The 72,089-nt window shown below is 31.7% G+C and overlaps 1 protein-coding gene across 2 annotated transcripts; it reads right to left on the bottom strand.

Moving 5' to 3' along the window:
* Positions 1 to 18,334: 18,334 nt before the first annotated feature.
* On the bottom strand, positions 18,335 to 63,490 carry LOC114328662 (uncharacterized). 2 transcript variants are annotated; one of them, XM_028277579.2, is made up of 2 exons: positions 31,286 to 31,727; positions 18,335 to 18,938 (listed from the first exon to the last, which is right to left on the bottom strand). In XM_028277579.2, the coding sequence occupies exons 1-2, from the start codon at positions 31,697 to 31,699 to the stop codon at positions 18,384 to 18,386; spliced, it is 969 nt and encodes a 322-aa protein (XP_028133380.1). In that variant the 5' UTR covers positions 31,700 to 31,727; the 3' UTR covers positions 18,335 to 18,383. The 2 variants fall into 2 exon arrangements, with proteins under 2 accessions (XP_028133380.1, XP_050509862.1); XM_050653905.1 differs by lacking the exon at positions 31,286 to 31,727 and adding an exon at positions 62,332 to 63,490 and having other exon boundaries at positions 18,348 to 18,938.
* Between the last annotated feature and the right edge of the window lie 8,599 nt (positions 63,491 to 72,089).

Below are 72,089 nucleotides of genomic sequence, written 5' to 3'. Positions count from 1 at the left end.
CATAACTCTTTTAAAGTGTTTAAAAAAAATTTTTTTTGGTGTTTTTAAAACAGTTTCTAGCGTGAAAAGTAAGCAAGTTACGCTGAAAATAAAATCGTTCCCTTTTTTTTGGCAAAAGAAAGTCATGAAAATTAATTGTTACCGCTTCACACGTTACTTTAGATAAATGTATTGTTTATACAGGGTGTCTCCGAAAATAGTGCGTTCCTTTAAGGTGTGGATATAATACACAATTTAGAACAAAAAGGTGTTGTAACATTTTTTCCTAAAGTTAACCGTTTCAACAAAAATTACGTTGTTCTCCATAAGAGTAAATTTTTATTTTCATAAATTTATATGACCTGGCAACATGGCGTAGAAGAACCTGTGACTGTGAAATTTAATCTAATGGGACCCCTTGTTTATTTACTAATTGAGCATCAATTTGCATATCAAAATGTATTTTCGTTTTTTGGTCAAACGGCTGAATTTAGAATAAAATGTTATAAGACTTTTTTGCTCTACATTGTGCTTTCTATCTATACCTTTAAGGAACGCACTATTTTCGGGGAAACCCTGTATATGATCTGTAAGTTGCATTGGTTCAAAATGCTTATTTTTGAAAGGGGTTTTGTTGAAAGGCCTCGAACGAATCACTAGTCACGAGTATGTATATGCAAATTTTGAACAGCCATATCTTAACCAATTTTTGTCTTCCAGAAAATCAAAAAATTCCAAATATTTAAAAAAGCAACACCTACATTTTTTACTCTTTAAGATATTTGGTATCACTAATAATTTTTAAGTTATTTTGACAAAAGTCTTTTTTTCAAAATTAAAGATTTAAAAAAATTTACTTTAAAACCAAATTTTTCCACAAATAAGCACTTTGAACTGATGAAACTTACAAACACAAACAATACATAAAGTTACTTGTGAAGTGGTAACGATTAATTCCATTTGGGCTGTTAATTAGAGGGAGTTTTTAGAATATTTTTAACCAAAAAAAAAGGAACAACTGTATTTTGAGCGTAACCTGCTTACTCTTGCTGCTGGAAACTTAAAAAAAAAATAAAAATAAACGTTTTCTTAAACACTTTAAGAAAGTTGTAATAAGTTTTCCCAGAAAAGTGTTTCATTTTTTTATTTCACGTTAAAATATTCGATTTGGAATTTGAGATATAAGAGCTTATTTTTCACTATAGTCTGTTTTTAAACAAGAGGAGTCATTCAAATTTCCCGCGCCGTACACCTTGTTTGTAATTGGTACAACCTCAGGCAATTTTACTCATATCAAATTTTGACACTATTGGCATTTCATAGGTCAGTTTATTTATTTTATCAGCAATTTTTGTATTTTCTGCGTTCTTCCTTTTATTTTTAGATTTTTAGTCAAGATTACCGTCAAAGGCCGATATGATCAACCAAAAAAGAAGATTTATCTGATGATATTTCTAGTGACTTTCTTGGGTGTGAATCTGCCATTTAGTTTACCTACTCCTCTTGGTTTTAAAACAAAGCTTAGCAATAACTCTGCTTCTACTGGGTCTACAGACCTGACACATATACCATTTTTTCACTTTTTTATAAGCTATATTTACTATTTGCTATTTTTTTTTCAATAAAGTACCTACTTTTTGAGTTATTTGCGAAAAACCGCATAAAAACGTTTTTTTTTTTGTTGAAAAATGAACATATTCACTCGCAAATATCTCTAAAAGTATTGACTTAGTGAAAAACGCTATAAAATAGAAGTTGCTTAGAATTAGTCAGTTTATCCAATTCCGGACTTATTTGAACGTATTTGTTTTCATACCCTATAACCGACGAAACTCACCTCCAGATCAAAAGCACATATCGGCACAATATCACTTTTTTTCTTTAACATATTAGCTATAGGTACGTGTCCCAAATTTTATGTCAAACCAAGCGTTTCTTCAAAATTCTGACCAAAAACCCTAAGTAAATTAAACGAAAATATAAAATGAATTTTTCAAACAAATATTTTAAGTCGGTATGAGAAATTTTAATTTAACAGATGAAATCAAATAAACACAATTCAACTCGTAAAATATTTAGACCCTTGCTTGGTAATCCAGCTGAACAGGTAAAGAACCTACCTTTTATGTAGTTTATAATCTGAGAGGATGGAATATTTTACCAAAATATTCCATCCTCTAAGTTTACAATAGACCTTTTCTACCTGTCCTCAAAAGATCGGTATTTTTAACTCGTGGCAACGTCGAAAAGCGGCAAAATGATGGGAAATACACATTTTTATGTGGTGGAAGTCAAAATGGTTATGAAGTGTAAAAATTTTTGTATATAATTTAAATTTTTAAAATTAAAATTTTAGAAAACTGAGAACGATACAGGGCGTTAAAAAATGCGCTCAACAAACATACACGAATTAAAATTCGAAAATGATAGTATTTCTTGGTGATGCCAAATGACTGCAACATGAAAAGATGACATAATGATAGCGGGATGTATATATATATATATATATATATATATAAAGTATTTGATTTATTATCGACCGTATATTATTTAAACAAAATTTTGGTATTTTTCGGGTTCTGTCGGTCAGGAATTAAAACAATTCTATTTTTTTGTCACTTAATATTTCGTCAACTGATTGTTGACTTCATCAGAAGTGCACTACAAATTTACAAGAAACAAAGGTATAAGCAACATAAGAAAAATTACATAAAACACTACTTACAATGTGGAATTGTTGACAAATGAACAAAACAAACATTGGTCACACACTCTTACAATTAGACTAACATTTTTGAAATGAAACAAATTAAATATAGATAAAATGATAAAAAATGTACACTAATGACTAGTTTATGTGTATAGATAAAATAAGTATAATTGGTAAATGTTGTATCAATAATCTAATTAAATAGATTGCAGAATATTGCAGTATATATTGCTGAGTTGGTTGGTGTCAGCCTTATAATTAATTACATTTTTTGTTTTTGTGATGTAACACATTTCGAGAAATAGCCTGTTTTTATAGTGTTGTACTGTTTGTAGTATTTCAACATTGGTATAGTCAAACTGATGACCTGTGTTGATGCAGTGATCGACTACAGCGCATGTATTTTTATATTTCTGGCAGTCACTTTTGTGTTGAGTAATACGTTGTTTCAGCCATTGGCTTGTTTGTCCAATATAGCAACCGTCGCAGCCTAAACACGGTAGTTTATAGATCGTATTGGTTGTGTACATAGTTGGTGTATGATCTTTTACACGAGAGAATAAACTTTTGTTATTTATACAGCTGTACTTACCAATTCTGATATTAGAATGTGGTTTAAAGAGAGCCGTAATTTTGTTCGTGAGATTTTCAATAAAGGGTAATCTTCTGTATTTAAAATCTTGTGGAGCATCTCTATCCAATTGTCCATCATAATATTCGGAGTTGTAAATTAGTTGTTTTAATATAGACCTCGGGTAACCGTTGTTGATAAATATGTCAAATAGTTTGCGTTTATTGGTACTTAGGAACTGATCATCACATATATGTAGTATTCTATTTTTCATAGCAAGAACTGTACTATATTTTTGGTTTTTGGGGTGGTTGGATGAAAAATTTAAAAATCTTCCTGATGCAGTAGGTTTTTGATACCAATATAGGATGACGTGATTGTCTTCTGTACGAATTACTTTTGTGTCCAAGAAGGGTACGCTGTTATTAGTTTCTCTTTCAACAGTGAATTGTATCTTACTATTGAAAGAATTGAAAGTGCTTAAGATGGTGTCGACCTGATTAATTGGTACGGAACAGATGATGTCATCGACATATTTATATAGGAAAGGCAGTGTGAATGGAAGGTTGGCTATGGTGTTTTCTATTAGATAATCTAAAACAATAAGTGCCAGTATATTGCTTATCGGACTACCCATAGGAGTTCCAAAGGTTTGACGATAAAATATGTTGTTGAATGAAAAGTAAGTATTTTTAAAAATGAATTTTAACAACGTCAAAAAATTGTCTCTAGTTAGAATTGTGTATGATGTTATTAGTTCCCATTTTAGATCTATAATTGAATATACTAAGTCTTCTGGAATATTAGTGAATAGAGAAATTGCATCTAGGGAAATTAAGACATGATTATTAGGCAATTTTTTACCTCTGATCCTATTTACAAATGTGAACGTGTCTTTAACATTAAAATCTGTCATATCTTCAAAGGCATTCTGTAAGATGTTACATAAAAACTTTGATATATTATAAGTAACAGAATTTATTGAGCTAGTTATGGGACGTAGAGGGAAATTTTCTTTATGTACTTTTGGTAGACAGTACAGTTTTGGAAAGGACGAATTGTAGATAGTAAGTTCTTTTGCCTGTTGATCAGTAAGTTGTTTTTCGGATTTTAGTCTTTTTATTATATTGTTGAATGAAGTCTGTATTGATGATGTTGGATCTTTAGGTAGTTGTATATATGTTAAAGGGTCATTAAGAAGTAACTCAGTTTTTCTTATATAGTCATCCTTGTTAAGGGCAACAGTACAACCCCCTTTATCAGACTCCAAAATAAGCAATTCAGGATGAGATTGAAGAAACTTTTGTGTTTTTTTATACATAATATTTAGGTGAGACGGCTGATTGTTTTTTGAATGATGCAAAAAGTTCGTCACTATATTTGTGGCTTTGGCCCTAATTTTGTGGCTTTGTAAGAATGTGTGACCAATGTTTGTTTTGTTCATTTGTCAACAATTCCACATTGTAAGTAGTGTTTTATGTAATTTTTCTTATGTTGCTTATACCTTTGTTTCTTGTAAATTTGTAGTGCACTTCTGATGAAGTCAACAATCAGTTGACGAAATATTAAGTGACAAAAAAATAGAATTGTTTTAATTCCTGACCGACAGAACCCGAAAAATACCAAAATTTTGTGTATATATATATATATATATATAACTTTTCTGCAAATATCCATTATTCCATTTAACTAAGAACAAACACATTAGCAACCATGCTCGAAAATAATTCTTCCTTAATAAAGATAAATTGCCATAATTTTACTACAATAACTATAACAGACAACACTAAGCTACTTCACTTTCACGAATTATAACTAAAAATTAACTTTTCTTTGGGGATTATTTAGATAACTTCAAATAAATTTTTCATTCTACATAAAACATCCTTCGGCGGCCATTGCCGCCAAAGGTCCCCCGATATTTATATTCAGTAAGCTACATTTTCGTTCATTTTTAAGTTCTATTATTGCGCACTGTTATCCGGCATATGCGCACCATTCGCCGAATAGGTCGGGCAATTGTGCGCAATACACTAATTGGAAATTTCGCCTCTCACTCTTCTACTGTTCAACCATTCATTAAATGCGGTCTCTACCAGTATACCTAAGCCTTTGAAGTAGGACCTTCAAAAAATTTAGAAACTGAAATGTTTCAAGTTTTTGAAATATCCTGAATTTGCCTTAGGTGCGCACCAATAGCCGACTCTCCCCTAAAGTAGTACGATTGTTAAACTACCGGCAGTAGTTATCTACACTAGTCGTTTATTGCTTATTATTCCATCGTTCAACACACCCTCTCTATATTTTAACTGTTAAAGATGTTCAAAATGTATCTACTCGTTTCGATAACAACAGTATGTTATTTAAATCACTTTGTCAATTTTTCTCTTTTCTCGATTATTAGTATCTTTATTGCATAGTATATAAATTATTGTAATCATTGAATACATAGTTGGTGAAAAAATAATGCTATTAATTAATGAATGAATAAGTACAGCAGTTAACAACTAATACACTCTGGGCCAAAATTAACGGGCCACCTTAAAAATGGGTCGTTTTTGATGCCTTGTATCTCTTAAACCTGTTGTCCGATTTAAGTGTTTTTTTTTAAATATGTTATAGCCGTATTCCTTGACAATATCGCTATAATAATATTATTGCTAAACAGCTAAATTTTCATTGTATACCGGGTGTACGAATCAAACTGTGTTTTTTCTTAAAGTTTGCATCACCCTGTAGAATATTCTTGCATTTGTAGAATACTGAAATTAAAACCTAACTATAGCATCATGATTTCTCAACATTTTGTTGTTTGATTGATTCGCTTATGTTAGATAATAAAAAAGTTAGGTGCTTTAACAACTAGACATGTTTTTTATCAATTCAGGTTGTTTTAAAAAATGTTGGCAAAGTTTAAAGATTATTTCTGCATGAAAAAGTAATGAAAGTTTGCTTTATAAATTTATGTCCGCAAATGTTTTGTTTTCGAGATAGGGGATGTTGAAAATTTTCTGACAAACTGACGATTTATTTATTACTTTAAAATAGGTTGAGACATGAAATACATGATAATTTTTTTTGATAGTAGTAAAAATAAAAGATAAATTGCATTATCCAATTTATTTTTAATTTATGTTGAAATTATTTTTTTTAATCCCATTTGAAAGACTCTGGGAAATTTTTTATAAGTTGAAATGGTTGGGTTAAATTGTATATTATTGCAATATGTATAGTATATTAATCTTACGCTATATTATATTAATAATAATCAATAAATATATAACAATAATAAAATAATAAATAAATATATTAATTAATAGAATAAAATAGTTTTATTAAAAATTGTGTTTTATTTATATTGATGTTCTTTAGATAGTACTAATTCTGATCATATTGATATCGAGTATTGAGTCGAGTGAAGTATTGCAAACTAAAGTGCATTGTAAATGTAACATTGTAACCTATTGGATTAAAAAAAACGAAAACCGGAAAAACTTTTTTGGAAAAACCGGTTTTTTGGCTGGTTATAACCGCCAGGTTAAACCGTAAGCAAAAAAAACCGGTATAACCGAAAACCGGTGTTTTGTCAAAAACCGCCATCTCTACCGTACGCATTTAATATTTTATTAATATGCATAGTTGGGCAGATGGATTTAGTTCGCTTCGGGATACCCTATAGGCGGCTTTGAAGAATCAATGGTCAACCGATGGTGGCGGCCCTCGAATCAAATTAAATCTAAAGCGGTCTTTTCTCAAATGATCGTTATCCATCGTTATCCGACTAAAAAAAGCAACATCCAAATTTTCAGATAGATGTACAGAGTGTCCAGAAACTCTACCGACAAAAGAAGACAGGAGATTTCTCATATAATTTTAAGACAATTTAACCAAATTCACCCAGTCGGAAAATGTTTCCTAAGAGGGCTAAAGCTCTTTGAAGATGGCGTCTTGTAATTAGTTTTTCTTAAATAAGTCCAGAACGCTTTTAGTTAGAAAAACGAAAATTGGTAAGCTTATTTACCTTTTAGATATAAATTGATTCCATCCATTGCGAATTTCTAGTACCTGTCATAGGCGTCCGGTTTGAATAGGGCAACGGATATTTTATCGCATAACTTTTTTGTCTTTAAATTTTAAGCATTTTTTACTCTGGATTATTAACTTTTGAGGTGTTCTAGTAATAAAACGTACTCTTGTTTTAAGTCGATAGGACACACGGTTTTCTATAAAAATCGATTTGAACATTTTTCGATACTTGAATTTGAAAAAAAAATTGAAAAAAAAAATTAAAAAAGGGTGTATTTTACCAACTTAAAGCAAGAGTAACTTTTAGTACTAGAATACCTCATAATTTAATAATCTCGTGTCAAAAATGCCTTAAAATTAAAGACAAAAAAGTTATGCGATAGAATGTCAAAACGGACGCATATGACCGGTACTAGAAATTCGCAATTAATGAAATCAATTGATCTCTGGATTATAAATAAACGTACCAGTTTTCGTTTTTCTAAATATTTTTTTAAATTTTTTTTATATTCAAACAACGAAAAATGTTTAAATCGATTTTTTAGAAAGCGGTGTATCCTATCGATTTAAAGCAAGATTACCTTTTACTACTAGAATTCCTCACAATTTAATAATCCAGAGTCAAAAATGCTAAATAATTAAAGACAAAAAAGATATGCGATAAAATAACCGTTGCCCTACCCAAACGGAAGTCTATGACCGGCACTAGAAATTCGCAATGGATGGAATCGATTTATCACTAAAAGATAAATACGCGTACCAATTTTAGTTTTTAAAAGGTACAGTGGAACCTCGATAACTCGGATTAATCGGGACCGCGACCGATCCGGGTTATCAAAAATCCGAGATAGCCGGAGAATATGGTAAAAATTAATAAAATACGGTATACTTACAGATAAACTCCGTTAGAATTGAAATAACATGAAATATATTTATAAATATATGCACAGTATTCACAGTAATACCTACTCATTAAAATTACTAAAAAACACCAAACCCAAACATAAGCAAATGGAAGCGAACAATACAAGACACACAATACTAAAGACCATTGTTTATAAAAGAATTTTTTAAATAGTCTTTCCTAAACAATGCTGACAGTTTGAAATAAAAAGGAATAGATACTACAGACAGGTGGCTGTTGTTTCTTCGGCGTGTGCTATGAATCATTTTTAATATCGTATAGTTCAAATTACGCACATACACATTATCTCTCAAATATTATATTACATACATTTTTATTGTTGAAAGGTTTGTCTGATAATTAACTATTTTGATTGGAAATAAGCCACAATTAAATTGAAAAATACAAAATATTGAAAATCAAAATGTTTATCTGATGAAAATCGGTCCGGGTTAACCGGACTTCCGGGTTATCGGGGACGACTTATCGGGGTTCCACTGTATATGTATTTAAAATCCCTAAAAAGGGCTTTATCACAAAACGTTTTCGGAATCGATATTCCATCATCAGTGTTATCACCTAAAATAAGTATAACTCTATAAGTAAAACAAACGTGAGGTTAAATTTTGACAAAGGTGAAAAAAATTAATAGATAGTTATACTTACAGGTTTACATGCTTTAAGCCACCAAAATGTACGGGTAAAAACCCTTACATTGATTTTAAACAGTTGGGGTTACACTATATTAACTGATTTTGAAAGATGTTTAAAATATTTCCAGATCAACCCCTGACATCAACCATATTGGTTGGAAAAGTGAAGGTATAACCTTACATGGCGGAGTTTAGGTGACAACTGATCTGAATGACCCCCGGAAGGATGTGATTACCAGACTGACACCGCACCTTGACAGAATCTAATATGTGAAGTTAATTCAGCCAAAAGAACATACATTTTATGTTATATGTAAATAACAACAGTAGTGAAAAATATTTGTTGGGATTAAAAATAATAATAAATTTACCCTAAATAAGTATGATGGATGAAAGTTAAATTATAGAATCAAAAAGAAATGAATTAATACTTTCTTTAGGGTAGGCAATTATCATTACATTAGCATTAGATGGAAAATTATATTATTGGGTAAGCTGATGTTATGAGCTTGATATTTGGTGTAATTTATTAATAGAAGCATCCAACATAAAATATTTTAAACATCTTTCAAAATCAGTTAATATAGTTTAACCCCAACTGTTTAAAATCAACTTAAGGGTTTTTACCCTTAAAGCATTTAAACCTGTAACTATAACTATCTATTACATTTTTTTTAACTTTGTCATAATTTAACCTCACGTTTGTTTTACTTAGAGTTATACTTATTTTAGGTGATAACACTGATGATGGAATATTGATTCCGAAAACGTTTTGTGATAGTCAGGGATTTTTAGGGATTATAAATACATATACCTTTTACAAAATAAAGTTTTTATTTTTTGTAATTTATGGTATACAGCCAGTACAGGAATTTGTTTTCCTTGTGATGTATTTAAGAAAAACTATTTACCAGACGCCATCTTCAAGTAGGTCTAGCTCCCTTAGGAAGCATTTTCGAACTAGGTGAATTGGGTTAAATTGTTTTAAAATTATCTGAGGAATCTCTTGTCTTCGTTTGTCGGTAGAGTTTCTGGATTATAAAAAAACTACCGATTTATGAACAAAAATATATTTTAGTTTTACGAACACGGAGTTCATAAACAAACAATCAGTCTTACCATTAAATATATTTAATTTTTTTTTAACATACAGTGGCAATTTGCCCTATTTATCCATTATGACTCACCCTGTATGTAGACCAAATAATAAAATTTTTGTGTCATTTCTTCCTCGACTATATCTGGGTAAGGGGTTTTATTGCTGTATAAAAACGTGACCAAAATATCGGTGACAGGTGCTAAAAATATACAGAAATAACCGTTTTCTAAGCAATTCTCTTTTGACGTTATTCCGGTAAGGGTTACAAAAACACTTAGTGAAATGTTTAAGGAAAATTGGAGGAAAACTTCTTACCCAAAATGCCTCAAAGGAAACGAAATTGTATAATGTAATTGTTATGTGTCGTGTATAGTGGTTTCCACCTTATCACATCTGGAGGTAGATAGGATTATCATAATAAAGAAATTTTAATGTAGAAAGGAAAAATGACGGTATAACGATTAAAATTAATAAAAAGCTTAATTTTTACGGAATTAGAGGTATTTCTTTGAATTGGTTCAAATACTACTTGGATAATAGCAAACAACTGCTTAGAGCAAATAATACTGACTCTAATCTCAAAAATATTGTATCTGGGGTACCACAAGGTTCAGTATTGGGTTCTCTACTTTTCCATTCCTTTACTTTTCGATGGAAAAATTTGTCTTTTTACTGATGATACCAGTTTCACTTGGAGCAAATCAAATATTGCAACTCTTCATGCAACTATAACTTCTGATCTACATACAATAATTAAAACCTGGTCCGACTCTAATTTACTCTCTTTTAACGTAGATCAGACAGTAGCATTATCCTATGAAGAGCTCAGACTTGCTTCCAAATAACAACCAGATCAGTACCGTTGATTCTGTAAAATTTCTTGGTATTTTTTTAGACAGCATAGTCAGGGATCCCATGCCTATTTTCACCATTTACTACTAATTCAATCAACTTGTGTTTTGATTAGGAAAGTTTTGGGGTAGTTCCGATTTTTTGTATTATATATGTATTTTGGCCTGCTGAATCCGAATATGAGGTTTGCGCACAAAATTTCGTGACGGAAGACGGAACATTGAGTAAATCGAGAAAAAAGCGAAAAATTTCTGTTTTTCCTGATTTTTAGTTTAAATCTCGAAAACTGTTTATTTTTATGAACGTTCTGTCAACAGAAATGAAAAATTAAAGTACTTAAAATTCTCTACAAATATCACTATTTATTTTTTTTTTCAGAAGAACCTTTCGATCTAAAGTGCAAGTTGAAAGTTGCCAATTTTTAACGGTTTCTGCAAAACCTAATTTTTACATTCCGAAACTTTATTTTTTATTAGAATACTGTCATTTGATAAAGGGTACCCCCCGTTAAGATAGGCAAAATGCCCTCACTCTCAGAATTCAATTTTTTAAATTTTTTCACGTTCTGTGCAATTAAAAAATGAGATAACTCGGATTTTTAGCTCGCCACCCCCCTTACCCTTCCCCCCACAGCCAAAAACGTAGATTTTTAGATTTAATTTTTTTTAGTTGGGTTGTAATTGATTTAGAAATTTCAAAAAATCCACACGTGTAGCTGAGGCTTTTACAAAACATGTCCATTTTTTATGGACCCTTAGGCCGAGTGTACATAACCTCAAATTTTGTTTTAACTTTTTAAAACCCATAACTTTTTTTTGGATGGGGCTGCAGGTCCAATTTTTTTGCATTTTGTGTATTTTATTAAAAACTATCTCTCTGATTTTTTCAGATTTTTTCGTCAGGTGCGCCATCTTGAAAAATCCGGAAAATTGTTTTTTTAGGAGGGTTTTGGGGATTTTCTCCATTTTATAGACTGCAACATAGATCAACTCAAGGTTTTGTTAATAGATTATGTATAATTTGAAATAACTGAGTATATTAGGATATTCAAAAATTGGGCGAAACACTTTTAAACCCCCCAAAAACCATGTTTGTTTAAAGTTTTGTAAGGATTTTTGCGGGTCTCATTATATTTTTTGAGGTCGATACTGCCTGAATATTTTTTATATTTTTTTACGTTCTATATGATTTTAAAAAATTAGGACTCACCGCAATTTTATCCCACTTCCCCTATTCCCCCTCCCCCACAGCCAAAAATGTCAATTTTTCGATTTTATTTTTTTTTAATTGGTTTGCAATTAAATTATAAATGTTGTTATGAAGCTATTTCTTTGTGGCACTTTTCTAATTAATTATTCTAAATGGGAAATAAGCCACAATTTAACTAAAAAATGATTTTATTTTCCATCTGTATTGCGATAGAGAGAATTCGATAATCTGTGACGCACTGAAAAAATAGTTTGGGACGATCTATATAAATAAGTCAGATTAAATTAAATTATTAGAAGATTTTTTTACCAAGCAACATTTTTGTTTAATTTATAAATATTTTGTATTTTGACAACGACGTCCGCGGTGGACGTCGAAACGTTAATAAAATCATTTTTTTAGTGAAATTGTGGCTTATTTCGCATTTAGAATAGTTAGTAATAATTACATTATAAATTAAAAAAAAAATCACACGCACAGCTGAGGCTTTTACAGAACATTTATTTTTATGGACCCGAAGGTCGAGTATACATATTATAACCTCATTTTTTTTTTGTTTTTTAATAGGTACGTGTAATTTTTTTTGTGTTTTGTGTATTTTACAAACCATCTACGTTTGGCTCATAATGCAAATAGTCGACGCTGTATGCTTGTCCCGTTCTGTAAATTAATCCGATTAATTTTTTTGCACAAACTTACTCAAAAACAGGTCCTTATAACAATAGGTCTGGATCCCGCGCATGAAAAAAAAGTTGATTAATAGCAAGCTGAAAAATTGTTAATAGCTTAAGGGTGTCTAGTCGGACAAACTTTGATATATGGGAAGACTGGAACAGGGGAAGTTTTAATTGTGGAACAGGTTAAAAATTTGGAACGGTCAGACCACGCCAACGGCACATGTATTTTGTCCGACAGAACAGAGATTAAACTCTCATGCAAAAATCAGACTGCTATTTATCACCAAATGGGCGTTTTAATGAGTGGAACATGTAGAATATGTCAAATGACAGGAATTATGACAGGTGATAAATAGCAGTCTGATTTTTGTATGAGAGTTTAATCTCTGTTCGGAGAGTTTAAGTCTGTTCTGTCGGACAAAATAAATATGCCGTTTTCGTGGTGTGACCGTTCCAAATTTTTAACCTGTTCCACAATTAAAACTGCCCCTGTTCCAGTGTTCCCATATATCAAAGTTTATCAGACTAGACACCCTTAAACTATTAACACATTTTCAGCTTGCTATTAATCAACTTTTTTTTCATACGCGGGATCCAGACCTACAAATATTCAAGGTTCCAGGCATTACCGCGGTCGGAAAATTGTTTAAACATTTTTTTAAACGAATTCAAAAAATCCATTTTTTCACTTCGGACAAATTTGTTTTAGATTCTCTGGATCAAGCTGAGCAAAAAAGGTATGTTATGATTTTTCTATAAAATTGACTGTTGTCGAGTTACATGCAATTTCAAATTTGAAAAACGCGAAAATTGCCATTTTCAAAGCTTAATAACTCGATTAAAAATTATTATTATGAAAGTCATAAAGTGACCAACTCAAAGTTTAAAGCCCCCCTGCAATAGCCTAAAGAAATTTTTGTCATTATTTTATTACTAACGTATTATAACAACTTATGTATTGAAGCGGCCGTCCGCGAGAGAGAGAGAGATGTTCAATATTCATTGGACGTTTTAAAAAAATATCGATTTGAAGTCAAAAATACGTTTAAAAAAAATAAAAAAGGAATATTGAGGTTATATGTATTGTACACTCGAACTACACGGGTCTATAAAAAACAGATATAAGTTTTGTAGAAGCCTCATAAAAATTTTAAATTAATTGCAACTTTAAACAAAAAAAAAAAAATAGAAAACTTTACGTTTTTGTGGGGGCAGGGAGAGGGGGTGGCGTGCTAAAAATGCGATTAGTCTTATTTTTTAATCACATATAACGTAAAAAAATAAAAAAATATTCAGGCTGTATCGATCTCAAAAAGTATCATTAAGCCCGCAAAAACCCTTACATAACTTAAAAAAACATGGATTTTGGGGGGTTTAAAGGTGTTTTGCCCAATTTTTGATAATCCTAAAATACTCATTTATTTCAAATTATATATAATCTATTAACAAAACCTTGAGTTGATCTATGTTGCAGTTTATAAAATGGAGAAAATCCCTAAAAACCCCCTAAAAAAACAGTTTTTCGGATTTTTCAAGGTGGCACACCAGACGGAAAAATCTGAAAAAAATCAAAGAGATAGCTTTTGATAAAATATACAAAATCCAAAAAAAATTGGACCTGCAGCCCCCTCCAAAAAAAGTTATAGGTTTTAAAAATGTTAAAAAAAATTGAGGTTATGTACACTCGACCTAAGGGTTCATAAAAAATGGACATATTTTATAAAAGCCTCAGCTACACGGGTGAATTTTTTGAAATTTTTAAATCAATTGCAACCCAACTAAAAAAAATTAAATCTAAAAATCTACGTTTTTGGCTGTGGGGGGAGGGGTAAGGGGTGGCGAGCTAAAAATCCACGTTATCTCATTTTTTAATTGCCCAGAACGTAAAAAAATTAAAAAAAAATGGAATTCTGAGAGTGAGGGCATTTTGCCTATCTTAACGGGGGGTACCCTTTACATCCTCCAACCTTGGAGGTGCTGATAGCCTAATTATCACAACAGATCTTGCGATAGCACCGTCAAATGAACATGTGATAGTGGTGGGGGAAGATATCAACCTTCTGGTCATTTTGATTGGCCTGGGTAGTCCTAACACGAAAAATGTATTTTTTCTGAAACCAGGAAAAGGAAAGGTTTGCCAAAGCTTCTACAATCCTCATCTGGCTGCTGAAAAAATCCTAATGGGCCATATATTATTCCTACATGCGATGAGTGGTTGTGATACTACCTCTGCATTGTTTAATCAGGGAAAGCTCAAATTTCCTAAAGTCCTGCAGAAGAACACAGACTTGCAACCAACCATTGAGGATTTTAAAGACCCTAATGCACATCAGGATGAGGTTGCCACACTTAACATGTTTCTCATAGCTCTATATGGAAGAAAAGAAAGATCAGTCTGAACGATTTGAGATTCGTATCATTACCCCCTACCGAATCAACTGCACGAGAACATTCACTTAGAGTTTACTATCAGGTACAGCAACGGTTATCTTTATGTCGAGCCACACCTGACCAGCAACAAAAAGATCCAAATGAGTGGGGTTGGAAAAAACTACTACTGGTCTCGTGCCAGTGCCAACCACTTTGGACCCTGCACCAAACTCACTTTACGGTATATTTTGTCCTACCTTTTGTGATAATGAATTTGTACAGTTTGGACCTTTTTTCTCGTTTTAATTATTTGTGCAGAAAACTAGAAATTTATCAAATGACAGCACTCTAACAAAAAATAAAGTTTTGAAATATAAAAAGTGGGTTTAGCAGAGACTGTTAAAAATTGGCAATTTTCAACTTGCACTGTAGACCGAAAAGTTCGTCTGAAGAAAAAAGTAAATAGTAATATTTGTAGAGAATTTTAAGTACTTTAATTTCTGTAAACAGACCATTTACTAAAAGTTAATAGTTTCTTAGATTTAAGCAAAAAAGTGGGAAAAGGCAGAAATTTTTCGCTTTTTCGTGATTTACACAATGTTCCGTCCCAAAATGTTGTCCGCAAACCTCATATTCGGATTCAGCAGCCCAAAATACATATACGGGTGTTAGTAAATAAGTATGAACAATTTTAAGGGCTAATTCTACATGAAAAAATAATGCCGGTTTGCTCTATAAACATATGTCCGCAAATGCGTCGTTTGCGAGATACGGGGTGTTGAAATTTTTATTTCAAACTGCCAATTTATTTATTGCTCTAAAACCAGTTGAGGTATGGAAATAAAATTTGGCGTGTTTTAGGAGGTAGCTATTGCGCATTTTTTGACATACAATTAAGAATTTTGTATTTATCATTGGCGCGCATACGGGTAATAGTCTGAATTTTTTAAAGAAAAAAATAGTACGCCACTGGGATATTTCAAATTAAAAATTATTTTTAAATTCCACGTTTAATTTTTCATAAAAAATTTTTCTTGCCTTTTTTCCAGATAATGCACTGTTTCTATGCAGAAAAATAAAACATCTTGGCGCGTATTTTTCAGTTCTTAATACATCATCAAGAACTATCCAATATAATAATACTAAACTACAACAATAACAGAAAATATTACTAATAAGATTTCAACTAGGTGCAAAGCTGCAAAAAATGTTTAAAATGATCTCCTTTACAGGTAACAGAAGAATTTTATATCCATCATTGGCGCGCGTACGGGTAATGGTCTGAATTTTTTGAAGAAAAAAATAGTACGCCACTAAGATATGTCAAACTAAAAATCATTTTTGAATTCCTCGTTCAATTTACGACAAAAAATCTTTCTTACCTTTTTTTCAAACGAGGCGCCGTTTTTATACAAAAAAATAAAACATCTTAACACTTACAAAGTATTTGAGATAGTTTCCATATGCATAGAAACTTAGTTCAAATACTTTGTAAACGTTAAGATGTTTTTATTTTTTTACATAAAAACGGAGCCGAATATGAAAAAAAGACAAGAAAGATTTTTTGTTGTAAATTGCACCAGCAATTTAAAAATAATTTTTAGTTTGACATATCTCAGTGGCGTACTATTTTTATCTTAAAAAAATTCAGACCATTACCCGTATGCGTGCCAATGATGAATATAAAATTCTTCTATAACCTCTAAAGGAGGTCTTTTTAACATTTGTTGTAGCTCTGCACCTAGTTAAAATCTTATTAGTAATATTTCCTGTTATTGTTGTAGTTTAATAATATTAATGGATATTTCTTGATAATGTATTCAAAAAATGAAAAATACGCGTCAAGATGTTTTATTTTTCTGCATAAAAACGGTGCACCATATGCAAAAAAGGCAAGAAAGATTTTTAATCATAAATTAGACGTGGAATTTAAAAATAATTTTTAATTCGAAATATCTCAGTGGCGAACTATTTTTTTCTTTAAAAAAATTCAGACTATTACCCGTAGGCGCGCCAATGATGAATACAAAATACTTAATTGTATGTCAAAAAATTCGTAATAACTACCTCCTAAAACTCACCAAATTTCATTTTCATAGCTCAACTGGTCTTAGAGTAATAAATAAATTGGCAGTTTGAAATAAAAATTTCAACACCCCGTATCTCGGAAACTAAGCATTTGCGGACATATGTTTATAAAGCAAACCGGCATTAATTTTGCATGTAGAATTAGCCCTTAAAATTTTTCATAGTTATTTACTAACACCCTGTATAATTAAAGAAATCAGAACTACCCCAAAACTTTCCCACTAGGGGGCTCGTAGAGTACAAATTGACTGAATTATACTAGAAAGCTAATTTTTCGTGGGTAGTTTTGACGAGACGCCCAACTTTATTCCGTCCAACAATTTCCGTATGTAGTAGATAACAAAGACAGCAGCAGCAAATTTTATTTTTCTAGTCATTAGGGAGGGTCAACGGTAGTGTAAATTTAAAATCTTGACTGAATTCCGCCGTTGTGTTAGCCGCCATTTTGATTTTAAACGGGTACCATTTTTGCTCAATATCTTCGCCATTTTCAACTTCTCAACAAAAAGTATGAGAACTAAAATTGTTGAAAATTTGATTTTCTACAATTTTTCTCATTACAATTTTTTTCATGCGGTCGATATTTTCAGAGTTATGGAGGAAAATAATGACAGTTATTATTTTAAGATTATATCGTAAAGATTAAGAAAGTTAAATTTGGGGCAGCTCGGCATGCAAGGTTAGGCCTGTCTAATGTGTAACCAGACTGAACTATCCCTGCTATCTTTGTTATCTACCACATACGGAAATTGTTGTAAGGAAAAAAGTTGGGCGTCTCGTCAAAATGAAGCTACTCACGAAAAATTAGCTTGTTAGTAGTAAATGGTGAAAATAGACCTGGGATCCCTGACTAGTAACCTTATGGTCCCTTCATATCGATTTGTTAACTAAGAAACCAGTCAGCTTGCTATACAGTAAGATCTCTTCCGAAGAAAATCCATTTAGCATCTTCCACAAAAATATATTTTCTTTGTGTGAGTCGCTTCTTCGATATGTCCTTCCTTTTTGGGGTTCTAATACAGCTATCCAATCCGATATTATTTTTAAATTACAAAAAAGAGCAATAAGGTACTTATCTATTTAGCCTAAGAACAACACATTGCAGAAGCTACTTCAAAGATCACGAAATTTTAAATTATAGTAATATATAAGGTTTATAATAAAAGAAATTAAAAAAATTAAGAGTATGATAAAATTTAATAAGTAAAATAAAATGATTACAATATTACATACCAACTATCTAGATTACTGTTCTTTATATAACTCATTCTTTACTTCGCTGTTTATGGCATCATAATAATCAATACTTTCGTAGTAGGTTTCGTTCGAATTTGTTTGGTCCTTATTTACTGTATTGTTATACCTTTCGGAAGTCTTCTCCTGCTTAACACTTTTTCCATTCTTCAAATTTAAACTCTTGAACTGCAGACAGGATAGAATCAAATGCAATAATATCAAGGCTACAATAACAGGCAACCATACAAACTGAATGATCCACAAGCTTTCAGATGATGGTGTGTTTTTATCATTTGAATCAAAAATTTTTGGATAACACCCCAATTCTCTAGGTGACCTATTTGCAGTACTATTATCTTGGTTGTAAGCCTCTAAAGAGCCTCTATAAACCATCATATCTAGTCTATTAGTACACCACAAGAGTGGGTTGTTTTTGGAACAATGTAATAGTTGCAGTGTAGTTCTGTTTCCTTTGTAAACAAAAACTAGAATTGTATTTAAATTTATGGTATATTCTTCTACCATAGAGCTCTGTATATTCAGTCTATATATAGGTCTTAAATACTGAAACGAAGAAAAATGGATATTAATAGATACAGAAATAGATAAAATGTCAACAAGACAAAAGTCAACAAGAAATTTTGATACCAACCAAATACAAAAAGAAACAATGGATGACTCAGGAAGTCTTAGATTTATTAGAAGAAAGACGTCAACATAAAAACAAAGATAATCAGATGTAGGGCAGTTTATTATTTGATATTTTCACAGTAAGTAGGGAATAGTTCAATAGTTCAACAAAGTCTACTCTATATACTATGGCGCTTTTATCTTGGGAGCGGTTCCCACCCCTTCAAGGGTATGGAAAATTTTTTTGGTTAAAATGACCACGGAAGTGGCTAGATAACCTAATTCAAAGCAAAAACTGGTCTAGATTTTTTTAAACTCAATAATACCTACTTTTTGAGTTATTCGTGGTCGAAAATTGGCCATTTTCATTGAAAAATTACACCTTTTCGGACCGTCTTTTGCGAATACCTTAAAAAACTATACAAAATATTTTTGTAGTTTATAAAAAAAAAACAAAGAGATTCGGTTCTTCGTAAATCTTCTAGTTATGATAAAAAAGAGATATGGTAGGTGAAAGAGTTTGTTTCTTTGGTTCATGCTCAAATTGGTGTATTCAACTTGAAATAACAGAGAAACGAACGATTTTATGTGTATAATTGCGCAATACCTTTTATAGCGCTTGAAAAGACCTTTAAAATGCGCAATATAAGATATCGATTACATTCAAACTAAGAGAGATATGCTGCAAAAAAAATGATGACTAATGTATTTTAAGAAAAAATAAGCAGTATATTTAACCCCTCATCCACCATAATTTAAATGCATCATTTTCCTTCTACAAAACGTTTTCTTATAGTATTATTTCCATTTTCAAAAAGTTGAACGGGTTTAAAATAAATGGTTTTTGAAAAAAATAAGATCAAATTAATTATAGAGCGCATTTTTAGATATTCTTAAAAATTTTCATTTTTCTCCATGTAACTAGAAAATGATAAAAGATACGAAAAAAGATGTGATACAAAAATGTAGGGTTTTTATAGATAAAAATTTTGGTTTTGTTTTTCATTACTGTATCTCTTATCGTTTTCAAGTTACATGGAGAAAATCTTTGAAGATTTGATCTTATTTTTTTCTTTTTCAAAAACCAAACATTTTAAACCCCTCCAACTTTGTGAACATAGAAATACCACTATAATAAAATGTATTGTGGAAGGAAAACGATGCATTCAAATTCTGCTGGATGAGGGGTTAAATATACTTCTCATTTTATCTTAAAATACATTAGTCATCAATTTTTTTATAGCATATCTCGCTTAGTTTGAATGTAATCGACATTTAATATTGCTCATTTTATAGGTCTTTTTAAGCACTAGGAAAGGTATTGGCAGCATTATACACCTAAAATCGATCGTTTCCCTGTTATTTCAAGTTGAATACTCCGATTTGAGCATGTATAAAAAACAAACTCTAATATCTCTTTTTGTATTATAACTACAAGATCTATGAAAGAACAAAGAACAAAAATGTCATTTCTAGCTTTTTTAGTTAGAAGCATAGTTTTTAAGGTACATATTCGCAAAAAACCGTTTAAAAAGGTGTCATTTTTCAATGAAAATGGCCAATTTTCAACCACGAATAACTCAAAAAGTATTGAGTTTTCAAAAACAATTATAGAACGGTTTTTGCTTAGAATTAGGTTATTATTATGCTAGAATATAATTATAATATAAAAAAATAAAAATAAAAATGTATACCATTTTTATTCATTCAGTTGCGGTGCGAAACCAAAACTGTCTTAATTTCTACTCAGATCAGAGAGTGCAGCCAGCACTCTTATCGACGATTTCACCTCTTGTTAGAGGTTCATCAGAGACTGCATAGGCTGCTTTTCTCTGGCCCAGGTAAAAATTTTTGACATATCCATCTCCCACCGCAACTGACGAGATGGTAGTAGGTGCCTAGCGGCATCTGCTAAATAAAAGACTAAGTTTTTCAACCTAATAAAAATATTTGTAAATTAAATATTTTTAAAAGATTTTTAATTGAAAAACTTTATTGGCCCATTCCCTGGTGACAACATCCAAGGCTTCTACAATATGCAAGCCAAATGGATGCTGCAGTGAAGACTAAAGGGAAGGAATTCTACACTATGCAATTCACAACCCCCGTCTTCAGCGTGGTAAAGTTCCAACGGAAAATGGACCTAGTTACTCTATAGGAGTAATACTAATATAAAAATAAAAATGTATACCATTTTTATTCATTCAGTTGCGGTTTCCGTTGGAACTTTACCACGCTGCAGACGGGGGTTGTGAATTGCATAGTGTAGAATTCCTTCCCTTTAGTCTTCACTGCAGCATCCATTTGGCTTGCATATTGTAGAAGCCTTGGAGGTTGTCACCAGGAAATGGGCCAATAAAGTTTTTCAATTAAAAATCTTTTAAAAATATTTAATTTACAAATATTTTTATTAGGTTGAAAAACTTAGTCTTTTATTTAGCAGATGCCGCTAGGCACCTACTACCATCTCGTCAGTTGCGGTGGGAGATGGATATGTCAAAAATTTTTACCTGGGCCAGAGAAAAGCAGCCTATGCAGTCTCTGATGAACCTCTAACAAGAGGTGAAATCGTCGATAAGAGTGCTGGCTGCACTCTCTGATCTGAGTAGAAATTAAGACAGTTTTGGTTTCGCACCGCAACTGAATGAATATAAATGGTATACATTTTTATTTTTATATTAGTATTACTCCTATAGAGTAACTAGGTCCATTTTCCGTTGGAACTTTACCACGCTGCAGACGGGGGTTGTGAATTGCATAGTGTAGAATTCCTTCCCTTTAGTCTTCACTGCAGCATCCATTTGGCTTGCATATTGTAGAAGCCTTGGAGGTTGTCACCAGGAAATGGGCCAATAAAGTTTTTCAATTAAAAATCTTTTAAAAATATTTAATTTACAAATATTTTTATTAGGTTGAAAAACTTAGTCTTTTATTTAGCAGATGCCGCTAGGCACCTACTACCATCTCGTCAGTTGCGGTGGGAGATGGATATGTCAAAAATTTTTACCTGGGCCAGGCCTAGGTTGAAAAACTTAGTCTTTTATAAAAAAATAAATTTACCATAAAATAATATTTAGCATAAAATATCTGCTAAAAATTAAAGAGATATACGGAATACATAAATAAATTGTACAAAGACAAAAGAACAGAGCAGATGGAAATCGAAGTAGAAGATGATAAAGTTTTAAAGATATTAAAAGAGGGAATTAAATCGGCATTAAAAAACAGCTAAAATGCAGAAGTGGGTCCAGACCAAATCCCAGTAGAAAGCTTAAAATTCATAAATGATGAAACCTTAGACAATATTGCAGACTTGTTTAACACAGTGTACAAAACAGGAAACATACCAAAACAATGGTTACTCTCCACATTTTGTGTTATCCCTAAAAATGTGAATAGAGAACAATATCATTAATAAGTCACATTCTCAAATTATTCTTGAAAATAATACATGTTCGTATAAATAAAAAACTGGAAGAAAGAATAGATGATAGTCAGTTTGGGTTCAGAAACGGACTAGAAACCAGAGATGCGTTATTTGCTTTCCATGTATTAGCTCAATAATGCATGGATATGAATATGGATGTGCATGTTTGTTACGTTAATTCTGAGAAAGCATTTCACAAAGTAAGGCATAAAAAATTAGGCCAAATTCTAAAGACAACAAATATAGACAAAAGGGACTTACGAATAATAACAAACTTTTACTGGAATCAAAGAGCACAAAAAGTATTACTATTTCAGAGTGAAAGAATCATAATTAACGGAAGATCTATTAACAACATAAGATATGCAGATGACACCGTGATTATGGCAAGCTCTGCTGAACAACTCCAATTACTACTAAACAAGACAAACAGTTTCTTTGAAGAATATAGACTAAAAATGAACATAAAATAGACCAAATACATGATAATAACTAAGAAAACTAACATATAAACAAGTATACTTTTGAAAAATGTACCGATAGAAAGGGTTGATAAATACAAATACCTATGAACCTGGATTTCAGAGAAAAATGACCAAACAACAGAAATAAGAACCTGGATAGAAATAGCAAGAAATGCGTTTGTAAAAATGAAAACAAGTTTCTGCAACAAAGACCTTAGATTAGAACTGAGAGTAAGGCAAGCCGCACACCAACGAAACATGAAACGTAAAACACGTTTCATGAAAATAAAACGCAACTAAACAAATCTCTAAACACGACTAGAACTAAGAAAGAAGGACAACCTTCTCCAGGAAGTACATAAAATAATGCCCTCTATTCGTAACGGAACATCACAAGAAATATGGGAGACTTTTAAACATTGCGTAATAACACCAATTGATCATCCAAAGATAAATAATCCTGTGAAACGGAAACACTGGATAACAGATGAAACCTTTCAAATCATTAAGAATAGAAGAAATCTTTGTCAAAGTGGCGTGCATAGTGAAAGAGAAAAAGCTAGTTTAAGAAACCTCAATAGAGAAATAAAACGAAGATGCAAGACAGACAAAAACCAGTACTACCAGGGTATATGCAAAGAAATTGAGAGACATGATCAGAATAATCAGCCGAGAGATCTATTTAGAAAAATACGTTACTTAACAAGAGACTTTAAAGCCAGAACTTGGGCCATTGAAGACAACACTGGAACTCTGAGAACAAACAGAGAAGATATAGCAGAGACATGGAGATTGTATTGCAGGGACCTATATAAAGATGATCAACGCCAAGAACCTGTTAACCAAATCTCTGACGAGGTGGAAGAAGAACCTGATATACTTGAAAATGAAGTAAAACTCGGGATCAGTAAGCTCAAATATAATAAAGCACCAGGTCCAGATATGATAACAGCAAAAATGCTCAAAGCCACAGAAGGAACTGGCGTAAAATTACTTCATCTACTCTGTAACCAAATATGGCATTCAAAACAATGGCCTGAAGACTGGACAAAATCTACAATAACCACAATTCATAAAAAAGGCAGCTTCCATAAATGCGACAATTATAGAACTACTTCTCTTACATCACATGCCAGTAAAATAATGCTACATATAATCAACGAGAGACTAAAAACATTCCTTCAAAGAGAAATCCCACAAGAGCAAACTGGATTTACCAAAGGTAGAGGTACTAGAGAACACCTGTTAAATATAACACAGATAATCGAAAAATCTAGGGAATTCAATATTCCACTGTACATATGCTTTATAGATTATCGTAAGGCGTTCGACAGGGTCCAGTGGAGACACTTATGGCAAATTCTAAAAGAAGTGGGCGTACCCCAACACCTTATTTCGCTTATAACTGAACTATACGAACACACTACTGGATCAGTTAAAGTGCTTGACACACTTTCAAACGAATTTCATCCAGAACGGGGTGTCAGACAGGGATGTATACTCTCTCCACAATTATTCAACATATATGGAGAGCATATTATGAGAAGAGCACTTGAAGGATGGGAAAAAGGCATCTCAATTAATGGTCATAAAATAAACAACCTACGTTTCGCAGATGACACAGCCCTTCTTGCAAATAATCAAGCAGAGCTGATTGATCTTATACGACTGGTTGAAAACGAAAGTCAAATATTTGGTCTGCAATTAAACATATCAAAGACAAAGATCATGATAGTGGATAGACTACATAACAATCATCCACATATAACCACAATTGATCGGTTTAAGGTTGTGAGCTCATATTTATATCTGGGATCATTAATCACAAACACAGGGTCACTACAGGAAGAAATAAAACGTAGATGTGATCTAGCAAAAGTCGCCACAGCAAAAATGACCACAATATGGAAGGACTGTCAAATTTCAAGAGCGTTAAAGATGAGGATGATCAACTGCTTAATATTCCCAATACTGACTTACGGATGTGAATCTTGGACCCTGAGAAATTCGGAAAGAAGAAAGATAGACGCCACTGAAATGTTCTGTTGGAGACGAATGCTACGAATTCCTTGGACCGACCATAGAACAAATAATTCGATTTTAAGAGAGCTAAAAGTTAGCCAACGGCTCTCCAGTAAAGTCCATCTCCAACAATTAAAATACTTTGGATATGTTATGAGAGTCAACACAGAAAACATGGAAAGACTCATTATACAAGGAAAGGTGGAAGGCCGAAGATCACGAGGAAGATCCCCAACAAGATGGATCGATCAGATTACAGGAATATGCAAAAGACCTATGCATGAGACCATGTCTCTGGTATAATAATCAAAATTTTGGCAGATGCTTTTGATGGAGGCGCATCTCTGGTATAATAATCAAAATTTTGGCGAAGGCGTGTATCTATGCTACAATAATAATTTTTTCCCCAAAAAACTGGCGTAAGAACACTTCGCTCTCTGTCTCAATAGGTCCGTCCGTCAGTTTACTCCTTTTAATGCTTTTAAAATTTTACCAAAATACAGAAGCATAAAATCAAAGGCTATTGTTAATCAAAAAATTTTTCTATAAAATATTTTGTAGAATACCTACGTTTTTTAGAGTTTATACAATTATTACAGAGAAAAGAAACTGCCGAAAGGCCACATTTACTCAAAGTCAATTGCTCGAATAAAAAAGAAAATTGTATATCTAAAATATTTATTCACAATAGTACAAAATATAGACATAAGAAAGATAGTATAATAGAACAAATTGTATGATATTCCACGTATATAATCGTATATTAATTTATGCTGAAAACGTTTTTATTATAAATCTTAAATATGTTTGAGCTTTGAAAATATAAGAAAAATAACGGCAGAAATTTATTTCCGCTCTAGAACAAGAACAAAGTTTAAATGAACTAAAAATTGAACAGTGTGGTCCTTCTCAGAGGCATTTTTCAGTATGTCACAAGTAACCGCAAAAAAGGTAAGTCCGTGGTAATACACATTTATAACATTTATTATAATCTGACATTTAAGTTAATTGTGACAGTTGTCAGAAACGTAATCAGCCAAATATGAAAAGGGTATTTGGTATAAAAACAAATCAATTGTGTTTATTGCATTTATAAAATGGTATTTTCTTTGATTTGTATAGTCTTATAAATTGTACAGATTATAGTCGTATATATAATTCCTAAATCATTTTTTGTTCGATTATAGCGCCATCTATCAACAATTAGAATAAATGTTATAACAAACTGTGATCACGGACGTACCATTTTTTCTGTCACTTCCAACTTAATGCGTTAGAAAGAAATCGAAAAACTGTGATGCACTGAAAGATGCCTCTGAGAACGAGTATCCATAAGTGGCAAACAACCTCAAAATGGTCATAGAAGATATAGAGATAGTGTTGATAGGTTATTGCATTTAATAAACAATTACATATTATGAACCACAAATTAATATCTGTGATTATATACGTGGAATATCACATAATTTGTCCTATTAAATGTACCTCTCTTATATACCTACAAATTTTGCATTATTGTGAATAAATATTTGGACATATAATTTTCTTTTTTATTCGAGTAATTTGTATTTAAATCAATTTTTATATCGAGCAATTCATTTTCGAGCAGTTGATTTTGAGTTATTGATCTCTAGCAATTGCGTTCGACCAATTGATCTAGAATTAAAATTATGACACATTATCTAATTATGACACATTATCTAATTATGACACATTATCTAAGGTGCAACGAAGTTCACCGGGTCAGCTAGTTGATGTATAAAATTGAGGTCTTGAATCTGAAGAATCGGTTTACCAAAAGTTGTGTTTTTCCTGGGTTTTATGTAAAAATATGTTGTTTTTTTTTCCAATTCTTTCACCCTGTATGTATTAATTTTTCAAAAACTTAATACCACCATTGAAAAGAGCGTAAAAATATTATTTAGGAAATATTTTTAACTTTTTAGTTCTGTTAATTACCATTTAATAAATGCAAAACGTATCTTCACATGTACCTATATGCGGCAGATTCGTGAAAATATTATAAGAATTATTGTGCATTTAATGGTAGAAGCATATAATTCGGACCACATATACTACACATATAAAGATCCCAATTTAGATACGAGGCCATCTCAGTTTTTGTTCCTTTTACAAAAACGGTGGGCATTCAAAACGGCGACTATACATATTTATTTATTTATTTATTTATTTATAAAAATCCAAACAGGTCCTAAAACCTTTTTACATGGACAGTTATAATCATAAACTTTACATAACAAATATAACTAATATATACAGTCATTAGCACAACTATTGATAGGCAGATATAGAAGACTTTAACACAAAAACAGCTAGACTAATGATATCTATTATCCATCTACTAGTTTAAAGTGCTCTTGCACTATATGTCTATAGCAACAAACTGACATTGTAAAATCAATGTTTTTTACTAAATTTATATTGTTCGCTAGTTTCAACATGGCCTCTAGAGGAGAGCAAACAGATGTTCTTATTTTTCCAAACAACAACTGATATCGTTGCTTTTCGAGGAACATTAAATGGTATCCGCATTCGTAAATCAATTGTACCTGAAATATTATTAATTATTTTATATAAAATCATTGCCATTACAAATTTGCGCCTACTAGTCAAAGACAAAACTTCAAATTCTTCCCTTAGCATGGTTGATCTTATGGTTCCATAATCATGCCATCGATGATGTTTTTTGAAATACAAATAACGAAGAAACTTATTCTGAACTTTTTCTAGTGCCTCTAAATGTACTTGAGGTTGTTGTCCCCAAATAATGGAACCAAATTCTAATATTGGTCTAACTAAAGTATTATATAATATTTTTATACCCTTAATACTAGTAAAATCGCAAGTTTGTCGACATATAAAACCCAGCATACGGTTCGCTCGTTTTGCAGCTTTACCAATATGTGTAGCAAATGACATTTGATTATTATAAATCAAACCCAAATCCTTGACCTCACTGGTCCTTTTTAAAACATTCAGTCCTATTAAATAATCAAATACTATTGGTTCTCTTTTACGGGTAATAGACATAACGTAGCACTTATTTATATTGAATTTGATCTTATTATTGTCACCCCATAATAAAATGTTCTCAATATCCCTTTGAATCATTACGCAATCCCTAACAGTTTGAATTATTTTGAATAACTTAAAATCATCTGCAAATAATAAGTAATCTGAATACTGGATGACGTTTGCTAAATCATTTATAAACATTAAGAACAAAAGTGGTCCAAGATTAGACCCTTGTGGTACTCCCGAGTTAGCCTTAAATTTACCAGAAGTATTTCCATTGTGTTTTACAACAAAACTCCTATTCTGCAAATAACTTTTAAATAACTTTATTAGATTATCAGATAAGCCAAAATTACATAACTTTCTTAAAAGAACATCGTGTTTTACTTTATCAAAGGCTTTTTCGAAATCCGTATACACTACATCCAATTGCAATTGTTTTTCTAACGCATTGTTTGCAGACTCGGTGAATGAAATAAAACTTGTGTTTATCGAGCGACCCGACATAAAACCATGTTGATGATCATTAATACTATTTTTGACGTGATTATATACATGAGCATGCAATATTTGTTCGAAAATTTTTGATGGAGCACACATAATAGCGACTCCTCTATAATTTTCAATATCTCTTTTGTTACCCGCCTTAAATATTGGAGTAATTGAAGATAGTTTCCATTTTTCTGGAAATTTTGAATAAGTTATTATTAGATTAAAAATATGTAATAATGGTAACTTTAACCACTCTTGGCATGCCTTTAAAATATACGGGGGGATGCCATCTATACCGGCAGCTTTCTTTGGTTTCAGCTTTTTGACTGCATTATCATAATCTACGCTTGTTATTGATGGTAAATTCAAAACATTGTTATTACTAATAATATTTGTAAAATTAGTGTTATAGCTAGAAATGTCGGTAGAATAAACAGATTCAAAATATTTCGCAAACTCATTAGCAGTATCACTCTGATTTATTTCTTTACCCCCAAAATAAAATATTTCTGTTTGATTAGACTTAGAATTCTTATTATTAATGAAATTCCAGAAATTGTTAAACTCATTTTCTATATTTTCCTCAATTTTCCGTATATATTTCCTGTGCTCTATGTTAATTAATGATTTCAGTTTTTTTCTGGTCTCTATAAATTGATTGTTAAAATAAATTGAAACATGTCTTAACTTTCTAAAATTATTTTTTTGTTTGAGCAACTTTTTGATATCAGGCGTAAACCATTTCGGAAAATTAGAATAATTCTTGTAAATATTATATTGTGGTACAGATCCTTCAAATATATTAAGTACTTTTGAGTAAAAGATATCTAGAGCTTTATCTACCTCTACTTCCTCTGTTACAGCTTCCCACGTCATATTTCTCATCAAATCACACATCAAATCAAAATTTGCTTTTTTAAAATTAAATCTATTACCAACTAACTTATCTGTTTGTCTAAAACTTGATACTGTAAATGAAAGTTGAATTTCCAGAGATGGATGTAATCTATCTTCCTTTACTAACGGTAACTGCTCTTGACATACCTTACAACTATTTATATTATCTGCAGATGCTACTACTTGATCTAAAGTTTTGCCCTGCCAGTTTTTTACATTGTTATAAAGCAAAAATGAATTAAAATTTAAAAACTCAATCATACTTTTAAACTTAGCACTTCCATTAGTAAAATCTAGATTTTCGGTTCCTTTAATTTCTGCAATATTGAAGTCGCCAAAAATAAACGTGTTATTAATATCAGTAATATGTGTTTGTAACAATTCGAAGCAATTCGCATAGTCATGTAATTTACAATCTGGTGGAATATACACTCCAATTAATTTTATACTTAATTTGTTATTAATTTTTAAATCCCCAACCAAAATTTCAAAAAATATGTGACTAATAACAAGATAACTTTTGAACGAGACGTCAGATTTTAACCAAATTTGGTATATAAGTTCTTTTTTGATGAATAATATCGAGGTCTTGAATCGGAAGAATCGGTTTACCAGAATTTGTGTTTTTACTGTTTTTTAATGTAAAAATATGTTGTTTCTTTTTCAATTCTTTCACCCTGTATATATAAATTTTTCAAAAAGGTAATACCGCCATTAATAAGAGTGTAAATGTATTTCTAGGAAATATTCCAAAATTTTCCGTTGTGTTAATTACAATTTAATAAATGCATAACGTATATTCACATGTACCTATGGGCGGCAGATTCATTTTGAAAGCCCGCCATTTTTGTAAAAGACTAAATCTGAGATGGCCTCATATCTAAATTTGAATCTTTGTATGTGTAGTATGTGTGGTCCAAATTATATGCTTCTACCATTAAATACACAATAATCCTTATATAATTATTTGCACGAATCTGCCGCACATAGTTACCTACATGTAAAGATACGTTATGCATCTATTAAATGGTAATTAATATAACTAAAGAGTACAAAATATTTCATAAAAATTATTTTTGCGCTCTTTTAACGCCGGTATTACCTTTTTGAAAAATTAACATATACAGGGTGAAAGAATTGAAAAAGAAACAACATATTTTTACATAAAAAATCGCACAAGGTCCCTAAAGAAGTTTTCACTTCAAAAAAACAGTAGAAACACAAATTCTGGTAAATCAATTTTTCCGGTTCAAGACCTCGATATTATTTATCAAAAAAAGAACATATTTACCGAATTTGGTTGAAATCTGACATCTCGTTCAAAAGTTACCGTGCTATTAGTCACATATGTATAGTCGCCATTTTGAATGCCCGCCATTTTTGTAAAAGGAACAAAAACTGAGATGGCCTCGTATCTTAATTTAAACCTCTATATGTGTAGTATATGTGGTCCATTTATATGCTTATATCATTAAATACACAATTGTTATAAAATTTGCACAAATCTGCCGCACTAATGTGGACTTGAAAGCTGGACATTGAATCAAGAACACATAAATAAGCTACAGTCATTTGAAATGTGGTATTACATAAGGATGCTTAGAATAGCATGGACACAGAAGAAAACGAACACTGAAGTATTGCGAGAAATGGTCAAAGAATGCGAAATAATAAATACAATAAAAATAATAAAGTTAGAATATCTGGGACACGTAATGAGGGGACAGCGATATGAAATGCTAAGACTGATAATACAGGGAAAGATAAGAGGCGGAATGAGTATGGGAAGAAGAAGAGTGGCCTGGTTGAAGAATTTAAGGGACTGGTTTAAATGCAGTTCTATAGAACTCTTCAGAGCAGTGGTAGATAGAGAGAAAATAGCGTTGATGATATCTAACCTCCAATTAGGAGACGTAACTTAAAGAAGAAGACATAGGGCTTACCTTCTTATATTCCAAGCAAATACCAATGGAAAGATCATATGCTGGGTCTTGGCAAGTTGTTTGATTCAGGCAACATGTTGTTCCACTCGGTAAGGATACTAAGAATTTTTCTAAATCCACTGAAGCTTCTTCTTTCTCTTTGAAAGGCATATAGGTAGCGTCAGAATTACCTACATAAGCTTGTAGGCAGGAACACAATTGGCTGGTATTGCCTTTTGTACATTTCAGGTATTCCTGAGGTTCTCGCCGGGTTTGCTTGATATAAGATGCTTTGCTGCTATATAAATACCAAAGAGGAATCGAATACAAATTTGTATATTCTATAATGGTGTAATTTTTGAATTGAAAGTTTATCACTTCACTATGTACAAAAACGAATGATATCAAACAACTTAAACATAAAACGGGTTTCATTTTTGTGTAAAATTCTTTAAAAACTGCTTCTGTTTTATTATCTACACAGACATAATTTGAATGCACAAAAAGGAAGGATACAGAATGTGGTTTAAAAAAGTTGCCGATATGACCACTATCATTAAATTCCACAGTAGATACATATTTTTATTTTATTTAGCTTATGACTTACATCAGAGAATACTTAATTATTTAGATTTATACCCTATACAATCCATAACATACCAGAACCACACAATAAAAGTAAAGTAGAAGATGAATTAACTGACAGAATTGAAGCTGGCAATAGGATAAGACAGGGGGATTCCTTGAGCCCTTTATTGTTAAACCTGATCGTAGATGAAATAAAAAAAAGTAAGAACTAAAAAAGGATACCAAATGGGAGAAAAAGAACTTAAAATAATCTGATTTAAAAGATGATTTACAACGTATGCCGCACCAATTTAGTAACTTCCAGAAAATTTAACATGTTAATCCCCCCCCCCCCCAAAAAATGCATGGTTATAACAACAGCAAATCCAATAAGATGTAAATTGGAGCTGGAGGGTCAGATAATAGAACAAGTCATGGAGTTTAAATATCTATAGTCGCATATCACAGAAAGTAGGGAATAGTCCAAGGATCATTTTCTATATCATGCCGCTGTACGCTAAAACCTTGGGGGTGCTTGCCACCCCATCTCGGGGGTGGGAATTTTTTATTAAATTTTAACCATGTAAATCGGTGTAAAACGTAATTATAAGCAAAAAATGTATTTTACATTTTTTTCGTAAAACTAATATTTTTCGAGTTATTCGCGGTTGAAAGTAACAGTTTTTCGACGAAAATATCCACTTTTTTAAAGATTTTTTTGAGAATAACTCGAAAAATATGCATTTAATCTAAAAAACTGTCGCTATCGAAATTATGTCATTTAGTCACACACACAAATCAAATTCTTTTTCCATAATATTTTTCCGACAAATACAAACCGAGATACAGCATGGTTAAAAGTTTGCTTTTTTCGTCAAATGTACAATTTGAAATATTCAAAGCCAAATAACGGGAAAACTTTGCATTTTTCGAGGAAAACTTAGATAATATTTTTTTAAAGATACAATTAGACCTTTCAAAAGAAAAAAAAACAAAAAGTTTCTAGCATAACACTTGAGTGACTTATGATCAAAAAAAGGTCGGTACCTGCTTTTCTTTATGAAAAAATCAGTGAAAACAACCCCCTAACTACCCTCCTAATTAAAAATTTGTCTTCACCTTTCTGTAATTCCTTTTATATTTGTATTATCAATACACTCAAGAAGTTTGAGTGTATTAATAATACAAAGGGCAATTGAAGAAGTTGAAAATTGGAGTTTAAAGGCAAATTGATTTTTTGCAATTTCGTATTTTTCACCATTTTCTTCAAAATGTCTCCGAAAATACTAGAGATACTAAAAAAATAATAGACTACTAAATTGTAGCTTTTTCATAGCTAAAATTTCCTTGTGCATAGATTTTCATTACAGTGAATAGATAGCGAGATATTGCTCTTTAAAATCTCTATTTACGAGCAAACACCCCAATTAGAAACTAAAAGGAATTAATTAAGATCTTACGTAATTTAATTTACACAGTCTTATAGCTCTTCAAAAATCCTACAAAATTATTTTTGAAAAAACTTTTTACCGCCAAAAAAGGAGCTATGATTATTAAACGAATTTTTTTTTCGAAAAATTCGAATAGTCCGCTTATAGAGCACTTTCAATGTGTATAATATCACAGAACTAGTTCCTATACTGAAAGGTGACTAAAAAGCTATTTGTTTTTGCATTTGTACATATCTGTAAATTCGTATTTTTGTGTAAATAAATGTTTTTGTAATTCTTTTATTCTACTTTTTTTCTGTATAGATCTATTAAATTATTTACTTATAAAAATTGCAATGGTATTAAGGAGTGTTTTTAAGAGTTGAAATATGATATATCATTTAACATAAAACAATCATTATTTAACCAATCAAAACCAAATTTTACCCATATTAAAGTTTACAATGATTTTATATAATTTTTGACAATAAGCGATAGTTTACATCTACGCTTTAAAAATATTTTACGCCCTTGAGCATGATATAGAATATGAAGTACAGGGTGAGATGATCCTAATCTCAAATTCTTGTGTAAATCGGTGCAAGCCGAAATTATTATTTTAGGATAAGTCAATTTTTTATATATAGCTCGAAGAAGCGTGGTTGTAAGGGTTGAAATATTATGATATTATATCTTAAAGCATAAAACAATCATTATGTAACTAATAAGAATGAAATGTTGACAATATTAAAGTTTAAAATGTTATTTTATAATTTTTTACAATTAGGGGTAGTTTTCACCCTTAAAAAATCAAAAGCGTAGAACAGCTCAATATAGAAAATGAACTAGAAGGTAAAATGAGCCTAATCCCGAATTTTTGTACAAATCAATGCTGGAAGAAAAAATTGCGAGCTTTGCCATTTTTTCAGTTTTATTTCCTACACTACTACACTGCCTACTACAGGCATTACACTATCTAGCTATGGAAAGCTCGAAACAGAAGTGGAAGATCAAGTGAATAGAGCAAAGAGAACCGCAGGTTGCCTGAATGACACGATATGGAGAAATAAAAATATCGGAGAAGAAATGAAGGGCAGAATTTACAAAACAGTCATGAGACCAATAATGAAACAGCGTAGATGAGGAACTTTCGGAAAATGTATGGCAAGACTCTATGGGACAGAGCTAGAAGTACAGATATACGACGGAGATACAAGGTGGATAATGTTAATAACTGAGTAAGAAAGAGAAGAATAGAATGGAATGGCAACATAAGCCGAATGACAACAAACAGCAGTAAGGACATGGAGAGACGGTTCCCCAATAGGAAAACGATCAGTGGGAAGACCACGAAAACGATGGAACGACAACTTATTGGAGGCATATTGAAAAAACAGAGTCATGTCTATACAAAAAGAAGAAGAAGAAGAAGAAGAAGAAAAAGACAATACACCACAAACAGATGTCTTTTTTATATATATTCAATTGACCAATTGGTTCAATGAAAATTGGACCTTTCGGATTCGAAAAAAATGAATACATTTAAAAAGCATTGGACTGAAATTTTGCGCCTACGCTCTTAAAGCCATATATTTTCTAAAACGAATAATATAATGCCTAAATTGATACTAAGACTGAGGCGGATAAAATTTAAATTCTTTAAAGTTTAAAATTACTATTTTTGTATTAACAACTAACAAAATTTTGTATTTTGAGAACGATTTCCCAAGTGCAAATTGAAATTGAAAACTAAACGTAGTTTAAACTAAATAGTACATTCTTTCACGGTTTTTGCTCTAAATTTTAAAGAACCGCTTGGATTGACATGAAATTTGGCATACGCAATTATCCATAGCTTACATGTCAAAGAAAAAAAGTGATATTGTGCCGATGTGTGCTTTTGCCCTGGGGGTGACTTTCACTCCCTCTTGGGGGTGAAAAAATATATGTCCAAAATAAGTCCGGAAATGGATAAACTGACTAATTTTAAGTAATTTTTGTTCCATAGAGCTTTTTCGCCAAGTCAACACTTTTCGAGTCATTTGCGAGTGAATATGTTCATTTTTCAACAAAATAACTACATTTTTAGACGGTTTTTCGCAAATAACTCAAAAAGTAAGTAATTTGTCGAAAAAACGTTCTTACCAAAAATATAGCCTGTAAAAAGTAAAAAAATTGTGTACGCGTTAGGTTTCTGGAGCTCGTAAAACCAGAGTTATAGCCAATGAAAAATAGATTCATATTTACCAAATTTCAAATAAAATATTTCGAAGTGAAATATCCAAAAATTTAAGCACTTTTTGGGGAAAACCCATTATAACTTTTTTAAAGTGTTTAAAAAGAGCTTTATTGCTGTTTTTATAAAAAGTTTCTAGCATTAAATTTAAGCAAGTTAGGCTAAAAATAAAGTTGGTCCCTTTTGTTTTGGTAAAAAAAAATCGGGAAGATCACCGCCTAATTAACAACTTAAATGAAATTAATCGTTACCGCTCCACAAATTATTTTACTTGTGTTGTATTTATATGATCTGTAAGTTTCATTTATTCAAAGTGCTTATTTTTGAAAAAATTTGGTTTTAAAATAAAATTTTTAAAAATTTTAATTTTGATAAATATGCTTTTTTTCAAAATAACTTAAAAATTGTTAGAGATACCAAAAATCTCGTGAAACAAAAAAAGTTAGCATTGCTTTTCTGAATACCGTGTATTTTTTTGTTTTTCTGTTAGACAAAAATTGATTAAGATTTGGTGTTTCTAAATTGGCATACATTCGTGATCAGTGACTCGTTCAACCCCTTTTAACTAGAGCCCTTTCAAAAATAAGGACTTTCAACCGATGAAACTTACAGATCATATAAACAATACATACACGAGTCAAGAAACTTGTGAAGTCGTAACGATTAAGTTCATTTGTGATACTAATTAGGGGGTGATTTTCCCGATTTTCTTACCAAAAAAAAGGGACTAACTTTATTTTGGGCGTAACTTGTTTAATTTAAATTCTAGAATTTTTTTTAAAACAAAAATTAAGCTTTTTTTAAACACTTTAAATAAGTTGTAGTGAGTTTTCCCCAAGAGGGTGAAAGCCACCCCGGGGGCAAAAGCACATATCGGCACAATATCACTTTTTTTCTTTGACTTGTTAGCTATGTGTATGACAAATTTCATGTCAATCCAAGCGGTTCTTTAAAATTTAGAAGTTTTGTAATATTTTACCGTTAAAGAACGTACTAAAAGTTGTGTTTAATTCCCATTAACAAGATGGCTGCCAGCCGGTTTTTCTCTTCATTAGAGTCAGTTGAGTACCATATATGGTACTCAGACCAGAAGATAAGTTGCAATATTGAGGGCCACATTTGGTACTCGATATAACTTACAAAACTACATGCCTGATACCTCAGCAGTCACTGTGCTTGTACATTTTATATGGAGAAATTAAAGTTTTGGCCTTAGAAGATCGTTCTATGATTTTATTCCTTGGCAAGATGGTGTTATACTTTTTTATGAAGGTCGTTTATGAAAGTGTAATTAAATCTGCTTTTTTTAACTTAAATTTTTATTTATATAGTAGCGTAACGCTAACAAATGGTACAAAAAGTTCAACAATTTAACATAAGTGCTCATAAGTCAACAAGTTTACATAAATGACCTTCTTGAAAATGAAATAGGCTTTCGATTGCATCCAAGTCGAAGACGTATTACACCTACTGTATAGAAGAAACATACCAATCTATATTATATAAACCATCAAAAACATCTACTTCCATGGCAAAGATAAATGGAAAACTAACACAGTTTATACCAGTACAAAGCGGAGTCAGACAAGGTGACTCGTTAAGCCCACTGCTCTTTAACCCGCCGTTACACGCGTCTTCTATTGTGACGTGGTTGCACGCGTATGAGCGTCGCCCTCACCTACACCAATTCGAGTTATTTTGAGGAAGAATGAATGTCAACCTGTATAAATATAAAATGGGTTGTACTAACATATCATGGAAAGTATTGTAAACCAATTTTTTTATTAATTTAACAAAACAAAAGTAAAAATAATATGATAACAGACAAAAGAGGTATTCAATACACAAATGAAAAGTGTTAAAAGTATTGCACACATCTAAAGATAATAAATACATCTACTCAAGATTCTTCCTCCTCTATTTCATAACAGGAATTACACTAGTAATTACATTACTTTAAGTTTTTGTGTGTTCCTTACAAATTGATCTTCTACAATTTGGCAAGCAGCATTTTGTCTGAGTTTTTCTGTTCTTCTTCTTAGAACAGTGTGCACATTTATTAGATACTTGTTTCATTTCTATAGGCTCCGCTTCATCTCGAATTACCAAATCGTCCCTTATTTGCATTCGTAACAATACAGAGACAGTTCTTATGTTCGCGGCAATTCAATAGTATTTTCATAATATTAATATTTTTATAACCTCTGTTTTCTTCATTTTCAATTTAAGCAAGCCACTGAAGTAATTGACGTTCTTTACGAAAATCCATTTTACTAAAAAAGCAAATTAAAATTAATAATTGTTCTGAAGTTATTTCTTTGTGGCACTTATGTAATTAACTATTATATTTTGTATTTTGATAACGACGTCCGAGGTGGAATTCGAAATGTCAATAAAATCAATTTTTCAAGTTAAATTTTGGCTTATTTCCCAATTAGAATAGGTAAAATTAAAAATGGGTTCTTAACCAGTGGCGCACCTAGAATTTTTCTCTGGGGGGTTGGCTTGGTCACCGAAAGTTTTTTGTATTATTTGTGAAAGACAAGTTACATTTTCCTACTTTCTTTTATATATATTTCTATATGCTCTGGGAGGGATTTTAACCCCCAAAACCCTCCTGGGTGCGCCACTGTACCTAACCTAACCTAAACAATAATATCTTAATTAAACTTACCCACATATTAAACAAAAACCTAAAAGTTTCTTTGAAATAACAGAAACGTGATTTCACCGTGATTGCACGCTCAGTGAGGAATTCTCTCACTTGAAGAGGGATGGTCACTTCTTTCAAGTATCACAGCAAACTGACCGCCTGAAAAATTCTATAATTTTGTCATACCCTATCATGAACGATGCTAAAGGCATTCCTGGGTGCTCAAGGTTATCGTATTTGTTAAGACAATTTAATTGGTTATAAACAAATATGGTGAGGTATTCCCTCATAGCGCGTGTAATGGCGGGTTAATATAATAATGGACGAAATAATAGGAGCAGTGCTTAAAGGTCATGGTTACATAATGAGGAACAAAGAAATCCAAATGTTATGTCCGTCTACAGACGACGCCTCATTAATCGCCGAGACTGAAGAATATGTCCAAAGATTAACACACATCATCAATACAACAGCCAAGAAATACAATATGATTATATCAGCAGAAACACCCACATGTATGACAACATATAAATACCCACTACGATGCAAAATCGAAATTGATGGGAAAATAATAAAGCAAGAAGCAAGATTTAGATATATTATGTGAATTAGTCCAGAAAGTCCCTGCGCATCCGCTAGGAAAAATATTCTAATTCGGATTTTTTGCACAATATTACTCAAAAAGGACCCCTTTTAACAAATTTGCATGTTGCCAGGACCAAAATTTGGTCAAAAATTTTTTAAATTTTTTTGTTTTTTTCCTAAAATTATTTTTTTTGCATGGAACAAAATTTTTTTAGATTTTTTGGATCATTCCAAACAGAAAAGGTCTTTAGTGACTTTTCTCTAAAGTTGATAGTTTTTGACATAAGCGATTAAAAATTGAAAAATTGCGAAATCGGCCATTTTTAACCCTCAAAAACTATGTGAAAAACTGAAAATGTGAATGTTGCCAAGGTAGGCAGATATTCTTTAAACACCGATTAATTAAACGGTTTAAAATACAGTGATCAACAATTAATAAGAATCAAAGTGCTTATATATTACGTACAAAATAGTCGCAATTTGTAAAAATTTAATATCATTAAAATAATATTAACACATACTACTTTGTTACCAATTTTAAACGAAATAAAATAGATTTTGTTATTTTCCCTTTTTTACTATCGTCAGCAAAAAGTTGAACAGTATAGTAAATTCGTATATTTTCATTTGATATTAACACAGTTTGGGTTCAGTTGTTTTAAATAGTGGAGTTGTTTTATAAACTATGCCTGGAAGAGAAAATTATGTAACGCCACTGGAAGAATAATTTCACACCAAACCGTTAGAAGAAGTTTGCATATGACTGGCTTAAGAGCAAGAAAACGTTAATCTCATCCAGTACTGACCAGGGAACATCGCAGTTTGAGAAGATTATGGGCTGAAGAATACTGCAACTGGACAATCAAGGAATGGAGAAACTGTTTATTAACAGACTAGTCTAGATTTCGTATAAACAATTCTGATGGTCGTATTTTGGTTTGGAGGGAAAGAGGAAAGAGGTATGATCGACATTATGGTGTGCCTACATCTACTTTTAGAAGAGGCTCTATTTGCGTATCTACAGCCCGGTCGTATTGTTGGGGAAAATCCTGTGAATACGCTTCACCAGTTAATAGTCTAAGAGCAAGTGAACCCTCCGACTAACAGTCGTCCTGTAAGGCTAGAAATTTGTATAGTGATAATTCATAGCACACTAAAGCTAAAAACCATGACCTGGCAGGCATCAGCCATGCACGTGTATCTACCAGGTGAATTGAAAAGTGCAAATTTAGGGGGTAAAATAAACTTTCTCCTGTAAAGTTTAAATTTAAGTATGTGTTTGAGTAAGTCATTTAGAAGAAATGTGTACAATGACAGGCGATTCTGAAGAGCACAAGACCTTGCCAGGCGAGGGGAAAGATTAGGGGTTTTTCCTAAAATTATTTTCTTTGCATCGAAAAATTTTTTTAGGTTCTTTGAATCATTCCAAACAGAAAATGTCTCTAGTGATTTTTCTCTTAGGTTAATAGTTTTTGTTATATAAGCGATTTTGTTATATTAAAAATTTTGAAAATTGCGAAATCAGCCATTTTTAACCCTAAATCGGACATTTAACTAAAAATTTCAATGTTGCCAAGGTAGGTAGATATTCTTTAAACATTGACTGATGAAATCCCGAAGAGTTTTTTGCAATACAATATCAAAAACCCCTTTGTTTTTAATTACCAATCAAGCGTGCGCGACACTATTTTCAACCGTTGCATGTGTATACAGTATGGTGCAAATGAAAGGAATAAATTCGTTATTTCGTAAACCGGTGACTTTAAGGAAAAATCCCAAAACAGGTCGGTTTTTATTTTTAAGTTATGATATTGTGGCATATATAGTATACTAGTGACGTCATCCATCTGGGCGTGATGACGTAATCGATGATTTTTTTAAATGAGAATACAGGTCGTGTGCTGGCTCATTTTAAAGGTTCTTCAATTCTCGATTCAGTAATATAAACATGTACATAATTAAAAGATGAAGTAGTAAAAGATGAAGAAATGGTACCTATACATTTTTATTTTATGTACATAATTATTTATACAGGGTGTCCAAAAAATTTTTATTAAATTAAATCATTTGGCAAATTGACAAAAAACTTAAATTATTGGACACCCTGTATAAATAATTATGTAAATGTTTATATTACTGAATAGAGAACTGAAGAACCTTTCAAATGAGCTAGCACACGACCCCTATTATTCTCTTTTAAAAAAGTCATCGAATACGTCATCACGTTCAGATGGATGACGTCACTAGTATACCATATATGTCACAATATCATAACTTAAAAATAAAAATCGACCTGTTTCGGGATTTTTCCTTAAAGTCGCCGGTTTACGAAATAACGAATTTATTCCTTGCATTTTTTGCACCATACTGCATACACATGCAACGGTGGAAAATAGTGTCGCGCACGCTTGATTAGCAATTAAAAAACAAAGGAGTTCTGAATATTGTATTGCAAAAAACTCTTCGGGATTTCATCATTCGATGTTTAAAGGATATCTACCTACCTTGGCAATATTCAAATTTTCAGTTTTTCACATAGTTTTTGAGGGTTAAAAATGGCCGATTTCGCAATTTTTCAATTTTTTAATCGCTTATATGTCAAAAACTATCCACTTTAGAGAAAGTCACTAAAGACCTTTTCTGTTTGGAATGATCCAAAAAACCTAAAAAAAATTTGTTCAATGCAAAAAAAATAATTTTAGGAAAAAAATAAAAAAAGCGTTTAAAAAATTTTTGACCAACTTTTGGTCCTGGCAACATGCAAATTTGTTAAAAGGGGTCCTTTTTGAGTAAGATTGTGCAAAAAATCCGAATTAGAATATTTTTCCTAGCGGATGCGCAGTGGCTTTCTGGACTAAATAGATATAACTAGTTACGGAGATATTGAAGGAGAGGTACGACAACAAAGCTTAAAGTAAGCAAGTAAAGAGGCGGGATCTCTTAATGACACAATCTGGAAAAACAAATACCTAAGACAAGAAACAAAATCAAGAATCTATAAAGCAGTAATTAGACCTATACTATATTAACATACACGGCGGAGACAAGACCTGACACATCTAAAAGGAGACGACTACTAGAAACAACAGAGATTAAAATACTTCTGCGAATATCAGGGGGAAATCTGTTGGATAGGGAGAGAAGGGCAAACATAAGAAGAGCAAACAATGTAGAAGTGGAACGAACACATTAGTAGAATGACAGAGGATAAGATATTACGAATAGCACGAGATAAGTCACCAAATAAAGAAGAAGTCTGGGCAGACCAAGAAAAATAGGGTGCAATAATTTACACAATTTAGGAGGCTAATATTGAAGAAATACAGGCTTTAAAGCCTACATACAAGATGGAAGAAGAAGAAGAATAAAATAAGTTATAAGAATTAAATAATAATTATACTCTACTATAACCTGCGGTTCAATTTTGTCTCCTCTTTGTGTCACATTACCACAGAAGGACATAATATTAGAATTAGAGTATTTTATTGAGTGTGCTCATGTCCCCCTGAGGAAAAAACATCTCGCGGGGCCTTGAGTGCCAACATAGGTACTCAGGTTAAAAATGATGTGAAATACTTAAAAGATTACTACAAAAGTTAACATTAAAATAATGAATAAAAATCCTCGTGAAAAGATACAACACGCTCTAGAAGAGATACAGCATAAATGGCAAGTTAACTTTGTACCAAATTTGGTACTCATGACAGACAACCTGTTTTAAAGATAGTAAATCAGAGACATGTAAAAGGATAGACTTGGCTAGGGATATGCTACTCAATGCATCGGGGTGTAACGTCAATATCAAGTACGGTGGTCTAGCTATCTTTGTCTGTCGTACGAGTGTGAGCGTATCTACTAAGAGGTGGGAGTAATGGAACGACAGTGACACAGAGGCGGCAGTCATCATATGCTAGAAAGAGAAAGTTAAGCGCCGGTAGAGAGAGATAGATAGACCACCGACCCGAACTGCTCCACGTTACGCTATTTTTCGGGGCTGGCCAAATCTATGTGTATAAGATCTTTGTAGTAAATACAGTGATGAGCGCGCTAATAACCGGCAAAATAGCGAAAAAAATGGAAAACATAATACATTGAGCAACAAAAAGAGATGAAACTAGTGGAGGTGGAAATGATCGTTATAAACATATCTATAAATTATAATTACATTACATAGTTTCCCACCTTTAGACGTCTGTGACAGGAGTATTTTATAAAATTCTACTGTCACAGTGACAGTTGTCATACTCCTCTGATACGTCTAAAGGTGGGAAAATATGTAATGTAATGTTTATTTATACGTTTATAACGATCATTTCCATCTCCACTAGTTTTATCTCTTTTTGTTTCGCAATGTATTGTTTTCCATTTTTTGCGCTATTTTGATGGTTATTAGCGTGCTCATCACTGTATAGTTCTGAAGGTACTTCTTTGTGGCATTTTTGTAATTAACTATTCTAATTGTGAAATAAGTCACAATTTAACTTGAAAAAATAATTTTATTAATGTTTCGACTTCCACTTGGGACGTCGTTGTCAAAATACAAAATAATAATAAATTAAACAAAAATGTTGATGCTTAGTAAAAAATTCTTCTTTAATTTAATCTGACCCATTTATATCGGCAATTCAGACATATATTATACATTTTAAAGTAGAAGACTTTAAAATGATATTGCCATTTATTAAAAGATAATTCATTCGATTACATGAAATCAACTTGTAACTCAAGAATATCCGTCAAAAAAAATCATAGCATGTGATTTGTATTTAAAAAGAAAGCCACATGCAACGGTGACAGTAAAATTTTTGTGTTAGTGATTTCATCGTAAATCACGAAGAAAAAACAGGAAAAAACCTCGTGATACTATCCCGACATTGTAAGTATTTGGTCTTGCGTTTAGTTTACTCTTAAAACTATTACCAAATTCTGACTTTATATGTACCTATGTTTTTTTAAATTACAAATAATAGAATTTTACTGTCATCGTTGCATGTGGTTGTCTTTTTAAAGACAGATCATATATATGCTATGCTATAATTTTTTTATGACGGATTTTCTTAAGTTAAATTTGATTTCATGTTATCGAATGAACTATCTTTCAATAAAGTGGTCCAAGAACGCAACTCATAAATATTGGCAATATCATTTTAAAGTCTTCTACTTTATTTTTGTTTAATTTATGATTATTTTGTATTTTGACAACGACGTCCGAAGTGGAAGTAGAACGTTAATAAAATTATTTTTTCAAGTTAAATTGTGGCTTATTTCCAAATTATTATAGTTAATTAGTAAAGATAACAAAACACCCTATACAATAACAAAAGTGACAGTAAGTTTTTATGATGAAGGTAATTAAAAAAAATGAAGAATATGATGATATTTAATAAACAAAATAAAATGATAATATAATAATATTACATACTAACCATCTAGATTAATGTTCTTTGTATAAATCATTCTCTACAGTCTTAAAATCAACAGTTCTTATAGATGGTGGCTTTATTTCTTCGTTTATGGCATCATAATTAACAGTTTCGTAGTAGGTTTCTTTTGGATTGGTCTGATTTTTATTTGCTTTTTTGTTATATTTCTCGAAATTCTTCTCCTGTTGAACACCTTTTCCCTTCTTCAAATCGTTTAAACTCTTGAACTGCAGACAGGATAGAATCATATGCAATAATATCAAAGCTGTAATAACAGTCACGCAAACAAACTGAACGACCCAAAAGTTTTCAGATGATGGTGTGGTTTTATCATTTGAGTAATACATATTATTAGTTTTAATATTATTATTGTCAGATTTACTTCCTGTGTTTGTAACATTTGAACGGAAAATATTTGGATAACACCCCAATTCTCTAAGTGACATATTTTTAGTACGCATAGCATCGTACTTGTCTAAAGAGCCTTTATAAACCACCATATCTAGTCTATTAGTACACCACAATGATGAGTTGTTTTCGGTAAAATATAATAGTTGCAGTGTAGTTCTGTTTCCTTCGTAATCAAAATCTAGAAATATGTTTGAATTTATGGTATATTCCTGTACTCTAATGGGTTGCACATGGAGTTTATTTGTATATTCCCAGCAAACACCAACGGAATTTCTAATTTTTGGGTCTTCACATCTTTTTTTATAATAGTCACAAACTGTTCCACTCTCTAAACGTATTACCGATTGTTCTATATCCACGCTAGCTAATTGTCTGGCTTTGAAACCTATTCTGTTAATACTAGTTTTTTGTAGAAAAGTTTTTTGGCAGGAACACAACTGGCTGGTATTGTCCATTGAACAATTCGGGAATTTCTTAAGTATTTCCCAGTCTTCAATAATACAAGACTTTTTACTGCTACATAAATACCAAACAGTAGTCGAATACGAATTTGTTATAATGGTGTAATTTTTTAATTGAGGGCCTATCACTTCACTATATACAAAAACTAATGATATTGAACAACTTAAAAATAAAACGGACTTCATTTTGGTGTACACTTCTTTAATAACTGCTTCTGTTTTATTATCTATATAGATATAAGACACATAATCACGTGAATACACAAAAAGGACGGATACACAATGTGTGGTAAAACTGTCGCAGGTATGACCACTATTGTGATATTCCACAATGAATAACGTTATAAATATATAGTTTTATTTTGCTATACAGTGTGTAAAAGCCAAATGGAATAAATTTATTTTTTCGTTAATGAGTGATATTGGACATAAATGCCGTAACAGATCGATTTTCAACGAAAACTTTTAGTTTATAAATTTGCAAAGTTTGTGCGTTCGTTCGTACGTCGCCACTCCTGCAATACTTAGAGCCGATTTACCGATGGATTGGAAAAACGGCATTTCGATATCTCTTATAACTAAAGCTCGGATTATAGGCAAAATGCCTTTTTTTGCCTATTTTGCCTATTATAATTGTTTTTTGCACTTTTTGCCTTTTTTCGTAAATTCCGCCTATTTGTGCCTTTTTTAAAATTTCATGGTACTACCCATGATATTATTCTATTACTAAACCATTCTATAATAAAATTTTGGGTCAATAATAAAATATCAATGGTTTGTTTATATAACAGATTTCTAGGAAAATGTACCTGATCGAGACTTGAGGGTTAACTATTTGGAAATCCCTAAGCTTTATTAGTTTATTATCAGTTGTACAGTCGGTTACTGTATCAGAGTTTAGTCACAAATTGCTATATCCAAGTTTAGTTTTGTTGCGTATACCGAAAAGCAAAGAACACGTTTTAAAACGTTTTAGACATTTGTGTGAAAAGATGACATCTAAATTAGGGCTATGGATCGCACCTTATTCGGAACTTTCTCTAGAAGGAGATGGAGCATTTTGTAAACCATGCGGCAAATCGGTAAGTTTTATTTTTTCTCTTTTTTTCTCGTCCCACAACATAACTAAATTCTAAAGCGGTTGTAGAATTCTAATTATTTTTTTTTAAATTCTCAGATTTCAAGTAGAAAAACCAGCAAGTAGAAAAACCAATTGACCAGCATTGTGGAGCCCCACTTCATAAACGTAATTTGGAAAAATTAAATTCCTCTAAGTTAGCCCAAATATCTCTGCGGGATAGTTTAAGCAGTTCAAAAAAAAAGGAGGAAGACGCATTTAAATTTGATTTATGCCAGATGATGATTGCATCCAACATTCCTCTATATAAAGTTAATAACCCTAGTTTTAAATGCTTTTTCGAAAAATATCTTAATAAATCTTTACCGGACGAGAGTACATTGAGAAAACATACTGTGGAAAAATGTTATGTGGAATGTATTTCAAAAACTAAGCGGGAGTTAGAGGGCAATTTTTTGTATATTATCGTGGATGAAACGACAGATGTATGCTCCGGCAAGTATATAGCTAATTTAATGATTGGAATTTGAACGAAAACTTTGCGAGAAAACCTTATTTAGTTGCCGTTAAATAATTGGAAAAAACAAACAATTTAACAATAAGTCGATTTATACAAGATAGTTTAACAAACCTCTTTTTACCCAACCCTAAAAGCTGCTGTTAATTTAAAGATTTTTTATCCTAATTTAATTCATTGCACTTGTAGAGCCCACGGGGTAAATAGAATTGCTGAAGAAATAAGAAATCTGTTTCCGTTGGTAAATTATTTTATAAATTTTATGAAAAAAGTTTTTGTAAAGGCTCCGTTGAGGGTGCAAATATATAAAAAAAGACTTCCCGGTGTCCCTTTGCCACCTAAACCAGTAATTACAAGGTGGGGAACCTGGCTCGAAGCAGTTTTTTTTACTTTGAACACTGCAATGAAATAGAATTAGTTATGTCAGAATTTGATGATGATATTTCCGAAGCCATTCGAGAAGCAAAATAAATATTAAAAAATCCCAAATTGAAACAGGAACTCGCTTATATCAATGACAATTATAAATTAATAGTTACCACAATTACCTTATTAGAAAAACAAGAGATAAATTTATGTGAGTCAGTAAAATTAATAGATAATTTAAAGACGAAAATTAAATCGGCACCTGGAAGTAACGGTCAATTAATTTTTAAAAAAATGAAATATGTTTTCGACAAGAATGAAGGTTTTTCGTTTTTATCTAATGTTGCTAAAGTTTTGAATGGGACATTTTCCGAGGAATTACAAATTATGCCAGATTTATTATCCGCTCTGAAATATGCTCCAATTACATATGTCGATGTCGAACGTTCGTTTTCAATGTACAAATTAATTTTAAGTGATCGAAGACATAGTTTTAAGACCGAAAATATTGAAAAACATTTAGTTGTTTCTATTAATGATAAAATTTTAAGTGGTTTTAAATAATAAGTTATATTCCTTTATTGCCTATATTTTGCCTAAATGTTAATATTCCTGCCTTTTTTAATAAAAATCTTTGCCTATATAGGCGCCTTTTTCTTCAATTTTTGCTGCCTATAAATTCGAGCTTTACTTATAACCATCTCGAAGATGACATAACCGTCTTCGAGATATCCGACCTCAAAATCTAAAATGTGACGTCACAATCCTTCTTCAAATAATTATTTTCTGACGACACACTAAACGCCAACTAAAATAGTTGCTAGTAAGCTAGTTTTAATCTGAATTTTTTAAGCAAAGCATAGGTTATTTACAGTTTTTTGATCTTGACACTTCGTCCATGTCAAACTAAATGTTGACTTGTTAAAGATTCAAAACACTTTACTAGACTTCATCAGTAATTACATTTTTCGCCAAATTAAAGAAAACTATTGGTTACTTTATTAAGACAATAATTAAAAGCTTCATGTAACTTCAAAGACTGCGTGTAAAGAAAAAGATACAACACTTGACTTAATTTAATGGCCACCTTGTTCTCCAGAACTGCTTACTATTATTTCTTATCGAATTTTTAAGATAGGTGTAAAACCTATGCAACTGTTGTTCAGAATAATAACTACCTACACAACTCTTGGTCCTTAACTGAACTATAAAACTAATGAATATAGATAATCACAAAACAAGGGATAGTAAACGAAATAGGGAATTTGAAAAATAATAAAAGTCCAACAGTAAAAAAATACCAGCAGAAATGTTTAAAGCAGAAACAGAAAGACTAAAAAATATAATATACATGAAGTCGTAAACAGCATACGAAACTTTAATAAATTAAATAAATAAACAGGTTGCATGTGGTTGTTTATTTTAGGACAAATCACACGATTTTTCTGATGGGTATTTTTAAGTTAAACTTAATTTCAGGTAATCTAATGAACCACTTTTCAATAAAGTCGTCCCAGGAACGCAACTGAAAAATATTAAAAATATCATTTTAAGAGCGTAGGCGCAAAATTTCGGGCCAATTCTTTTAAATGCATTCATTTTTTTCGAATCTTAAAAAACTAATAAAAATTTTTCAAAAATTTAAAAGCAAAATGAAATAATACATTATTAGTAAGGGCCGAAAGTCCTTTAGAATAAACAGAAAGTTTCTTTTGAATGAGATATTTGAAATTAAAGATCCACTAAATTTTCTTGTTTTTTTCACCCCTCTAACTTATTAAAATAAACTTTATAGAGGTTTTCAGGAACCATCAGCCCTCGGTATATTTCAATTAATGTTTCATTCTGAGTATTCATGTATTTGAGGCAGATAAAGTTATAAAGTTTTTTGTAAACTTTTTCTTAAATTTTTTATCTAACAATAAAACACTAAAATTTTAGAAATTATTAATGTCACTACAGCTGTTTTGGCAGAGTGCCTTTCTCAAGAGTTCTATTTTACTATGTGATGCTGCATTTTAAAGTCTCTAACTGAATAGGTTAAGGAGTGGGGAGCTTTTTGTCTCAAATTGGTCATTCAATTATATCTGCATTTTTTAATTTATTAATTTCCATAGATTCTAATAAAGATAGCTTGAGGGCATTATTTGAATATGAAGAATGTGGAACTGTTCATTAAAATAATTATTAGGTACCTATGATCTAGATTCTAGAAGGTGAAGTGCGTATGTAGAATCTGTTTTTCTATTGTTGAACGCACTTTTGTGTACTGACAGAACCTTTGACAAACAGATAGCAGGACACAAAAGGGCTTTCAACAATAGAAAAACAGATTCTATATACGCACTTCATCTTCTAGATCATATAATCATTCTTCTAATCAACAGTTTAAAATTCTTTATATTCAAAATAAACGCTTTAAGCTATCTTTCCTAGAATCTATGGAAATTAATAAATTAAAAAATAGAGATATAATTCTGAATGGCAAACTTGAGGCAAACAGCTCCCCGCTCCTTAACCTATCCAGTTAGAGACTTTATAATGCAGCATCACATAGTAAAATAAATAAGAAAATCACTTGAAAAAGGCACTCTGCCAAACCAGCTGTAGTAACATTTTTGTAATAAATTTTGTGGAAGTATTGGAACTAAAAGTTTTTAGTCTTTTATTATTAGATAACATGAGCTTCTATCAAGTAACGGTCGAATGCATCAATAATTATTTAAAATTTCTTGTACATAGGTATTAGCAACTAACAAAATTTTGTATTTTGAGAATGATTTCCCAAGTGGAAATTGAAACTTAAAATTAAACGTATTTTAAACTGAAATTGTGGTTAATTCGAATTAAAAATTGTATACTTATATGGAATCACCATGTATTTCCAAGTAATATTTATTTCTTTTGAATAAACTTGTTATTGTTGCGAAGAATAAAGGTTTTTATTGAAAATAAATAAATCGATAAGACAATCAGATAGTACAGCTCTGTACGGTATAGGTTATTTGCTTGAGTTGCAAATTGAACGAAAATAAATAAACTAACTTTTGCGTCCAAAAAGGAAAATATGCCTGATGTGGGGTTATAGAACTTACAACAGGGAAAGATTATTGGTCTTGCGGACCAAGTAGTGTTCTCAGAGGGACATAGCTGTAGAGCTAGGCGTAACACAGGGCGTTCTGTCCAAAACCTATGCTAAGTAACAGGACTAAGAAAGCTCAAAAATAAAGCAAAAGAAAGTCACCAAAAAGTAATAACGGCTCGCCGCGATCGTTTAATTTTCCAATCAGCTGGAAGACACTCAACCATTTCACCTGTAGCTACAAAAGCCGCTTTTGGAAGCTACAGGTGTAACTCTTTCAGTTGAAACGATAAGAAGAAGAGTTCGTGCCAAGAAGTATACAGCAGGAGACAGTTATAATTTCCCGAGTTATCCAGGCAGCACAATATTGATCGCTTAAATTGGTGTCTTCACCACCAAAACTGAAACATTGGGAATTGACAAAATATGCTACTTTCAGAAAAAGTCAGGATTTGTGTAAAATCAGATGACCCACGAAATCGTATACTTAGAGGTCGAGAAAGACAAGTAAGAACGAAAACTGTCAGTTCTCTTCACAAATATACAAGGGGAAGTGTAATGTTCTGGAGAGGAATTGTGATCCGTAAAAAAACTCCTGTAGTTTTCATCCAATCAACTTTAGGTGCTCACAGGTATGTTGATAGCCTATAGTTAGGCTCTGGAAAAGTGCAACGGGAGAAAATTTAACCTCCACATGATAATGGACCTCCACATACCATTAGATTGACTAGAGACATCATTGAAGCAGAAGGTATCCCTTGTTTGGAGTGTCCTGCTTGCTTACCTGAGCTTAACCCTATAGAGTATTCGTGGGATATGTCTAAAAGAATTGGCAACACTGTAGTCAAAACGTAAACACATATTTTATTTGTCGTCTGCAATAAACTCAATTTCTGAGAGTTGTAACGGGAAATAAATTATTGGAAGTATCTAGTGAATAATATAAGACATTAAGTTACGGACAGTGATAAGAAAAAACTTTAAAATAGGTGAAATAGCATCGGAATAATACCAAGGACCTATAAAAAGTAAGATCGCTACAATTGATAAGCTTGTCTAACATCAAAGCGTAGAAACGAAACCTTGACCGTTGAAATTGCGACGTTGCCGTTGTGAGTAGACTTTCAGGATAACCACAGAAAATAACAACGGATAATAAACAAACAAAATAAATACGGTAGACGCTGTCTTCTCTGCACTGTTGAGGTGGAAGACAGTGTTTGGCGCCGGAAAATGGAAAAATTAGAGAGTGATGACACACATCCAGAAGGAGGGTCAAAAATTGATTAATTAATAATAATGATGAGCCTCCTCACCGATGACATTAAGGAAATAAAAAGAAATCAAAAAGAAAGTAAGGAAACAATAGAAAAGCTCATTATGGAAAACAGAGAGCTGAGAAAAGAAAATGCAGAACTGAAAGAAGAAAATAAAGAGATCAAGGAGGCACTCAGAGAAATAACAAAAAACATGGAAGTTATGGAAAAACACCGACGAATAAACAACGTAGTTATAAGCGGCCTAACAATAGACACATATGAGCAAGCACGGTTAAAAGGAAAAATCAACAATTTCATCAAACACCACTTAGGAATAGAGGTGAAAATAAGAAATGCTCACAAGCTAGGCGAAAAAACATGTCTAATTGAATTAGAAAACCAACAGGAAAAAAGAAAAATAATGGAAAAAAAGTACAAGCTAAAAGAAATTAAAGAGCACAAGGTATATATCAACGAAGATACAACCATAAAAGAACGAGATATACAGAAAACAATTAGAAACATTGCCCAGGAAGAAAGAAATAAAGGAAATGAAGTCTAAATTGGAGTAAAAAAAAATATGGGTAAATAACATCTAATGGAAGTGGAACGACAAAGAGGGCACAATGATCAAAACAGCATAAAAAAACTAACAAATAACTGTACCATAGGAATAACGTTGACGAAACAAGCACAGAAAAAGGATAGTGATAATACAAAAAAAGGAAACAAGAGGAAAAAAACAAAAACCGGACCAAAAAACAAGAAAACATGTCGAAAAGAATACTTACTTTTAGGAACATGGAATGTAAGAGGCACATATGGCGAAGGTAAACTTAAACATCTTGCGAGAGAAATCGAAAAGTTCCAATTTGACATAGTAGCCTTGCAGGAGACGAAACAGCTGGGAAATGATATATTAGAAATAGAAGATACATTGTTTTTTAACAGCGGTGGAAAGAATCGAATATTAGGCACAGGTTTTATGATAAGAAAAGAACTAAAAGAAGCAATAGTAGAGTTTAAACCGATATCAGACCGCATATGTACTATCAGGATCAAAGGAAAATACCAAAAAATCACCCTCATAAATATTCACGCTCCATCCGAAGAAAAAGATAATGATGTTAAAGAATGTTTCTACAGTGAACTAAACAGAACAATCGAAAGTATACCCAGATATGATATGAAAATTATTTTAGGCGACGCTAATGGCAAAATAGGGAAGGAAGAAGTGTTTAGACCGACAATAGGAAAGCATAGCAAACACAATGAAACTAATGAGAACGGACAATTTCTCATAGATTTCGCAAGAGAAAAAAATATGATCATAATGAGCACATATTTTTAAAGAAAAGAAATACATAAGGAAACATGGATATCGCCAGATAGAAAGACTAAAAACCAAATAGATCACGTGCTGATTGAAAAATAAGAACAGCAATGTATAAAGAAGATAAGAACATACAGAGGACCAGACGCCGACTCTGATCATTACATGGTGGGCATCAAAATGAAACAACTGATACCAGAAAACAAAAACAAAATAAAGGTAAAGAAATATATAAATAAACCAATTCGATTAGCAACAAAGAAAGAGCAAGAAACGTATGGGGAAACAATGGAAAGAGAACTAAAAAAGATACAAACAGAAGAACGAACAGAAAACAACTGGGACATCATAAAGCAAGTAATGAACAAAGCAGCAAAAGAGTGTAATAAACAGGAGAATAAAAAGAGAAAGGAGTGGTTCGACATAGAATGCCAAAACGAAATAGAACTAAGAAAATCATTAAGGATGGAAATGATAATGAAAGAAACGACAGAGACGAAGAATAAATATATAGAGCAAAGAAATAAAGTAAAGAGATTGCTGAGAGAAAAGAAGAGAAAACACGTAGAAAATAAGCTAAAAGAAATAGAAGAGAACTACAGAAATAAAGAAATAAGAAACCTGTATCAAGGTGCCAGAAATGAGAAAAGAGGATACCAACAAAAACCAATATTCGTTAAAAACAAAGCGGGGAATAATATAAGCGGTGAAGCAGAAATAGTAGAGAGATGGAAAGAGTATTTTGACGAGTTACTAAATGGCAAGAATAAGTCAAACCAAAGAGAATACATGGAAGCAGAAGAAGGAAATGAAAACTTAGAAGACATAGAAGATAATTCACCCAGCAAAGAACAAATCGAGGAAATCATAAAAGATTTGAAGAATAACAAATGTCCTGGAAGCGATAATATAACAGCAGAGATGATGAAATATGGTGGAAAATTGCTACATGAGTGGATATACAAGATCATAAAAGAGATATGGAGAATAGAACGGATACCAAAAGATTGGAAGGAAGCAATTATTTGCCCATTACACAAAAAAGGAGACAAAACAGAATGTAGTAATTACAGAGGAGTAGCATTACTAAATACCATATATAAAATCTTATCAAAATCCATAAAAGATAAACTTGAAAAAGAAGCGGAAAATATAATAGGTGAATATCAGTGCGGATTTAGACGAGGAAGAAGCACAACGGACCAAATATTCGTAATCAGAGAATTACAAGCAGAAAGCTATGAACACAACCTACCAACGATACAAGAATCTACAGGTCGAGCAAGTCTCGTAAATTTCACGATTGCGAGCCACGCTTCACGCAACCGTGTTTGCGTACTTGTGTTTCAAGTTGCGTGGTCGTACGGAGTTATATTTACCAAATTTAAATATAATCGTTTTCAAAATTAAATCAATATGTCAATATGGCTACTGGGTGTAAAAGATAAATCTTATTCTATCTGTTCTTAATGAGTTTTAGATAATTTTAGTTGTATTTCTTTGTAATTTTGTGTTGTACAAAGATTAATTTAACATTTTCTCTGGAAGTATTAATTTAGAAAGATAATATGCTTCATTGGTGTTGTGTTTTGAAGTGTGAAATGTGATAAAGTCAAGATAAAGTTCACTTTTAAACTGAACTAAATAAGGTATCTGAGAGACAACAATGGTTAAATGCAATACAATGTACAGGTTTTACTAGCGAAATGAAAATTTTCCTGTCCTGTCTGCTGTAATCATTTTATATCTGGTAAGTTACAATTACAACAGTAACGATTTTTGAAGATGTTAACATTTTAATCTTATAGGAAAACCAGCCGACTTAATAGATAATAACAATCTCCAGATTGGGTTCCTTCAATAAATATGGTCTATAAACACAATGAAATAAGTTCCCCAAAATCTAAAATGGAGTGGTATCAAAGGAGAATTAAAGGGAAAAATATTCATATTGAAATTATTTATAAGGCACTGGACTGTCTTAAATTCTACAATAATACTAGGTGGGTAAATGATTTTAGACATTTTTCATTAAGAGTAGATTAAGATAAGTAGATTTTCATTCAGTAGATTTAAGACTTGTTTACACGGGTAGAGTAATGATGCAAGTACTTGATAGAGTAGAGTAACTCTACCTGTAAAAATGCTCAGCACAGTAGAATAGCTGGTAGAGTGTATAGTTGGAGTTAAAGTAGAGTGACTAGCAACCTATGGCAAAGTAACTACTCTATGACCACCACTACTGCCAAAATGTCTACTCGGCTGCACACTCTACCCATGGAACACGCTCAATTATGGCAGAATAGAGTAGGTAGGAGAGTACATGGGGCGCTGTCATTCTGGCTGGAATTGTGTTTTGTGTAAATAGTGAAAATGAAGTTCACCGAAGATGAAACTTTAAAACTTGTAGAGCTATAATACGGCGAATACCAGTGTTTATGGAATTTAGGTAGTGTATACTACAGAAATAAAAGTTTGCAGCAAGCTGCGGAGGATGAAATCGTCGAAAGAATGGCAAAGGGGGCTTTGGAGTAAACAAGCTTAAGCAAAAAATTAAGAATTTAAGGTGCACTTATAAATCAAGAGTGTTTAAAAATACAAAAATCGGTTTCACTATACTAGCATCAGTACTATACTTGTACTCTCCTCACGTGAATGGTATCAAGCCATTTTTGGTAGAGTACTACCACTACTCTACTCTCCTCAAAACTCTACCCATGTAAACAAGTCTTTAGAAACAGTGGAAAATGAGGTAGCTAGTAGAGTAGTAGTAGAGTAAAATATACTGGTTTAGCAAATTGCAATGTTTTAAGGTAATACAGTAGCGATAAACAGGTAGCCTAAACGTGTTCCAAGATTGTCACTGTAATTTTGAATATTTTTTCGAGGCATTTGGCACACGTATTCGTAAAATAATAAAGAATGGCGGTACAGAGCCCAATTTGAAAAATATATTAATATGTGGAAATTACTCTGTAATTATACAATATTTAAAAAATGAGCCTGTACCGCCATTAAGAAGAACAAAAAAATACACTTTCTTCAAATAAACTTTTTTATCTGATGCCTAGATTTTGTGTAATTTTGGAACTACTAATGAAATAAAAAATTTTAGTAGTTCCAAAATAACACAAAATCGGATAAAAAAGTTGTATTTGAAAAAAGTGTATTTTTTTGTTCTTCTTAATGGCGGTACAAGCTCGTTTTTTTTTTATATTGTATTTAATTACAGAGTAATTTCCACATATTAATATATTTTTCAAATTGGGCTCTGTACCGCCATTCTTTATTATATTACGAATATGTGTGCCAAATATCTTGAAAAAATATTCAAAATTACAGCCGCAATCTTGGAACACATTTTCGCTACCTGTTGATCTATACTGTTTCCTCTTAAGATAGTTTTAAACTGTCTTGGTCAGTAAAAGAACATAATACAGTCACCAGTGCGATCCCCTCTACTCGCGCTGGTCCACTATTCGCTGATGGTTTCAAACTGATGCTAGAACAAACCTATTATTATTATACATATCATTATCTGTAAATAATATTTCTTCTGATTGTTAATTGTAAAGGATAGAAAAATTACCATTTATTTTATTTTTTTTAGAATCAGCTGAGAGAAGTGGTCTACAAAAAAACCAGGAAGGAAACGGAATATGTGGCTACGAAAGGCAAAAGAAAGGTTTACAAAGCAAATGTGACACATTTTTTTGAAATATTTAGGAATATCAGTAAATTGCATTAAAAAAATGTATGAAAAGATTTTGTTCAATAAAAATGTTTATATTTATCAAGGATGTATTATTTGGTATGGCCACATATCGTCAGTGATGTAATAATACATCCTATCTGTTTTTTCATGAGTTTTGTAAGAGAGACTAAAAACTTGTCTTAGGGTCACCTCCTGTTTTCATATGATATTTTTTGACTTGTTTTGTAGTAAATTAAACTATCTATGAACTACAAAACAAGTCAAAACTTACATATGAACACAGGAGGTGACCTTAAAACATGTTTTTCCATCTCTCATACAAAACTCATGAAAAAACAGATAGGAGGTATTGTCACATCAGCAAGGATGTACAGTGATGAGTGCCCTAATAACCGGCAAAATATTTAGTTGTGAGATAAAAAGAAATGAAACTAGTCGAGCTGGGAAATTTAGCGAAATTAACCTTTAAATTTACGTTATATTGATCCCACCTTTACACATATCGGAGGAGTATGTCAACTAAAACTGTCACTGTGGTAGTTTCCAAACTCGTCTGATACGTCTGAAGGTGGTACACAATCAATACAATCTAAATGTATAAGTTAATATCGCTAAATTTCCCAGCTCGACTAGTTTCATGTCTTTTTATCTCACTACTTAATACATCTTTTGTGCTATTTTGCCGGTTATTAGAGCGCTCATCACTGTATTTCTGGTATATCCAGGGAATGTCTACAAAATATATTTTGAATGTCCAGAGAACATTCGTGGACATTCATGGAATGTTCCAATAAGACATTCAGGTAATGTTTAAACACTCAGGTAATGTTTGCTGACACAGGATTTTCCTGGGATGTTCTCAGGGAACATGTTTTCGGGGATATTCCAGGAATTTTTCAATGTCTGTGTACCTTCTATGGACCTATATGGAATATTTTGGTGTTATTACCGCCGCACTCCACTTGCGATTTGTAATCAGGAAGATTGAACACATTGTTTCAAATACAAGTCAATCCATTTGTGACTAAATAATCATGGATTGACTTCTATTTGAAAGAATGTGTTCAATCTTCACAACTACAAATCGCAAGTGGAGTCCGGCGCTTAGGGCTACTTCCTCTTCGGTATTATGTATTATACTACAGAAATCAGGAACTTTCCTTCTAAATATATGTATGCATCTTGGCCATCAAACATATTCTTCCAAACATTTTTTTAAGGGGTCTTGTGGGTAAAAAAAGTGACTTTTTAAAAAAATTATATCTCGAAAACTAAAATTTATTTTTATTTATAATTGGAACATGTAAAAGTATAGTACTTAAGGTAGTCTCAAAAAAAGTTTCAGCCAAAAATATTCATTTTTGTAGAGTTTAAGTTTTTTTGCGTTGGCAGCATAACTAAGTCCAGTCTCATCTGAAATCAAAAAGTTTATTGTAGTTTATATCTCTGGCTAGAATATGAACGAAGGAATTAAAAAAAAATGAAATTTGAAGATTTTACATAAGTTTAAACACATTTTTGACCCCAATTTTTCTCATTTTTAAAGTAGTTTTTTTTATAAAACAAAAATGACCTCATCTAATAAAAAATCCTTTGTTGATTCACTAGCCAGAGGTATAAACTACAAGAAACTTTGATTTCAGATGAGACTGGACTTGTTATGCTGCTCACGGCAAAAAAGGGCTGTTGTCGAAAAATTGCAGTCAACTCTGCAAAAATGAATATTTTTGGCTGACATTTTTTTGAGAGTACTATACTTTTACATGTTTCAATTATAAATAAAAATAATTTTTAGTTTCCAAGATATAATTTTTTAAAAAGTCACTTTTTTTACCTGCAAGCATTGATTATAAATATTCCTCTGCAAGACAACAACTTAACAAATTGTTGATTTCAAATTGTAACAGTTGTTTTGCAAAGTATGCTGCCCTCTTGTATTTTCTGTGTTATCTTCATCATACAATTACTTCATCTAAAAACTTTCTGCGATATATTCGCAACAACAAAAACAAACAAAACAAAAAAAAATAAAACAAAAGTTTAACCACCTTCACACCACAGAATCAAGCAATCAAGTTACACAAATTTTCAAACACCTCACCTGACACAGCGTCTCAAGTACGATTGCGCGAATTGGTAAATATAACTCTGCACGACCACGCAACTCGAAACACAAGTACGCAAACACGGTTGCGTGAAGCGTGGCTCGCAATCGTGAAATTTACGAGACTTGCTCGACCTGTAGATTCTTGTACCAACGATAGCGCTATTCATCGATTTCCAGCAAGCGTACGATAGAATAAAGAGGAAGAATTTAAAGCAGGCGCTTGAGGAATTGGGAGTTAGCAGAAAGTTACGCAACATGATACATATTACGTTAGAAAATACAGAAAATAGAGTCAAAATAAACAACCAATCATCAAACACATTTATAGTAAATGAAGGAGTAAGGCAGGGCGATCCTTTGTCATCATTACTCTTTAACTTATGCCTAGAAAAAATAATGCGAGAAGCAAAAATCAATAGAGAAGCACTCCTATATCAAAAACGACACCAAGTTTTGGCATTTGCGGATGATGTGGTGTTGCTTGCAAGAGGAACAAAAGAGCTACAGGAAATAGTACAGAGAATAGTAAAAGCAGCGAAGAAAATGGGACTCCACATAAATGAAACTAAAACAAAATGTATGGAATGGACAGATGGTCAGTTCAGGAATGGACAAAAGCTTAAAGTAGAAGTAGAAGAAGGAACATCATACGAATTCGAAATGGTAGAAAGATTTACATACCTAGGAGCAATAATATCACGTAAACCGAATATTAAAGAAGAAATACAAGCTCGAATAATGGCAGGCAACAAAAGTGTACATGCGCTTAATGGAATGCTGAAAAGCAAGTTTTTATCAAGAAAGGCAAAAATACAGTTATACAAAACAACTATCCAACCAATAGTAACATACTGCAGTGAGACATGGACAATGACAAAAAATGAACAAAGTTTACTGGAGATCTGGGAACGGAAAATCCTGAGGAAGATATATGGAGGAATAATAAGGGACGGTTTATGGTTAAGAAGATCAAATAATGAGTTAAAGGAATTATACAATCAACCTAATATAATAGGAGTGATAAAGGCACAGAGACTTAGATGGCGAGGTCACATAGAAAGGATGCCGAAGGCGAGGACTCCAAAAAGGGTACTAAACTACAACATAGCCTCAAAAAAGAGAAAAGGAAGACCGAAAAATAGATGGAAGCAAGAGGTCGAAAAAGATATGGAAAAAATGGGGTTAGAAGGTCAGAGAAGAAAAATGAATAACAGGAAGGAATGGAGAAAAATCACATACCAAGCCAGAGAGGATCTAGGTACCTAAAGAAAAGTAAAAATGAAGAACGAACAAACTTTTCAAGCCATGGGCCTCTAAGGCCTTTAGTGCTATTATATATATATATATATATATATATATATATATATATATATATATATATATATATATATATATATATATATATATATATGTCTAAAAGAAAATTTAGAGCTGGCCAGGATAATTCACAAAACACCGCACGGCTAGTAGAAGCCGCTCTTGAAGGATGGAGCAACCTACCATAACAAAATGTTGATAATTTGATTAGGAGCGTGTCCACGCAAACTGAAGCTTGCATAAAGACTAAAGGTGATAACACTGACTACCAAGAAAAACAAAAAAAAAATATGAAAAAAAAATTTTAAGAAACGTTTTTCTTTAGTTACGAGTGACTAAAATTAAAAATATTATAAAAAAATCAACTAAAAAGCAAAAAATAAAAAAAATTGAAAAATCTAAGACATCCGTCAAAGAAAAGCGTGGCGCGTGTTCATCGAATAAACGGTTTTCGCCCCACGCTTTTCTTTAACGAATGTGTTAGATTTTTTCAATTTTTTTTATTTTTTGCTTTTTAGTTGATTTTTTTTATAATATTTTTAGTTTTAGTCACTCACAACTAAAGAAAAGCGTTTCTTAAATTTTTTTTCTCATATTTTTTTATTTGTTACTTTTTAGTCTTACACTTTTCAAACATTAAAATATATCGTCATGTTTATTAAAATATGTATAAAACATAATATGATGTACAAACATGAAAAGTAGTCGGAATCGGCAAAAAATTTGAAGCTTTATTATTTATTAATGAAGCATAACGTAAACAATTAACGTAAAAAGTGAAATTATGTATTGTGCATATCATTAGCTATACAATCCTTAACGTTTCAAGATTTTATATTGTAAAAAACAAGAGAATTTAAGCGTTTTCCATTAAAATCGTTTTTTTTTATTTAAACAATTAATAAACATGAAAAAAAAATTTTTATTGACTATTCGTGTATTGTTCTCTCGAATGCATATGTCTGCAAATTTTCATTCATTTGCATTGAAGAAAAGGCAGTCAAATTAACGTCTAAAGATTTGAAGCAAACTATTGAACTAAATAAAAGCGTTTAAAAAAATAAAAACAATTTAAACATTATTCGTTTTACATTGAAATTTTTTATGTTATTGACTATAAAACAACTAGATTCAATTTGTTTGTTAAATACTTTATTGTTTTATTTAATTGTTATGTATTTGTTATTAAATTGCTTTAAAATAAATATTGTATGACTTCGTGTGTTCGTTTTTTAAAACTCGCCCGAAATAATAAGAAATATCAGATTATTCCATAAAGTTTGAAAGTAATGAAACATTCTATACAGGGTGTAACGAAAATACAGGTCATAAATTAAATCACATATTCTGAGACCAAAATAATTCGAATGAACCTAATTTACCTTAGTACAAATATGCACATAAAAAAAGTTACAGCCCTTTGAAGTTCCAAAATGAAAATCGATTTTTTCGAATATATCGAAAACTATTAAAGATTTTTTATTGAAAATGGACATGTGGCATTCTTATGGCAGGAACATCTTAAAAAAAGAACTATAGTGAAATCTGTGCACCCCATACAACTTCTATGGGGGTTTTGTTCCCTTAAACCCCCCAAACTTTTGTGTACGTTCCAATTAAATTATTATTGTGGTACCATCAGTTAAATTCTATATTTCTAAAACTTTTTTGCCTCTTTGTATTTTTTCTATAAGGCAGTTTTTATCGAGTTGCGGCTTCTTTTTTAATATGTTTACAGAAAAATTTTATGGGGGTTTTGTTCCTTTAAACCCCCCAAATGTTTGTGTATGTTTCAATTAAACTTTTAATGCGGTACCATTAGTTAAACACAGTGTTTTTAAAACTTTTTTGCCTCTTTGTATTTTTTTGAGAAGGACTTTTTTCCTAAATAAATGTTATAAACATACCTAAAAATGTAAATCATAAATAAATTTTCATATTATTACCAAGTCTCCTCCATAATCGTACGTAGCCATATACAAATATGTGGTGGATTTGACAAATATCAAAATATCTCGATAAAAACTGACTTTTAGAAAAAGTACTAGGAGGCAAAAAAGTTTTTAAAATATTGTGTTTAACTAATGTTACTACAATAATAATTAAATTGGAACGTACACAAAAGTTTGGGGGGGTTTAAAGAAACAAAACCCTCATAAAATTTTTATGGGGTGTCCAAATTTCACTATAATTTTTTCTTAAGATACTACTACCATAAGAATGCCACATGTCTATTTTCAATAAAAGATCTCTAATAGTTTTCGATATATTGGAAAAAATCGATTTTCATTTTGTAACTTCAAAGGGCTGTAACTTTTTTTATGTGCACATTTGTACTAAGGTAAGTTAGGTTCAATCGAACTATTTTTGGTCCCAGAATATGTGATTAAATTTATGGCCTGTATTTTTGTTACACCCTGTATAATAACCAAAGTGGTAGTAAGTTTTTATAATAAAGGTAATTAAAAGAAATAGGAATGGGATCGAATTTATTAAAAAATAAATAAAATTATATAATATTACATACCAAGTATCTAGATTAATGTTCTTTGTATAAATCATTCTCTACAGTCTTAAAATCAACAGTTTTTATAGATGGTGGCTTTATTTCCTCGTTTATGGCATCATAATTAACAGTCTCGTAGTAGGTTTCTTTTGGATTGGTCTGATTTTTATTTGCTTTGTTGTTAGACTTTTGGATCTTCTCCTGTTTAACACTTTTTCCCTTCTTCAAATCGTTCAAACTCTTGAACTGCAGACAGGATAGAATCATATGCAATAATATTAAAGCTGCTATAACGGGAATGCATACAAACTTAATGACCCAAAAGCTATCAGAAAACTGTTGGAACTTTTGAAAAATCATCATTTCATGCATATTATTATTATCATTAGTTCCATCATTAGTTTTAATATTATTATTGACAGATTCACTTTCTGTGTTTTTATCAATCGAATCAATAATTTTTGGATAACACCCCAATTCTCTAAGTGACATATTTTTAGTACGCATAGCATCGTACTTGTCTAAAGAGCCTTTATAAACCACCATATCTAGTCTATTAGTACACCACAATTGTGTGTTGTTTTGGGTAACATGCAATAGTTGCAGTGTGGTTCTGCTTCCTTCGTAATCAAAATCTAGAAATGTGTTTGAATTTATGGTATATTCCTCTGCTCTAATGGGCTGTACATGGAGTTTATTTGTATATTCCCAACAAACACCAACGTAATCGGTATTTTTTAGGAATTGGCATGATTCTTTTTTATAGTCACAAACTGTTCCATCCTGTAAACGTATTACCGATCGTTCCATATCCACAAAAGCTAATTGTTTGACTATGAGACCTATATTAGCACCAGTAGCACCAAATGTTTTGTAGCAGGAACACAATTGGCTGGTATTGCCCTCTGGGCAATTTAGGCCATACTGAATTTGTTGACTGTTATAATTGATACACGATTTTTGATCATTACATAAATACCAAACATTAGTCGAATATGAATGCGTTACAATGGTGTAATCTTTTAATTGAGGCTTAATCACTTCACTATGCACAAAAACTAATGATATCAAACCACTTAAAAATAAAACGGGCGTCATTTTTGTGGACATTTCTTTAAAAACTGCTTCTGTTTTATCATCTAACAGAAGTAATACACATCATCACGTGAATACACACAAAAACGGATACACAATGTGGTTTAAAACTGTCGCAGATAAAATATGACCACTATCAAGATATTTCACACTAAAATAATATTATACACTGTTATACGTAATTTTGTTTTGCCATACAGTGTGTAAAAACCAAATGGAATGAATGATTTTTTTCGTTAATGAGCGATTTTGAAGATAAATCCCGGAACAAGTCGATTTTTATTTTTAAATTATGATTTTTTGGCAAATAGTTATACAATCATACAAGAGCCATGATCCATTTGGACGTGATGACGTAATCGATAATTTTTTTAAACAAGGATAGGATTCGTGTGCTAGCTCATTTGAAAGATTATTTAATTAAAAACAATTTCAGTTGCAATGCGAAGGCAAAACAATCTTACTTTTCAATTAGAATACGGAGCGCAGTCCAGTCCTCTGAATCGCGATTTTCGGCTCTTATTGGAGCCTCATCGGAAAGAACGTAGGCTTGTTCTCCATAGCCCAATTGATCAGCACTGAGAGGTTTTCCCACCCATTGCAACTGAAGTGAAAATATTAGGTGACTAGCGTCATCTGGCAATTAAAAGATGAAGTTTTCGATAGCATTATTAATAATATTTAAAAAATATTAAAATATTACTAAAAGATTTTTAAATTGAAAACTTATTGGTCCATTTCCTTAATAACACCTCCAAGGCTTCTAAAATTTGCAAGCCAAATGAATGCTGAAGCGAAGAAGACAAGAGGGAATTCAAAAAACTTACAATTCACGACCCCGTCTGTTCAGCTGGTAAATTCCAACAGAAAATGGACCTAGTTACTCGAATGAGTGAAGACCAATATAAAAATAAAATAAAAATTTTTAATTCAGTTGCAATGCGAAGGCAAAACAATCTTACTTTTCAATTAGAATACGAAGCGCAGTCCAGTCCCTTTAATCGCGATTTTCGGCTCTTATTGGAGCCTCATCGGAAATAACGTAGGCTTGTTCTCCATACCCCAATTGATCAGCACTGAGAGGTTTTCCTCTTATCTATTCAGTAATATAAACAATAATATCATCAGTTATACAGGGTGTACAATTTTTTTTAATTAACCTTTCGTGACTAATATTCGGTCTGTGAGACGGACCACTTTTCTCCACGGACCACTGAGAGTTTTTACGATTATATCCAAATCGTTTGTTATGTATCTTCACCGCCATCAGTTTCAGGTGCCTGTTTTTGAAGTTGAACTTTGAGTCTTCAGAAATTTTTTTTCAGAGACCGATGTTAGGTTTGGTGTTATGTAATCTGTCTGAATAAAAGGGTAAGATTTTATTGATAAAAACAAAGTGTTTGTGTATTTTTGTCCGTTATATGGGTTTCTTGTGGTTCTCTTTCATTTATTTTTTGTTGTTGTTTCATCTCATAGTTTTCTTTCAGAAAATGGCTACGTGCAGTTATGAAGTTGAACGACTTCTTGACGAAGTTTGATCTGATGTAGCAGAGGATAGTGATTCGAGCTTCCATGGCAATCATTTTAAAGTTCAAAATGAGAATAGTGATGCGGAACAAGATATCTGTATTAGCAGTTAGGAGAACGACCTATAAACCTTGTTTCGTTGGACGTGACGTACTCGATGGAAAAAATATTTAGATTAACGAAAGGACGTGCGAACAAGTGCTGATAATTTAGTAACCAAATTGGCAGAAGTAAAAGGTGAAGCTAGGTACAAGAAAACAGAAATGAAAATATTGAGCTTCTTTTTCACAAATGAGACGTTATGTAACTGTTTTTATTTTCTTTGGTTTTTTGCTAATTAATAAATTAAAAATAGGTATTATCCTTGTTTAATTTCACTCCTTTAAAGAGTGAACACAATTCTATGCTTAAAAGTGTGTCAATAGAAACATTTTTTATGTCGGTCTCTGACACCGATGTTAGCTTTAATGTTCAGAAAACCTATGTTAGTTGCAGAAGGTTAAACTAATTGACACAAAAAGAAGAATCTGTGTAATTTATTTAATTCAAAATACATTTTACTGCTGTTCGAAAAAGAAAAATGCTTAAAAATAAAATAAAAATTTCATTTTTAATTTAGTTGCAATGCGAAGGCAAAAAAATCTTATTTTTCAATTAGAATACGCAGCGTAGTCCAGCCCTCTGAATCGCGATTTTCGACTCTAATTGGAGTCTCATCGGAGAGAGCGTAGGCTTGTTCTCCATATTCTAACCGATCATTATCCATATGGATTGTAAATTTTAGAAGCCTTGGAGGTGTTACCAAGGAAATGGACCAATAAGTTTTTAATTTAAAAATCTTTTAGTAATATTTTTAATATTTTTAAATATTATTAATAATACTATTAGGATTGAAAACTTCATCTTTTAATTGCCAGATGACGCTAGTCACCTAATATTTTCACTTCAGTTGCAATGGGTGGGAAAATCTCTCGGTACTGATCGGTTAGAATATGGAGAACAAGCCTACGCTCTCTCCGATGAGACTCCAATTATAGTTGAAAATCGCGATTCAGAGGGCTGGACTGCGCTCCGTATTCTAATTGAAAAATAAGATTGTTTTGCCTTGGGATTGCAACTGAATTATAAATGAAATTTTTATCTTATTTTTATATTAGTCTTTACTCCTTTGAGTAACTAGGTTCATTTTCTGTTGGAATTTACCAGCTGAACAGACGGGGTCGTGAATTGTAAGTTTTTGAATTCCCTCTTGGCTTCTTCGCTTCAGCATCCATCTGGCTTGCAAATTTTAGAAGCCTTGGAGGTGTTACCAAGGAAATGGAACAATAAGTTTTCAATTTAAAAATCTTTTAGTAATATTTTTAATATTTTTAAATATTATTAATAATACTATTAGGATTGAAAACTTCATCTTTTAGAAAAATGCTTATTTTACAATAGGCCAGGAACCGAAGCTTTTCACCTCGCAATTTTTACAGAATGGATCGATTTGCTTGAAAATTTGAGAATAAGTAGTGGATAGTCCAAGGATCAAAATCTATATGATTCCGAAAGGCGCTTTTACCATGGGGGTGGTTGCCACCCCATCTTGGGGGTGGAAATTTTTTATTATATTTTGACCGCAAAAGTTGATAAAACATTCATCCTAAGCAAAAAATGCCCTATACATTTTTTTGATAAAATTAACAATTTTCGATTTATTCTTTTTTATTTTTATCTTAGAAAGTTTGCTAAAACCTAATTTTGTAGGTTTCTACAAGATCTATAAGCCAATTAGTATTAAATCTTTTTAAAATCCTCAGTCGCAAAAAGAGGTGACTTTGAAAGGGTTGGTAAAGGTGGTTTTTGTATGTTATTACAAGTTTTAATTATCAATAGCTCACTCATTTTTTTCCGTAGAAAAAATGTTTGCAAAAAAAGTTCTTGGGAATTAAATAAGCTACAATTTCATATTTAAACATTTTTTCGTATCTGTGATGCTAATCTTGCGATTCTGAAGAAAAGGCCATTTTTTTCCAAACTACAGAAATTCGTTATTCATTTTAACTCCATTTTTTTTTAAACTAATCATTCTAAGTCGGTCAAACTTCTAGAACCTATTAATAATACATAAATAAAAAAGACCAAATAAGGTCAATGACTAATTTTAATTAGGGTGGTGATTAGGGGGTTGCTTGCGATCACTTTTTCGCTGAAAAAAGTAGGGACTGACATTCTTTTCATTGTAAGTTACGTAATTTTTGAGCTAGAGACTTTTTTTTTACAATTTATAAGTCATACAGGTGCCGAGAAAATTAAGATGAGAGAATTTTAAATAATTCACAACTCATCTACTCAGCATGGTAAAGCTCCAACAAGAAAGATTACTTAATACTCAAAAGAGTAAATGAATTAAAAATGTATAAACATTCTCAATTTCTTTGCAAAACGAAAATGCAGCAGCTGCATAATACTCTGGTTAAATTCATTTACTCTTTTGAGTATTAAGGAATCTTTCTTGTTGGAGCTTTACCATGCTGAGTAGATGAGTTGTGAATTATTTAAAATTCTTTCATCTTAATTTTCTCGGCACCTGTATGACTTATAAATTGTAAAAGTCTCAGGAGGTGTAACCAAAGAAAGTATTTCACCTGTTGTCAATCTGGTGGTACGGAGGCGATATTTATTGTCGTTTTCTGCACTGCTTCGATTGATAACTTAGTTTGTTTTCCGGTAGATGGCCCTAGTTCATCCGTGACATTTCTTTCTTTGCAATTCGGGAAGGCCCTAAGCTATGGTAAATGGTTAAAGCGGAGAGAAGAGGATATGGGTTTACTGATGAGGGGAAAAAGATCTCCGAAACCGGTATAGACTCTTCCTGCACTCTCCGCTTTAACCAGAGTATTATGCAGTTGCTGCATTTTCGTTTTGCAAAGAAATTGAGAATGTTTATACATTTTTAATTCATTTACTCTTTTGAGTATTAAGGAATCTTTCTTGTTGGAGCTTTACCATGCTGAGTAGATGAGTTGTGAATTATTTAAAATTCTCTTATCTTAATTTTCTCGGCACCTGTATGACTTATAAATTGTAAAATTCTCAGGAGGTGTAACTTTTTTTTTGTTTCTGGAGATAGATATTTTTAAGAACTTTAAATTAGTTTAAACAAGTTGTCATGGAAAAATGCATAGGTTTCCCGTCTTTTGCCTTTGAAAGACCCGTGTTGAGCTGCCCCCCCCCCACTTGCAAAAATCAAAAAACAAATAGCCCTGATTTATGAGCTATTTATGAGCTTTCATATTCCGCAAACTAAAAATTTTGAGCTCGTTCCACTGAGCAGGAATTTAATACTTTATTGGGGGGGCTGAGTACGAGCTATGTATGAGCTCTTGAAATTATATAGTTTCGATTTTTGAGCTCATCCCCTTCACCCCCAAACAACCCTTTAATTGATTTAACTTAACAGAAAAATGCTGAGAAAACGTAAAATATATCGTATTGCGGATATAATTCCTATAGCTTATATACTCTAAGAATAAACTATTAAATCACGTGCATTTCGATTATTGAGCTACAACCCCTTCGCAAGAAAACCACCCTATCTTCCCGGCTTAAAAGAAAGTTGTACTTCAAATGCATTAAATTAATTATGTGGCGACTACATATCATTTAATAATTTATAAGATTCCAAATTACGCGCATTTAGATCAGTAAATTGCATTTATTTTGTATAGTGCAGTCACTGATGCCTTGATCCCATATTCCCGGCTTAAGACAGAGTTGTACTTAAAATAATTTAAATTAATTATTTGGCGACTACATATCGTTTAATAATTTATGAGCTCGCAAAATATACGCATTTCAATTATTAAATTGCCATTTTCTTTCTATAGTGCAGTCACTGAAGGTAAAAATCAACTATAACCTTCGATTTCGGTAAATCTCCATTCATTTTCACGAATTGACAATAACAACTTGCGGTTTTAGCCTGGGGTATATGTCACCCCTTCTCGGAGGTGAAAATTACTTTATTAAAAATAACCCCACAAATCGAGAGAGGGACAAATTGTAAGCAAAATTTGTTATATAATGTTATTAATATATCAATACTTTTTGAGTTATTAAAGATCAAATATTTTAATTTTTGTGAAAGAAAATGCCTATAAACCGATTTTTCATAAATAACTCAAAAACTGTAAGTTTTTACAAAAAAGTTTTCATCACTAAAATTGAAGCTAATAAAAAATATAATAAATTGCTTACTTAAAAAACTCTTTAATGTTAATTTAAAGTAAGTTATTGGTAATTAAATGTATATTTTTTTCTGCGACTGTTCAAATCTAAGGATTCAAACTTAAATAACGGAAAAGATATGCATTTTATAACACTTAGGTACTAAATACTTGTCAAAGTACTTAGAAATACCTATCAAACATGAGCTCCAGAAAAAGTTGATAGCATCAAAATCCGCTCACCAATTTTCGTGAAAATGAATGGAGATTTACCGAAATTGAAGGTCATAGTTGATTTTTACCTTCAGTGACTGCACTCTAGTAAGAAACTGGCAATTCAATAATTGAGATGCGTATATTTTGCGAGCTCATAAATTATTAAAGGATATCTAGTCGCCAAATAATTAATTTCAATTATTTTAAGTACAACTCTCTCTTAAGCCGGAAATATGGGATGGTTTTCTTGCGAAGGGGTTGTAGCTCAATAATCGTGATTTAAGAGTTTATTCTTAGAATATAAGCTATACGAATTAAACTACTATTAACTTTTTTGTAAAAACTTACAGTTTTTCAGTGATTTACGAAAAACCGCTTCAAAACGTGCATTTTTTTCACGAATAATTAAAATTTTTGATCTTTAATAACTTAAAAAGTATTGACTTATGTTAATAACTTTATATAATAAATTTTACTTATAATTTGTTCTTTTATAGATTTGTGAAGTAATTTTTTATAAAATAATTTTCACCCCCGAGAAGGGGCGGTATCCACCCTCAGGGTAAAAACGCAAGGTGGTACCATATCACCTTTGTTTCTTGAGGTATCCTCTAACCACTGACCAATTTTCGTGAAAATCGATGAAGGTTCACCGAAATTGAAGGTAATCGTTGATTTTTACCTTCAGTGACTGCACTATACAAAATAAATTGCAATTTACTGATCTAAATGCGCGTAATTTGGAAGCTTGTAAATTATTAAATGATATGTAGTCGCCAAATAATTAATTTAATGCATTTAAGTACAACTTTCTCTTAAGCCGTTCGGCTCTAGTATCATCAAAGTTCTTGTATGTATTTTGTCCATATGCAGATTTCTTGGTTTTTGTCAGTGGATATTCCCCTGTTCTCGCATTTTGCTAGCTGTGTTGGATTTCTGAAGACCAGCTGCTTGTTTCACCTTTTTATGCATGTTAAATATATAGGTATGCCAAAAAATCATAATTTAAAATTAAAAGTTTCAGAATTTATTTCCAAAATCGCTTATTGGTGAAATAATGAATTTATTCCATTTGGCGTTTACACACTATATATTAGATATGATATATTTATTTCCGAAGTTATTTATTTTGATCAATTAATTTAAATGTCCCCATATCAGTTAGGGAGTACTAAGGTATCGTCTTTAGAGAGTATTAATTCCACTCTGCGGGTTTTTTTCGTTGGTTTTGCCTAAATTAAACTGCCCTTTTTTCATTTCGTGTTTGAATTTCTCTAGTATTACACACATACTAAAAAAAACTTATTAATACATATCGTCGGTCTAATGTGAAAAATGTATAAGTCCACAATACCTGATTTTACAGGAGAGACAAAAAACTAACTATGCATAACTCCACTTATATAGAACTAAAATTAATTTAAACATTTTATAACTGTTTCGGGACTTAAGCAATTTTCACATTAATTGTAATTATCAAACAATATGTTGTGTCATTTTAACCTGTACTGTGTAGGTACTCACCCGTTTACAATAAAAAGACTTTTTATTGTATAGACATCAGAAAAGCACCAATACGTTTGAACGGTTTGGCCACTTACAAGAGCGGACTTGTGCAGACTTCATATGGTTTTCAACATTAATGGACTTATGCAGATTTCATTTGCATAATTTTAGCAAAATCTAGTAAACTATATTAGAAAAAAGCATAGCCGTACAACAGATGCCATCAAAAGTCTAACATTGAATATTTTGGACTTAAGCATTTTTCATATTAACCGACGATATACTTCTGTCATGAAAAAATTACTGCTCGAAAGGAAAATATGAAAATAGTCGAGGTATAGGTACACAAAAAGTTTGGCACAGAGCCATCTAGCATGTACCACTAGTGTTACATGTACCACTACTGGTACATAACATTATTCGCGGTGGTACACAAAACACAAAAAAAATTAATATAGTAGTACTTAGTAAGTCTTGATAATACAATCTAAAAATATAGATGGTACAGCTAGTTCCAAAAAAAACTGATACGACTCTTAAAGCGTATTTTGTAGAAAATTGAGCAGTGTATCTTTAAGGATAAATACTTATTATTTACATGCTGTCACTGTCACTGCCATATCTTAAAATTTGTCAGATGACTTATTCTGTTCAACTTGGTTCAATCTCAAAAAATGGCTGTTTGATTGTTTATTTTATTATTTGTCTGTCATAGTAAATATAATAGGTTTGTTCTAGCAAACAGTCAAACTAGTCACAAACTGTCAGCAAACAGTTGGTCAGTGAGAGAACATAATAGAGTCACCAGTGCTATCCCCTCTACTCGCACTGGTCCTATTCGCTGATGGTTTCAAACCGTTTGAAACTGATGCTAGAACAAACCTAATATAATTTCAGACCAATTATACACTGCTCAAAATAATCAAATCTTACTAAGAGTCGTATCAGTTTTTTTAGGAACCAGCTGTACCAAAAATAAGATCAACTGAAGATCAAAGAACTGGTACATGGCTCAAAAATGTTGAGAATTGTTGATCTAGCGGAACTTACTCGGCTTCGTAAATATGATTTCTGTCAATTTTGAGATTTATTATAGGCCAGTATTAGGCCTGGACCCCGCGTACCAAAAAAAGTTAATTAATAGCAAGCTGAATATTTGTTAATAGCTTAACGGTGTCTAGTCGGACAAACTTTGATGTACGGGAACACTGGAACAGGGGAAGT

The sequence above is a fragment of the Diabrotica virgifera genome, chromosome 6, assembly GCF_917563875.1.
Source record: "Diabrotica virgifera virgifera chromosome 6, PGI_DIABVI_V3a".
NCBI lineage: Eukaryota > Metazoa > Arthropoda > Insecta > Coleoptera > Chrysomelidae > Diabrotica > Diabrotica virgifera.
The sequence above is the reverse complement of the archived record's forward strand: the minus strand, read 5'-3'. Positions and strand labels throughout refer to the sequence as shown.

Excerpts from the sequence above, each read along its gene's own strand:
- LOC114328662 (XM_050653905.1), bottom strand. The coding sequence starts at position 63,420 with ATGTCCACAAAAATGACGCCCGTTTTATTTTTAAGTGGTTTGATATCA.